Source organism: Arachis hypogaea, chromosome 7 (genome assembly GCF_003086295.3).
Source record: "Arachis hypogaea cultivar Tifrunner chromosome 7, arahy.Tifrunner.gnm2.J5K5, whole genome shotgun sequence".
Lineage (NCBI taxonomy): Eukaryota > Viridiplantae > Streptophyta > Magnoliopsida > Fabales > Fabaceae > Arachis > Arachis hypogaea.
This window is the reverse complement of record NC_092042.1, coordinates 39742594-39814682: the sequence shown is the minus strand read 5'-3', so window position 1 is coordinate 39814682 and position 72089 is coordinate 39742594. Positions and strand designations below refer to the sequence as shown.

Genomic DNA, 72089 nt, shown 5'->3' with positions numbered 1-72089 from the left:
ATAATTTTCGAAAACTTTACTAACAATTAATGTGATTGATTCAAAAATTTGAAGTTTGTTACTTTCTTGTTAAGAAAGGTTCAATCTTTAAATTCTAGAGTCATATCTTTTAGTTTCTTGTTAGTCAAGTAATCAATTTTAATTTTAAAAATCAAATCTTTTTCAAATTATCTTTTCAATTATATCTTTTTAATCATATCTTTTTCAAATCATATCTTTTTCAAAATTGATTTCAAAAATCTTTTCTAACTTCTTATCTTTTCAAAATTGATTTTCAAATCTTTTTCAACTAACTAATTGACTTTTTGTTTGTTTCTCATCTTTTTCAAAACCACCTAACTACTTTCCTCTCTCTAATTTTTGAAAATTACCTCCCTTTTTTTCAAAATTCTTTTAATTAACTAATTATTTCAAATCTTAATTTTAATTATTTTTTGTCTCTTAATTTTCAAAAATCAGTAACCCTTTTTCAAAATTTATTTTCGAATTTCTCCCTCTCTCATCTTCTTCTATTTATTTATTTATTTACTAACACTTCTCTTCATCTCAAGAATTCGAACCTATCTTCCCCCCTTGTGTTTGGATTCTTAACTCTTTTCCTTCTTCTATTCTTTTCTTTTTCTACTAACATAAATGAATCTCTCTACTGTGGTAAAGAGGATCCCTATTATTTTTTTCTGTTCCCTTCTTTTTCATATGAGCAGGACCAAGGACAAGAATATTCTTGTTGAAGCAGATCCTAAACCTGAAAGGACTCTGAAGAGGAAACTAAGAGAAGCTAAATTACAACAATCCAGAGACAACCTTACAGAAATTTTTGAAAAGGAAGAAGAGATGGCAGCCGGAAATAATATTGCAAGAAGGATGCTTGGTGACTATACTACACCCACTTCCAAGTTTGATGGAAAAAGCATCTCAATCTCTGCCATTGAAGCAAACAATTTTGAGCTGAAACCTCAACTAGTTGCTCTAATACAACAGAACTGCAAGTTCCATGGACTTCCATCAGAAGATCCCTATCAGTTTTTAACTGAATTCTTGCAGATCTGTGAGACTGTTAAGACTAATGGAGTAGATCCTGAAGTCTACAGGCTCATACTTTTCCCTTTTGCTGTAAGAGACAGGGCTAGAACATGGTTGGACTTTCAACCTAAATATAGCCTAGACTCTTGGGATAAGCTGGTCACGGCCTTCTTGGCTAAGTTCGTTCCTCTTCAAAAGCTGAGCAAGCTTAGAGTGGATGTTCAAACTTTCAAACAAAAAGATGGTGAATCCCTCTATGAAGCTTGGGAAAGGTACAAGCAGATGACCAAAAGGTGTCCTTCTGATATGCTTTCAGAGTGGAGCATTTTGGATATATTCTATTATCGTCTATCTGAGTTCTCTACGATGTTACTGGACCATTCTGTAGGTGGATCCATTCACCTAAAGAAAATTCTTGCAGAAGCTCAAGAACTCATTGACATGGTTGCAAATAACCAGTTCATGTACACTTCTGAGAGAAATTCTATGAATAATGGGATGCCTCAGAGGAAGGGAGTTCTTCAAATTGATGCTCTGAATGCCATATTAGCTCAGAACTAAATGTTAACTCAACAAGTCAACATGATTTCTCAAAGTCTGAATGGATGGCAAAATGCATCCAACAGTACTAAAGAGGCATCTTTTAAAGAAGAAGCTTATGATCCTGAGAACCCTGCAATAGCAGATGTAAATTACATGGGTGAACCTTATGGAAACACCTATAATTCCTCATGGAAAAATCATCCAAATTTCTCATGGAAGGATCAACAAAAGCCTCAACAAGGCTTTAATAATGGTGGAAGAAACATGCTCAGTAATAGCAAGCCTTTTCCATTATTTTCTCAGCAACAGACATAAAATTCTAAGCAGAGTACCTCTAGCTTAGCAAACATAGTCTTTTATCTATCTAAGGCCACTTTAAGTTTCATGAGTGAAATAAGGTCCTCCATTAGAAATTTGGAGACACAAGTGGGCCAGCTGAGTAAGAAAGTCACTGAAACTCCTCCTAGTACTCTCCCAAGCAATACTGAAGAGAATCCAAAAAGAGAGTGCAAGGCCATTGATATTGTCAATGTGGCCGAATCCAATGAGGAAGGGGAGGACGTGAATCCCAATGAGAAAGACCTCATGGGACATCTCCCAGACAAGAAGGAGTTCCTTATTGAGGACTTAAAGGAATCTGAGGCTCATATGGAGACCTTAGAGATTCCATTAAACCTTATTCTGCCATTCATGAGCTCTGAGAACTATTCTTCCTCTGAAGAAGATGAAGATGTAACTGGAGAGCAAGTTGCTCATTATTTAGGAGCCATCATGAAGCTGAATGCCAAATTGTTTGGTAATGAGACTTGGGAAGATCAATCTCCCTTGCTCATTAGTAAACTAGATACATGGGTTCAGTAATCTTTACCTCAAAAGAAACAAGATCCTCATAAATTCTTAATACCCTGTACCATAGGCACCATGACCTTTGAGAAGGCTCTGTGTGACCTGGGGTCAAGTATAAATCTTATGCCACTCTCTGTAATGGAGAAACTGGAAATCTTTGAGGTACAAGCTGCCACATTCTCATTACAAATGGCAGACAAGTCAGTAAGACAAGCTTATGGATTGGTAGAGGATGTGTTAGTGAAGGTTGAAGGCCTCTACATCCCTGCTGATTTCATAATCTTAGACACTATGAAGGAGGAGGATGAATGCATCATCCTTGGAAGACCCTTCCTAGCCACAGCAAGAGTTGTGATTGATGTTGACGGAGGAGAGCTAGTCCTTCAATTAAATGGGGACTACCTTGGGTTTAGAGCTCAAGGATCTTCTTCAACAACCATGGAGCGGAAGCATGAAAAGCTTCTCTCAATACAGAGTCAAACAAAGTCCCCACAATCAAATTCTAAGTTTGGTGTTGGGAGGCCACAACCAAACTCTAAGTTTGGTGTTGAACCCTTGGTGGACCAAATTGTGATCATCAACAATGGCTCCAAAGACTTGGTGCTCTCAAACATAAATCACACTTTGTCACAACTCCGCTCAACTAACCAGCAAGTGTACTGGGTCGTCCAAGTAATACCTTACGTGAGTAAGGGTCGATCCCACAGAGATTGTTGGTATGAAGCAAGCTATGGTCACCTTGTAAATCTCAGTTAGGCGGATTCAAATTGATAGTGGTTTTCGGAAAATATAAAGATATACTTAATTAAATAATAAAGGATAGAAATACTTATGTAAATTTATTAGTGGGAATTTTAGATAAGTGCGTGGAGGTGCTTGTCCCTGTTGGATCTCTGCTTTCCTACTGTCTCCCTTCAATCCTTCTTATTCCTTTCCATGGCAAGCTGTATGTAGGGCATCACCGTTGTCAATGGCTACATCCCATCCTTTCAGTGAAAATGGTCCAAATGCGCTGTCATAGCACGGCTAATCATCTGTCGGTTCTCGATCATGTTGGAATAGAATCCCTTGATTCTTTTGCATTTGTCATCACGCCCAACAATCACGAGTTTGAAGCTCGTCACAGTCATTCAATCTCGGAATCCTACTCGGAATACCATAGACAAGGTTAGACTTTCCGGATTCCCATGAATGCCACCATCAATTCAAGCTTATACCACGAAGATTCTGATTAAGGAATCTAAGAGATATGTGCCCGGTCTAAAGTAGAACGGAAATGGTTGTTAGTCACGCGTTCATAGGTGAGAATGATGATGAGTGTCATGGATCATCACATTCATCATGTTGAAGTGCAACGAATATCTTAGAATAAGAATAAGTCAAATTGAATAGAAAATAGTAGTAATTGCATTGAAACTTGAGGTACAGCAGAGCTCCACACCCTTAATCTATGGTGTGTAGAAACTCCACCGTTGAAAATACATAAGTGATGAAGGTCCAGGAATGGCTGAGAGGCCAGCCCCCAAAACATGATCAATAGTCTCCTAAGATGAATAATAAAATAATACTGAGACCAAAGATGTCTAATACACTAGTAAAAAGTTCTATTTATACTAAACTAGCTACTAGGGTTTACAGAAGTAAGTAATTGATGCATAAATCCACTTCCGGGGCCCACTTGGTGTGTGCTTGGGCTGAGCTTGATCTTTACACGAGCTGAGGCTTCTCTTGGAGTTGAACGCCAAGTTGTAACGTGTTTTGGGCGTTCAACTCTGGTTCGTGACGTGTTTCTGGCGTTTGAATCCAGAATGCAGCATGGAACTGGCGTTGAGCGCCAGTTTATGTCATCTAATTACGAATAAAATATGGACTATTATATATTGCTGGAAAGCTCTGGATGTCTACTTTCCAACGCCATTAAAAAGGCGCCATTTGGAGTTCTATAGCTCCAGAAAATCCATTTCGAGTGCAGGGAGGTTAGAATCCAACAGCATCAGTAGTCCTTTGTCAGCCTTCTTATCAGAGTTTTGCTCAGGTCCCGCAATTTCAGCCAGAAAATACCTGAAATCACAGAAAAACGCACAAACTCATAGTAAAGTCTAGAAATGTGAATTTAGCATAAAACTAATGAAAACATCCCTAAAAGTAACTAGATCATACTAAAAATTACCTAAAAACAATGTCAAAAAGCGTATAAATTATCCGCTCATCAACCCCCACATTCAAACTCTAAGTTTGGTGTTGGGAGTCCACAACATTGACCTGATCACCTGTGGGCAATGTTCTAAAAATCGGACCGGACTGGCCGGTTTGACCGGTTTAACCGTGAATCGAATGCTTTTACGGTTTGGTTTAACTTATAAAACCGCCAGTTATAAAACCGTTTAGAAACCGCTGAACTGGCGGAGAATCGGTCGGTTGGACCGAACCGGGATCCGGCAGATTTTCCTAAAATGGTGTCGTTTCGCATTTTGGATAAAAGAAATAATGGGAAGCCTTTAGACGTTCAGTGCCTCCTCTCAACTCTCACTTTCTCAAGCAGCTCTCTTCCCCCAAAACAAAAACCCTAGCAGACTAGGAGTAGCCTCCACCGTCGCCACAACGAGGGAGACACTGTCGTCGTCGTTCTTGAGCTCTCCAACTCCTGTTTACTCCAACTCCTCTCAACTTTCACTCAATCAAACGAAGCTCTCTTCTCCCAAAGAGAAACCCTAGTTTGCAGTAGCCTCCACCACCGTGGCAAGGAGGGAGATAGTGTCGCCATCCATCTCACTGTCATCATTCTTGAGCTCTCCAATCCCTATTCACTCCAATCGCAGCTTCTTTGTCGAGCTTAGCATTCGTCGTCTGGTCTACCTCTACTCATCTGCACTTCTGTTGTTGTCCATCGTCGTGCTTGTTGCCTAGTCGCCGTTGTCCATCATGCTTAACCACTTTCTCTCATACTCTACCCAGATTGCTCAAATCGAAGAAGGCATTGGCTTATCTACCCATTGCTAGTGTTTGTTCTTTTTTTTTTGTTTTATTTTTTGTTCAGCAATTATATGGATTATTGAACGATTAATTGATTATTGATTAGCTCTGTTCACTGCTATTGTTCTATTGTGATGTACTGTACTATTTTGTGTCTTCTTTGCTGTTGTGCTCTGTTGACTGTGGTGCTGTGTTTTTGTTTTCAATTAAAATTTTTCTTTGAGAACTTAGTTTTTCCATGCTTGATAAATTGTGCCAATTATGTATTTATTGAAATTGGTATGACTCTGTAGATTCTAAATAGTGTGCTTCATGTTTCTGATTTCGAAAATTGAGTTGTTTATGAAGCATAATTCACTGTTATTGCAAATGATTCAGGACCACTTTTGAGGTGTGTATGAAGCAGATTACTTGTTGTGTTTGGAGTTGTGTATTCATTAAATTGGTTAATTTTTTATTTGGGTCATGTTACAGCTTATAGTTAAAGAGTGTTTAAAGTTTCAACATCCATTAATCAGTTGGCAATGTTAATATTATTAATAATATTATTAGTAATACTAATCAAAAAGTGGAGAGAAATTGTAGAATTTGTCACATGGGTTTGGAGAGTGATAGTTCTGAGTTTGATATTCCAATTGGATTGGGTTGTGCTTGTAAAGATGATCTTGCTGCTGCCCACAAAGTATGTGTTGAGACATGGTTCAAGATTAAGGGGAATTTGTTAGTATAAAATCCTGTCTTTACTTCATTTTTTTCAATTTCAAAATTTAATTTTTGATATTTTTTAATGTTGAATTTGATTGATTATGTGGACATTTTAGACACCCTTTTGTTTATGATTCATGGAATTGAGAATTGGATTGTTTGGTACTGTCCTATATGTATACTTGTTTTATGTCTTGGTGCTAACTCTGACAAATATTCTCAATTACTTACTGCTATAGTTTTCTTCTTGAACGAAATTTTATTTTTCCAAAAGAAACCATAGAGGATTAGGGTTGTGAATTGTTTAACTGAGTGATGAGTGTAAAGCTGAAGATGATGATGACAAAAGTGGTCGGAAACATGTTTTATGAGTGTTTTAAAAAAAATTGAGTTTGTATTTTGATAAGATCATATGGTAGAAGATATTTTAAGATTTATATTAGACTAAAATTATATTTTAGGATGTATATTTATAATTTATTTATTATTTTATTCTAAAACGATTTTTCTGGTTGAACCACGGTTGAACCGGTTAGACCAATGAACCAGTGAACCAGTGACTAGAGCGGTTCGATGACCGGTCCAATTTTCTGAACCTTGCCTGTGAGGCTCCATCAGAGCCCACTGTCAAGATAGTGACATTAAAGAAGCGCTTATTGGGAGGCAACCCAATTTTTATTGTTCTTTTATGTTTTATTAGGTTCATGATCATGTGGAGTCACAAAACAAATACTAAAATTAAAAATAGAATAAAAAACAGCAAAAGAAACAGCACACCCTGGAGGAAGGGCTTACTGGCGTTTAAACGCCAGTAAGGAGCATCTGGCTGGCGTTCAACGCCAGAACAGAGCATGGATCTGGCATTGAACGCCAGAAACATGCAACAATCTGGCATTTAAACGCCAGGATTGCACCCTGAGGAAAGTTGGTGTTCAACGCCATAAACATGCTGCAGACTGGCGTTGAATGCCCAAAACAAGCATAGAACTGGCGTTTAATGCCAAAAACAAGCATCAATCTGGCGTTAAATGCCAGGATTGCAAGCAGAGGGCATTTTACACGCCTCATTGGTGCAGGGATGTAATTCCTTGACACCTCAGGATCTTTGGACCCCACAGGATCCCTACCTACCTCAACTCACCTTCTCTCTTCTTCACACAATCCAATAACACTATACCCCTTCACCAATCACATCTATCCACTCTTTCCCACCCAAACCCATCTTATATGACCGAACCATACAACCCTCTCTTCTCCCCCTTGGCCGAATACACATCTCTCTCCCTCTCCTCCATAATCTTCTTCTTCTTCTTCTTCTATTCTTTCTTTTGCTCGGGGGCGAGTAACATTCTAAGTTTGGTGTGGTAAAAGCATAGCTTTTTTGTTTTTCCATAACCATTGATGGCACCTAAAGGCCAGAGAAACCTCTAGAAAGAAGAAAGGGAAGACAAAAGCTTCCACCTCCAAGTTATGGGAGATGGAGAGATTCATCTCAAGGGTCTATAGCTCAGTAGTAGAATATTTGACTACACATCAAGAGAGCTCACTCATGGACCTCAGCAGGAGCATGAGGAATTCCCTCATCAAGAAATCCCTGAGATACCTCAGGGGATACATTTTCCTCCACACAATTATTGGGAGCAACTAAGGATAGGAGCACCAAAATCACTAGGGATCAAGCAACAGAGGCAAGGAAGAGACATAGAGGAGCTCAAGAGCACCTTTGGTTCTTTAAGAGGAAGACATCACCCACAGTAAGGTGGACTCATTCCTTAATCTCCTTGTCTATTTATTTGCTATTTTCGGTTTTATGCTTCATGTTTGTCTATGTTTGTATCTTTATTACATGATCATTAGTATTTAGTAATTATGTCTTAAGGCTATGAATAATTCCATGAATCCTTCACCTTTCTTAAATGAAAAATGTTTTTAATACAAAAGAATAAGAAGTACATGAGTTTCGAATTTATCCTTGAAATTAGTTTAATTATATTGATGTGGTGACAATACTTTTTGTTTTCTGAAAGAATGCTTGAACAGTGCATATTTTTGATCTTGTTGTTTATGAATGTTAAAATTATTGGCTCTTGAAAGAATGATGAACAAGAGAAATGTTATTGATAATCTAAAAAATCATAAAATTAATTCTTGAAGCAAGAAAAAGCAGTGAAGTACAAAGCTTGCGAAAAAAAAGTGGCAAAAAATAATAATAAAAGAAAAAAAGAAAAAGCAAGCAGAAAAAGCCAATAGCCCTTAAAACCAAAAGGCAAGGGTAAAAAGGATCCAAGGCTTTGAGTATCAATGGATAGGAGGAACCAAGGAAATAAAATCCAGGCCTAAGCGGCTAAATCAAGCTGTCCCTAACCATGTGCTTGTGGCATGCAGGTCTAAGTGAAAAGCTTGAGACTGAGTGGTTAAAGTCGTGATCCAAAGAAAAAAGAGTGTGCTTAAGAGCTCTGGACACCTCTAACTGGGGACTTTAGCAAAGCTAAGTCACAATCTGAAAAGGTTCACCCAGTCATGTGTCTGTGGCATTTATGTATCTGGTGGCAATACTGGAAAACAAAGTGCTTAAGGCCACGGCCAAGACTCATAAAAGTAGCTGTGTTCAAAAATCAACATACTTAACTAGGAGAATCAATAACACTATCTGAAATTCTAAGTTCCTATAGATGCCAATCATTCTAAACTTCAAAGGAAAAAGTGAGATGCCAAAACTGTTCAGAAGCAAAAAGCTACATGTCCTGCTCATCTAATTAGAACTAATATTCATTGATATCTTGGATTTATAGTATTTTCTCTTCTTTTTATCCTATTTGATTTTCAATTGCTTGGGGACAAGCAACAATTTAAGTTTGGTGTTGTGATGAGCGGATAATTTATACACTTTTTGGCATTATTTTTAGGTAGTTTTTAGTAAGATCTAGCTACTTTTAGGGATATTTTCATTAGTTTTAATGCAAAATTCACATTTCTAGACTTTACTATGAGTTTGTGTGTTTTTCTATGATTTCATGTATTTTATGGCTGAAATTGAGAGACCTGAGCAAAAGTCTGATAGTAGGCTGACAAAGGACTGCTGATGTTGTTGGATTCTGACCTCCCTGCACTTGAAATGAATACTTTGGAGCTATAGAACTCCAACTGGTGCGCTCTGAACAACTTTGTAAAGTAGACATCCAGAGCTTTCCAGCAATATATAATAGTCCATACTTTATTCGAGATTAGACGACGCAAACTGGCACTCAACGCCAGTTCCATGCTGCATTCTTAAGTCAAACGCCAGAAATACGTCACAAACTAGAGTTGAACGCCAAAAACACGTTACAACTTGGTGTTTAACTCCAAAAGAAGCCTCAGCTCGTGTAAAGCTCAATCTCAGCCCAAGCACACACCAAGTGGGCCCCGGAAGTGGATTTCTGCATCAATTACTTATCTTTGTAAACCCTAGTAGCTAGTTTAGTATAAATAGAACTTTTTACTATTGTACTAGGAGTCTTTTGGATAGACTCTTTGATTATCTGGATTTTACATCCTTGATCACATTTGGGGGCTGGCCATTCAGCCATGCCTGGACCACTATCACTTATGTATTTTCAATGGTGGAGTTTCTATACACCATAGATTAAGGATGTGGAGCTCTGCTGTACCTCGAGTTTTAATGCAATTACTACTATTTTCTAGTCATATCGACTTATTCTTATTCTAAGATATTCGTTGCACTTCACCATGACGAATGTGATGACCCGTGACACTCATCATCATTCTCACCTATGAACGCGTGACTGACAACCACGTCCGTTTTACCTTAGACCGAACGCATATCTCTTGGATTCTTTGATCAGAATCTTCTTGATATAAGCTAGAATTGTTGGCGGCATTCATGAGAATCTAGAAAGTCTAAACCTTTTCTGCGGTATTTCGAGTAGGATTCAGGGATTGAATGGCTGTGACGAGCTTCAAACTCGCGATTGTTGGGCGTGATGACAAACGCAAAAGAATCAATGGATTCTATTCCGACATGATCGAGAACTGACAGATGATTAGCCGTGCTGTGACAAGAGTATTTGGACCTTTTTCACTGACAGGATGGGAAGTAGCCATTGACAACGGTGATGCCCTATGGTGCACGAATTTGTGATCCGTACAACTAACCAGCAAGTGCACTGGGTCGTCCAAGTAATACCTTACGTGAGTAAGGGTCGATCCCACGGAGATTATTGGTTCGAAGTAGACTATGTTTATTTTATTAATCTTAGTCAGGATGCCAATAAGATTAATTGGAATTAATTGTAAGAAGTCAAAATATTTGGAATAAGAATTGTTACTTTATTAATGAAGGATCTGTTGGAGTTTTGGAGATGCTTTGTCCTCTAAATTCCTGCAATGTAATATTCAACTCAATTGTTTGTAAAGTTCCATCCATGGCAAGCTGTATGTAGGGTGTCACCATTGTCAGTGGCTACTTCCCATCCTCTCAGTGAAAACGGTCCAGATGCTCTGTCACAGCACGGCTAATCAGCTGTTGGTTCTCGATCATGTTGGAATAGGATCCATTGATCCTTTTGCGTTTGTCATCACGCCCAGCAATCGCGAGTTTGAAGTTCGTCACAGCCATTCAATCCTTGAATCCTACTCGGAATACCACAGACAAGGTTTAGACTTTCCGGATCCTCAAGAATGGCCGCCATCAGTTCTAGCTTATACCACGAAGATTCTGATTAAGGAAGCTAAGAGATGCTCATTCAATCTGATATAGAACGGAGGTGTTTGTCAGGCACACATTCATGGATTGAGGAAGGTGATGAGTGTCACGGATCATCACCTCCTTCACAATTAAGCGCAAATGAACATCTTAGATAGGAACACACACACGTTTGAGTGAAATAGAAACAATTGCATTAATTCATTGAGACGCTGCAGAGCTCCTCCCCTCCAACAATGGAGTTTAGAGACTCATGCCATCAAAAAGTATGTAATTCAGATCTGAAAATGTCATGAGGTACAAGATAAGTCTCTAAAAGTTGTTTAAATAGTAAACTAGTAACCCAGGTTTACAGAATATGAGTAAACTAAGATAATTGGTGCAGAAATCCACTTTTGGGGCCCACTTGGTGTGTGCTGGGGCTGAGACTAAAGCTATCCACGAGCTGAGGCTTTTTTTGGAGTTGAACTCCAAGTTATAACGTGTTTTGGACGTTTAACTCCGGATCATGACGTGTTTCTGGCGTTTAACTCCAGACAGCAGCATGTACTTGGCGTTCAACGCCAAGTTACGTCATCTATCTTCGCATAAAGTATGAACTATTATATATTGATGGAAAGCCCTGGATGTCTACTTTCCAACGCCGTTGAGAGCGCGCCAATTGGATTTCTATAGCTCCAAAAAATCCATTCTGAGTGCAGGAAGGTCAGGATCCAACAGCATCAGCAGTCCTTTTTCAGCCTAACTCAGATTTTTGCTCAGCTCCCTCAATTTCAGCCAGAAATTACCTGAAATCACAGAAAAACACACAAACTCATAGTAAAGTCCAGAAATATGATTTTTGCTTAAAAACTAATAATATTCTACTAAAAACTAATTAAAACATACTAAAATCTACATGAAATTACCCCCAAAAAGTGTATAAAATATCCGCTCATCACAACACCAAACTTAAACTGTTGCTTGTCCTCAAGCAACTAGATAAATAAAATAGGATGAAAAAAATTTACAAAGTAATAATATCTTAGAGTTTTAAATGGAGCTCAGATTCTTATTAGATGAGCGGGGCTTGTAGCGTTTTGTTTCTGAATAGTTTTGGCATCTCCCTCTATCCTTTGAAATTCAGAATGATTGGCATCCATAGGAACTCAGAATTCATATAGTATTATTGATTCTCCTAGTGTAATATGTTGATTCTTAAACACAGTTACTTTATGAGTCTTGGCCGTGGCTCTAAGCACTTTGTTTTCCAGTATTACCACCAGATACATAAATGCCACAGACACGTGACTAGGTGAACCTTTTCAGATTGTGACTCAGCTTTGCTAAAGTCCCCAGTTAGAGGTGTCCAGAGCTCTTAAGCACACTCTTTTTGCCTTGGATCACGAGTTTAACCACTCAGTCTCAAGTTTTTCACTTGGACCTTCATGACACAAGCACATGGTTAGGGACAGCTTGATTTAGCCGCTTAGGCCTGGATTTAATTCCTTGGGCCCTCCTATCCATTGATGCTCAAAGCCTTGGATCCTTTTCACCCTTGCCTTTTGGTTTTAAGGGCTGTTGGCTTTTATTCCCTTTTCTTGATCCAATGATTTCTTGTAAAATATTTTTTTTTTCACTGCTTTTTCTTGCTTCAAGAATCAAATTCATGATTTTTCAGATCATCAATAATATTTTTCTTGTTCCTCATTATTTCAGGAGCCAATTTCATAAAATTCAAGATAAAAATTATGCACTGTTCAAGCATTCATTCAGAGAACAAAAAGTGTTGCCACCACATATAGTTAATTATAATTTTTATTATTAAGAACTCGAAAAAAATAAATTACTTCTTTATTCTAATTATCTACTATTTTATTCATGCCTGATGATGATGAGAAGAATAAATTATAACTTAATTGGAAATAAAACCAGAATAGATATACTAATTACTACTACTACTACTATATATCTCCTAAGGTAAATTTCTATAATAACACTATCACAGAGTTAAAGCTAAAATTAGAACTCAACAACCTGTGTTTTGAGAAGTAGATGTTCCTCTGATCTGTGGGGTGCTTGGTTCTTCAAGGATTAATTTCTGGCGCTTCAGCTCCCTTAAATCACGCCCTTGCTCTTCCTGTTCCTTAAGCAGTTTGCAAAGCATGCTACTTTGATTGTTCTGTTCTTCCTTTATTTGGTTCATAGCTTCTTGCAATTTGGAAATAGATGCTTCAATATGTTCCCAATATTCGAATTGAGGAAGTTCTGGGAGGACTTCCTGTGCTCTCCTCTTGATTGGATCATCCTGCAACTGTTGTCTATCCATTGATATTCTAGTGATTGGCCTTTCAACTGAGATATACTCTGTTATTTCCATCTTTACTCCGGCATCTCTGCAGAGCATAAAAATTAAGCTTGGATAGGCTAATCTGGCATCCTTGGAATTCCTGTTTGCTATTTTGTATAGTTCACACGAGATCAGTTGATGGACTTCTACTTCTTTTCCCAACATGATGCAGTGAATCATCACTACTCTTTTAATGGTAACTTCAGAACGGTTGCTGGTGGGCAATATGGAAAGCCCAATGAAATCCAGCCAGCCTCTGGCTACTGGTTTGAGATCTTCTCTTTTGAGTTGATTTGGGATGCCAGTTGTGCTGGTGGTCCACCTGGCTTCGGGGATGCATATATCCTCTAGAATCTTGTCCAGACCTTTATTTACCCTCATCATTCTCCTATTAAAGGAGTCTGGGTCATCTTTCAGTTGAGGAAGCTTAAAGATCTCCCTGATTTTGTCAGGATGGGTATGAACAATCTTTCCTCTGACTAAGGTTCAATGGTCATAGAGGGCAGCTCCAATTATTCTTTGCCTGTCTGTCTGCCATAAATTAGCATAGAACTCCTGAACCATGTTCCTTCCCACTTTCGTTTCAGGATTAGCTAGGATTTCCCAGTTCCTGTTTCGAATTTGTTCTTGGATCTCCGGATATTCATCTTCCTTCAGATCAAATTTGACTTTCGGGATCACTGATCTGTGACTCATTATTTTGTAGTAGTGGTCTGAATGTTCTTTAGTTAAGAACTTCCCTTGATTCCAAAGTGGCTTTGGAATATTCTCTTTCTTGCCTCTTGGGTTGGGTTGTTTTCCTTTAGGGGCCATGATCAAAGTGAGAATATTTTTGTGATCACAGATAAGCACACCAAACTTAGAGGTTTGCTTGTCCTCAAGCAAAAGAAAAAAGAGAAGAGGAATAGAAGGAGAGCAAGTGTGGAATAGTGGATGATGAGAGGGGCGCCGAAAGCGGATATAAAGGGAGGGGGTGGGTATTCGAAAATAAGAAAAAGATATAAGATAAAAGATATGATTTATAAAAGATAAACATGATAAGAAAAGGATATAATTTAAAAAGATATGAATGATTTTTAAAAATAAATTTGAAATATATAATTTGAGAAAGATTTTAAAAGATAATGAAGTTTGAAAAGAAATTGGAAAAAGAGTTGGATTGGATTGAAAAAAAGTTTATGTTTATGTATGAAGCCATATTAAAAAAAAGGGTTTTAGAAATTAGGATTTTTAGAAAACTAATTTGATTTGAGGGATGACAATTTGAAACATGTATATGCAAGAAATCATGAATTGAAACATAAAAAATTAGAAAATTTGTAAAGAAAAACGAATTTTACCTCCTCCCCACCATCCTGGCGTTAAACGCCCAAACGCTGCATGTTTTGGGCGTTTAACGCCCAATTGTTGCTTCTCCTGGGCATTCAATGCCCAGCTGTTGCTTCTTTCTGGCGTTGAACGCCAAGAAGTCCTTTGTCACTGGGCGTTTTTCTGAACGCCCAGGATGCTATCAATCTGGCGTTAAACGCCCAGAAGGTGCTTCTTTCTGGCGTTCAACGCCCAGAAGATGCTCCTTTCTGGCATTTAACGCCCAGATGGCTACCCTTACTGGCGTTGAACGCCCAGTGGGTGCTTCTTTTGGGCGTTCAACGCCCAAAACGTTTCTTACTGGCTTTTTGATGCCAGTGAGCTTTCCAAATTTCTCTGTAACTCTGTGAATTCAATTAATTGCTATTTTACCTTTTGAAGATACTCTGACATATACCTGTAAAAATTAATTATTTAGCAAAAACAAATAAAATTAAATTTTGTGAATTGCTGGGTTGCCTCCCAGCAAGCGCTTCTTTAATGTCATTAGCTGGACTATTAATGAGCTTTTAATCAAGTCTCAGTTTTGAGCATTCTTGCTCAAAATTGCTTTCAAGATAATGTTTAACTCTCTGTCCATTAACATGAACTTTTTGTTAGATTCATTATCCTGAAGCTCTACGTATCCATATGGTGATACACTTGTAATTACATATGGACCTCTCCACCAGGATTTTAATTTCCCAGGGAATAATTTGAGCCTAGAATTAAATAGCAGAACTTTCTGCCCCGGCTCAAAGACTCTGGATGACAATTTCTTATCATGCCATCTTTTCGCTTTCTCTTTGCATATTTTTGTGTTCTCGAAAGCATTGAGTCTAAATTCCTCTAGCTCATTTAACTGAAGCAATCATTTTTCTCCAGCTAACTTGGCATCAAGGTTCAGGAATCTGGTTGCCCAGTAGGCTTTGTGTTCCAGTTCCACTGGCAAGTGACATGCCTTTCCATACACAAGCTGGTATGGAGAGGTCCCTATAGGAGTCTTGAATGCTGTTCTATACACCCACAGAGCATCATCCAAGCTTCTTGCCCAATCCCTTCTACGGTTAATTATAGTCCGTTCCAGGATTCATTTGAGTTCTCTATTTGAGACTTCAGCTTGCCTATTAGTCTGTGGGTGATATGGAGTAGCTACCCTGTGTCTAACTCCATAATGAACCAAAGCAGAGTAAAGCTGTTTATTGCAGAAATGAGTGCCCCCATCGCTGATTAATACTCTAGGGGTGCCAAATCTGTTGAAGATGTGTTTCTGGAGGAATTTTAACACTGTTTTAGTGTCATTAGTGGGTGTTGCAATAGCCTCCACCCATTTGGATACATAATCCACTGCCACCAGAATATAAGTGTTTGAGTATGATGGTGGGAAAGGTCCCATGAAGTCAATACCCCACACATCAAACAACTCAATCTCCAAGATCCCTTGTTGAGGCATGGCATAACTGTGAGGTAGGTTGCCAGATCTTTGGCAACTGTCACAATTAAGTACAAACGCTCGGGAATCTTTATAGAGAGTAGGCCAGTAGAAACCACATTAGAGGACTCTTGTGGCTGTTCGCCCACTTCCAAAATGTCCTCCATACTGTGATCCATGGCAGTGCCATAGAATCTTCTGCGCTTCTTCCTTAGGCACACATCTACGGATTACTCCGTCTGCACATCTCTTGAAGAGATATGGTTCATCCCAAAGATAGTACTTTGCATCTGTGATCAATTTCTTTGATTGCAGCCTACTGTACTCTTTTGGTATGAATCTCACTGCCTTGTAGTTTGCAATATCTGCAAACCATGGCACTTCCTGAATGGCAAAGAGTTGCTCATCCGGAAAGGTTTCAGAGATCTTAGTAAGAGGGAGGGACGCCCCTTCCACTGGCTCTATTTGGGACAGGTGATCTGCTACTTGATTCTCTGTCCCTTTTCTGTCTCTTATTTCTATATCAAACTCTTGCAGAAGCAACACCCATCTGATGAGTCTGGGTTTTGAATCTTGCTTTGTGAGTAGATATTTAAGAGCAGCATGATCAGTGTACACAATCACTTTTGATCCTACCAAATAGGATTTGAACTTGTCAATGGCGTAAACCACTGCAAGCAGCTCTTTTTTTGTGGTTGCGTAATTCTTCTGTGCTTCATTTAAAACACGACTGGCATAGTAAATAACGTGTAGAAGCTTGTCATGCCTCTGTCCCAATACTGCACCAATGGCATGGTCACTGGCATCACACATCAATTCAAATGGTATTGTCCAGTCTGGTGCAGAGATGATTGGTGCTGTGACCAATTTAGCTTTCAGAGTCTCAAATGCCTGCAGACACTCTTTATCAAAGATAAATGGCATGTCAGCAGCTAGCAGGTTGCTCAGAGGTTTGGCGATTTTTGAAAAATCCTTTATAAACCTCCTATAGAATCCTGCATGCCCCAGAAAGCTTCTGATTGCCTTAACATTGGCAGGTGGTGGTAATTTTTCAATTACCTCTACCTTAGCTTGATCCACTTCTATTCCCTTGTTTGAAATTTTGTGCCCAAGGACAATTCCTTCAGTCACCATAAAGTGACATTTTTCCTAGTTTAAAACCAGGTTGGTCTCTTGGCATCTCTTTAGAACAAGTGCTAAATGGTCAAGACAGGAGCTGAATGAGTCTCCAAATACTGAAAAATCATCCATGAAGACTTCCAGAAATTTTTCCACCATATCAGAGAAAATTGAGAGCATGCACCTCTGAAAGGTTGCAGGTGCATTGCACAGGCCAAATGGCATCCTTCTGTATGCAAATACTCCAGATGGACATGTGAATGCCGTTTTCTCTTGATCTTTTGGATCTACTGTAATTTGATTATAACCTAAATATCCATCCAGGAAGCAGTAGTATTCATGACCTTTCAGTTGTTCTAGCATCTGGTCTATGAATGGTAAAGGAAAATGATCCTTTCTGGTGGCTGTATTGAGCCTTCTATAATCAAAACACATATGCCACCCAGTAACTGTTCTTGTAGGAACCAGTTCATTTTTTTCATTATAAACCACTGTCATGCCACCTTTCTTGGGGACAACTTGGACAGGGCTTACCCAGGGGCTATCAGAAATAGGATAAATAATCTCAGCCTCTAGTAACTTAGTGACCTCTTTCTGCACCACCTCCTTCATGGCTGGATTCAGCCGCCTTTGTGGTTGAACCACTGGCTTGGCGTTACCCTCCAGTAAGATCTTGTGCATGCATCTGGCTGGGCTAATGCCCTTGAGATCACTGATGGACCACCTAAGAGTTGTCTTGTGTGTCCTTAGCACTTGAATTAGTGCTTCCTCTTCCTGTGGCTCTAAGGTAGAGCTTATGATTACAGGAAAGGTATCACCTTCTCCCAGGAATGCATATTTTAGGGATGGTGGTAATGGTTTGAGCTCGGGTTTAGGAGGTTTCTCCTCTTCCTGAGGGATTTTCAGAGGTTCTACTATTCTCTCTGATTCCTCCAGATCAGGCTGAACATCTTTAAAGATGTCCTCTAGCTCTGATTCAAGACTCTCAGCCATATTGACCTCTCTTACCAGAGAGTCAATGATATCAATACTCATGCAGTCATTTGGGGTGTCTGGATGTTGCATAGCTTTGACAACATTCAACTTGAACTCCTCCTCATTGACTCTCAAGGTTACTTCCCATTTTTGAACGTCAATGAGGGTTCGGCCAGTTGCTAGGAAAGGTCTTCCTAGAATAAGAGTTGCACTCTTGTGCTCCTCCATTTCCAGCACCACAAAGTCAGTAGGAAAGGCAAATGGCCCAACCTTGACAATCATGTCTTCAATCACGCCTGATGGGTATTTAATGGAGCCATCAGCAAGTTGAAGACATATCCTGGTTGGTTTGATTTCTTCAGTCAAACCAAGCTTTCTGATAGTAGATGCAGGTATTAGGTTGATACTTACCCCAAGATCACATAAAGCTTGCTTGGTGCAATTACCCTCTAATGTGCATGGTATCATAAAGCTCCCGAGATCTTTAAGCTTCTCAGGTAAGCTTTTCAGAATGACTGCACTGCATTCTTCAGTGAGGTAGACTTTTTCAGTTTCCCTCCAATCCTTCTTATGACTTAAGATCTCTTTCATGAACTTAGCATAAGAGGGTATTCGCTCAAGTGCTTCTGCAAATGGAATCTTTATTTCAAGAGTCCTGAGATAGTCTGCGAAGCGAGCGAATTGCTTATCCTGTTCTGCTTGGCAGAGTTTTTGAGGATAAGGCATTTTGGCTTTATATTCCTCAACCTTAGTTGCTGCAGGTTTATTGCCTACAGAAGTGGGTTGGGAAGCCTTTTTAGAAAGGTTGTTATCAGCACTTGTATGTGTCTGACCCCCCACTGGCGTTTGAATGCCAGGGGTGAAAGCTGGAGTGGCGTTAAACGCCAACTCCTTATTTGTTATTGGCGTCTGAACGCCAGAACTATGCTCCCTTTGGGCGTTCAACGCCGAATTCATGCTTGTTTCTGGCGTTGAACGCCAGGAATGAGCATGGTCTGGGCGTTCAGCGCCAGCCTTATTCCTCTCTGGGCTTTGATTGTCCTCAGAGGGATTTTGAGTAGCCATTTGTTCATTTCTTGGCTTCCTGCTGCTTTGAAGTGAGGTATTTAATGTTTTTCCACTTCTTAATTGAACTGCTTGGCATTCTTCTGCTATTTGTTTTGACAGTTGCTTTTCTGTTTGCTTTAACTGTACTTCCATATTCCTGTTAGCCATTCTTGTTTCTTGTAGTATTTCTTTGAATTCAGCTAGCTGCTGGGTTAGAAAGTCTAATTGCTGATTGAATTCATTAGCCTGATCTACATGACTGAGTTCAGCAGTTACTGTTTTAGCTTCTTCTTTCATGGAAGATTCACTGCTTAGGTACAGATGCTGATTTCTGGCAACTGTATCAATAAGCTCTTGAGCTTCTTCAATTGTTTTTCTCATATGTATAGATCCACCAGCTGAGTGGTCTAGAGAAATCTGAGCTTTTTCTGTAAGCCCATAGTAGAAGATGTCTAATTGCACCCACTCTGAAAACATTTCAGAGGGGCATTTTCTTAGCATCTCTCTGTATCTCTCCCAGGCATCATAAAGGGATTCATAATCTCCTTGTTTGAAGCCTTGGATGCTTAGCCTTAGCTGTGTCATCCGTTTTGGAGGGAAATAGTGATTCAGGAACTTTTCTGACAGCTGTTTCCATGTTTTTATGCTGTTCTTAGGCTGGTTATTTAACCACCTCTTAGCTTGATCTTTTACAGCAAATGGAAACAGTAATAATCTGTAGACATCCTGATCTACTTCCTTATCATGTACTGTGTCAGCAATTTGTAAAAATTGTGCCAGAAACTCTGTAGGTTCTTCTTGTGGAAGACCGGAATACTGGCAGTTTTGCTGCACCATGATAATGAGCTGAGGATTCAACTCAAAGCTACTAACTCCAATGGAGGGTATACAGATACTACTCCCATATGAAGCAGTAGTGGGGTTAGCATATGACCCCAGAGTCCTCCTGGACTGTTCATTTCCACTTAGTTCCATGATGGAATAAAGGAGATGATATGTATGTTAATATTATTTATTTTATAAAAATTTATTTTATAAAATAAAATAAAAAATGAAATAAATAAAAGAAATTGAAAATATTTTGAAATTGAAATCTGAATTTTTAGATCCAATGCTCCTTATTTTCAAAATTTTTGGAGGGAAAACACCAAGGAACACCAAACTTAAAAATTTTAAGATCAAAACACAAGAAAGACTCAAGAACACCTTGAGGATTCACAAGAACACCAAGAACAAAAGAAAGAACACCAAACTTAAAATTTTTAGAAAACCAAGATAAATTTTCGAAAATTAAAGAAAAATTAACAAGAAAACACCAAACTTGGAATTTGGCACAAGATTTAATCAAAGAAAAAATTATTTTTGAAAAAGATTCCAAAGAAGATACCCAATTATCAAGAACAACTACTAATGCTCCAGCCAATTGGGCAATAACTTCAGTGTTGATTTTAAAGATGTATTATATTTATGGATAAAAGTATAATTTTTGAAAGTTAATGATTTGAAAAAGCATAAGAAAAACAAGAAAAGACACAAAACAAGAAAAACTCAAGATCAAACAAGCAAAATAAACAAGAACAACTTGAAGATCAATGAAGAACAAAGAACACAAGTTTGAAAATTTAAAGAAAAATATAAAATATGCAATTAACACCAAACTTAGAACAAGACACTAAACTCACGAAAAAGATTAAAATTGATAAAGAAAAATAATATTTTTGAAAAATTTTTGAAAAGAAACTATCCTATCAAGATTTAATGACTCTATAACAATAGAAATAAATTATTCCTAATCTAAGAAATAAAATAAACCTTTAGTTGTTCAAACTCAAACAATCCCCGGCAACGGTACCAAAAACTTGGTGCACGAATTTGTGATCCGTACAACTAACCAGCAAGTGCACTGGGTCGTCCAAGTAATACCTTACGTGAGTAAGGGTCGATCCTACGGAGATTATTGGTTCGAAGCAGACTATGTTTATTTTATTAATCTTAGTCAGGATGCCAATAAGATTAATTGGAATTAATTGTAAGAAGTCAAAATATTTGGAATAAGAATTGTTACTTTATTAATGAAGGATCTGTTGGAGTTTTGGAGATGCTTTGTCCTCTAAATTTCTGCAATGTAATATTCAACTCAATTGTTTGTAAAGTTCCATCCATGGCAAGCTGTATGTAGGGTGTCACCATTGTCAGTGGCTACTTCCCATCCTCTCAGTGAAAACGGTCCAGATGCTCTGTCACAGCACGGCTAATCAGCTGTTGGTTCTCGATCATGTTGGAATAGGATCCATTGATCCTTTTGCGTTTGTCATCACGCCCAGCAATCGCGAGTTTGAAGTTCGTCACAGCCATTCAATCCTTGAATCCTACTCAGAATACCACAGACAAGGTTTAGACTTTCCGGATCCTCAAGAATGGCCGCCATCAGTTCTAGCTTATACCACGAAGATTCTGATTAAGGAAGCTAAGAGATGCTCATTCAATCTGATATAGAACAGAGGTGTTTGTCAGGCACACGTTCATGGATTGAGGAAGGTGATGAGTGTCACGGATCATCACCTCCTTCACAATTAAGCGCAAATGAACATCTTAGATAGGAACACACACGTTTGAGTGAAATAGAAACAATTGCATTAATTCATTGAGACGCTGCAGAGCTCCTCACACCCAACAATGGAGTTTAGAGACTCATGCCGTCAAAAAGTATGTAATTCAGATCTGAAAATGTCATGAGGTACAAGATAAGTCTCTAAAAGTTGTTTAAATAGTAAACTAGTAACCTAGGTTTATAGAATATGAGTAAACTAAGATAATTGGTGCAGAAATCCACTTATGGGGCCCACTTGGTGTGTGCTGGGGCTGAGACTAAAGCTATCCACGAGCTGAGGCTTTTCTTGGAGTTGAACTCCAAGTTATTGGGCGTTTAACTCCGGATCATGACGTGTTTCTGGCGTTTAACTCCAGACAGCAGCATGTACTAGGCGTTCAACACCAAGTTACGTCGTCTATCTTCGCACAAAGTATGGACTATTATATATTGCTGGAAATCCCTGGATGTCTACTTTCCAACGCCGTTGAGAGCGCGCCAATTGAACTCTTGTAGCTCCAAAAAATCCATTCCGAGTGTAGAGAGGTCAGGATCCAGCAGCATCAGCAGTCCTTTTTCAGCCTAACTCAGATTTTTGTTCAGCTCCCTCAATTTCTGCCAGAAATTACCTGAAATCACAGAAAAACACACAAACTCATAGTAAAGTCCAGAAATATGATTTTTGCTTAAAAACTAATAATATTCTACTAAAAACTAATTAAAACATACTAAAATCTACATGAAATTACCCCCAAAAAGTGTATAAAATATCCGCTCATCACCCTACATACAGCTTGCCATGGAAATGAGTAAGAAGGATTGAAGGAAGGCAGTAGGAAAGTAGAGATCCAACAAGGACAAAGCATCTCCATACACTTATCTAAAATTCTCACCAATGATTTACAAAAGTATTTCTATCTTTATTTTCTGTTTATTTATTATTACTATTCGAAAATTCCATAACCATTTATTATCCGCCTAGCTGAGATTTACAAGATGATCATAGCTTGCTTCATACCAACAATCTTCGTGGGATCAACCCTTACTCACGTAAGGTTTATTACTTGGACGACCCAGTACACTTGCTGGTTAGTTGTGCGAAGTTGTGAAGAAAGTGCTGAGTTATAAACGTGCATACCAAGTTGAGCGCCATTGTTAGAGATCACAATTTCGTGCACCAGGTTTTTGGCGCCGTTGCCGGGGATTGTTCTAGTTTGGACAACTGACGGTTCATCTTGTTGCTCAGATTAGGTAATTTTCTTTTCAAAAAGTTTTGAAAAATCTTTCAAAATTTTTTTATTTTATTTTCGTTTTTCCAAAAATATAATTTTCAAAAAATACAAAAAATTAATAAAATCATAAAATTAAAAAAAATTGTGTTTCTTGTTTGAGTCTTGAGTCAAATTTTAAGTTTGGTGTCAATTGCATGTTTTAAAAATTTTTGCATTTTTCGAAAATTCATACATGTGTTCTTCATGATCTTCAAGTTGTTCTTGGTAAGTCTTCTTGTTTGATCTTCATATTTTCTTGTTTTGTGTTTTTTTGTTGTTTTTCATATGCATTTTTGCATTCATAGTGTCTAAGCATTGAAATTTTCTATGTTTGGTGTCTTGCATGTTTTTCTTTTCTTGAAAATTTTTCAAAAATAAGTCTTGATGTTCATCTTGACATTCAAAGTGTTCTTGGAGTTCATCTTGACATTCATAGTGTTCTTGCATGCATCATGTGTTTTGATCCATAATTTTCATATTGCGAGTCACTTTTATGTTTTTCTCTCTCATCATTAAAAATTCAAAGAAATAAAAAATATCTTTTCCTTATTTTTCTCAAAATTTCAAAAATTTGAGTTGACTTAGTCAAAATTTTTTAAAACTTAGCTATTTCTTATAAGTCACGTCAAATTTTCAATTTTAAAAATCTTATTTTTTCAAAATCTTTTTTCAAAAATCAAATCTTTTTCATTTTTTCTATTATTTTTGAAAATTTTTAAAATTTATTTTCAAAATTTTTTTCTTATCTTTATTTCAAAATTTCGAAAAACTTTACTAACAATTAATGTGATTGATTCAAAAATTTGAAGTTTGTTACTTTCTTGCTAAGAAAGGTTCAATCTTTAAATTCTAGAATCATATCTTTTAGTTTCTTGTTAGTCAAGTAATCAATTTTAATTTTAAAAGTTAAATCTTTTTCAAAATATCTTTTTCAATCATATCTTTTTAAAATATCTTTTTCAAATCATATCTTTTTCAAAAATTTGATTTCAAAATATCTTTTCTAACTTCTTATCTTTTCAAAATTGATTTTCAAATCTTTTTCAACTAACAAATTGAATTTTTGTTTGTTTCTTATCATTTTCAAAACCACCTAACTACTTTCCTCTCTCTAATTTTCGAAAATTACCTCCCTCCTTTTCAAAATTCTCTTTAATTAAATAATTGTTTCAAATTTTAATTCTTTTCTTAATTTTTGAAAATCACTAACCTTTTTCAAAATTTATTTTCGAATTTCTCCCTCTCTCACCTTCTTCTATTTATTTATTTACTAACACTTCTCTTCATCTCAAGAATTTGAACCTATCTTCACCCTTGTGTTTGGATTCTTACCTTTTCCTTCTTATATTCCTTTTTTCTTCTACTAACATAAAGGAATCTCTCTACTGTGGTAAAGAGGATCTCTATTATTATTTTTTGTTCCCTTCTTTTTCATATGAGTAGGAGCAAGGACAAGAATATTCTTGTTGAGGCAAATCCTGAACCTGAAAGGACTCTGAAGAGGAAACTAAGAGAAGCTAAATTACAACAATCCAGAGACAACCTTACAGAAATTCTCGAAAAGGAAGAGGAGATGGCAGCCGAAAATTATAATGCAAGGAGGATGCTTGGTGATTATACTACACCTACTTCCAAGTTTGATGGAAGAAGCATCTCAATCCCTGTCATTGGAGCAAACAATTTTGAGCTGAAACCTCAACTAGTTGCTCTAATGCAACAGAACTGCAAGTTCTATGGACTTCCATCAGAAGATCCCTACCAGTTTTTAACTGAGTTTTTGCAAATCTGTGAGACTATTAAGACTAATGGAGTAGATCCTGAAGTCTACAGGCTCATGCTTTTCCCTTTTGCTGTAAGAGACAAAGCTAGAACATGGTTGGATTCACAACCTAAAGATAGCTTGGACTCCTAGGATAAGCTGGTCATGGCCTTCTTGGCTAAATTCTTTCCTCCTCAAAAGCTGAGCAAGCTTAGAGTGGATGTTCAGACCTTCAAACAAAAAGATGGTGAATCCCTCTATGAAGCTTGGGAAAGATACAAGCAGATGACAAAAGGTGTCCTTCTGACATGCTTTCAGAATGGACCATTTTGGATATATTCTATTATGGTCTATCTGAGTTCTCTAAGATATCACTGGACCATTCTGTGGGTGGATCCATTCACCTAAAGAAAACGCCTGCCGAAGCTCAAGAACTTATTGACATGGCTGCTAATAACTAATTTATGTATACTTCTGAGAGAAATTCCGTGAATAATAGGACGCATTAGAGGAAGGGAGTTCTTGAAATTGATGCTCTGAATGCCATATTGGCTCAGAACAAAATGTTGACTCAACAAGTCAATATGATTTCTCAAATTCTAAATGGATGGCAAAATGCATCCAACAGTACTAAAGAGGCATCTTATGAAGAAGAAGCTTATGATCCTGAGAACCCTGCAATGGCAGAGGTAAATTACATGGGTGAACCTTATGAAAACACCTATAATTCATCATGGAGAAATCATCCAAATTTCTCATGGAAGGATCAATAAAAGCCTCAACAAGGCTTTAATAATGGTGGAAGAAACAGGCTCAGCAATAGCAAGCCTTTTCCATCATCTTCTCAGCAACAGATAGAGAATTCTGAGCAGAGCTCCTTTAGCTTAGCAAACATAGTCTCTGATCTGTCTAAGGCCACTTTAAGTTTCATGAGTGAAACAAGGTCCTCCATTAGAAATTGGGAGGCACAAATGCGCCAGTTGAGTAAAAAAAAATCACTAAAACTCCTCCTAGTACTCTCCCAAGCAATACTGAAGAGAATCCAAAAAGAGAGTGCAAGGCCATTGACATAATCAACATGGTCAAACCTAGAGAGGAAGGAGAGGATGTGAATCCCGATGAGGAAGACCTCATGGGACGTCTCTCAAGCAAGAAGGAGTTCCCTATTGAGGACCTAAAGGAATCTGAGGCTCATATAAAGACCATAGATATCCCATTAAACCTCCTTCTGCCATTCATGAGCTCAGAAGACTATTCTTCCTCAGAAGTGGATGAAGACTGATGAGCGGATAATTTATACGGTTTTTGGCATTGTTTTTAGGTAATTTTTAGTATGATCTAGTTACTTTTAGGGATGTTTTCATTAGTTTTTATAATAAATTCACATTTCTGGACTTTACTATGAGTTTGTGTGTTTTTCTATGATTTCAGGTATTTTCTGGCTGAAATTGAGGGACCTGAGCAAAACTCTAATAGAAGGCTGACAAAGGACTGCTGATGCTATTGGATTCTGACCTCCTTGCATTCGAAATGGATTTTTTGAAGCTACAAAACTCCAAATGGCGCGCTCTCAACGGCATTAGAAAGTAGACATCCAGAGCTTTCCAGTTAATAGTCTATACTTTATTCGAGATTAGACGATGCAAACTGGCACTCAACGCCAGTTCCATGCTGCATTCTGGAGTCAAACGCCAGAAACACGTCACGAACCAGAGTTGAACGCCAAAAACACGTTACAACTTGGCATTCAGCTCCGAAAGAAGCCTTAGCTCGTGGAAAGATCAAGCTCAGCCCAAACATACACCAAGTGGGCCCCAGAAGTGGATTTATGCATCAATTATTTACTTCTGTAAACCCTAGTAGGTAGTCTAGTATAAATAGAACTTTTTTACTATTGTATTGGAGATCTCTTGGACTATCTAGTTCTTTTGACCATTCGGTCTTTCATGGAGGCTGGCCATTCGGCCTTGCCTGGACCTTCATCACTTATGTATTTTCAACGGTGGAGTTTCTACACACCATAGATTAAGGGTGTGGAGCTCTGCTGTACCTCAAGTTTCAATGCAATTACTACTATTTTCGATTCAATTCCGCTTGTTCTTATTCTAAGATATTCGTTGCACTTCAACATGATGAATGTGATGATCCGTGACACTCATAATCATTCTCACCTATGAACGCGTGACTGATGGTGCGCGAAATTGTGAACAATACTTTTTCACAACTCTCATAATCCCCGGTCATGAGCTCCAAAAACTTGGTGGCTCAATACCATGGCATTACACAACTTCGCACAACTAACCAGCAAGTGCACTGGGTCGTCCAAGTAATAAACCTTACGCGAGTAAGGGTCGATCCCACGGAGATTGTTAGTATTGAAGCAAGCTATGGTCATCTTGTAAATCTTAGTCAGGCAAACTCAAATAGGTATGGGTGATGAACGAAAATAACACAAAGATAAAGATAGAGATACTTATGTAATTCATTGGTAGGAACTTCAGATAAGCGCATGAAGATGCCTTCCCTTCCGTCTCTCTGCTTTCCCACTGTCTTCATCCAATCCTTCTTATTCCTTTCCATGGCAAGCTCGTGTAGGGTTTCATCGTTGTCAATGGCTACCTCCCATCCTCTCAGTGAAAGCGATTGCATATGCTCTGTCACAGCATAGCGGAATTCATCTGTCGGTTCTCAATCAGGCTGGAATAGAATCCATTGATTCTTTTGCGTCTGTCACTAACGCCCCGCCCTCAGGAGTTTGAAGCACGTCACAGTCATTCAGTCATTGAATCCTACTCAGAATACCACAGACAAGGTTAGACCTTCCGGATTCTCTTGAATGCTGCCATCAGTTCTTGCCTATACCACGAAGACTCTGATCTCACGGAATGGTTGGCTCGTTTGTCAGGCGAGCACTCGGTTGTCAGGCGATCAACCATGCATCGTGCAATCAGGAATCCAAGAGATATTCACTATAGCCTTAGTTGCTTGTAGAACAGAAGTGGTTGTCAGTCACCTTGTTCATAAGTGAGAATGATGATGAGTGTCACATAATCATCACATTCATCATGTTCTTGGGTGCAAATGAATATCTTAGAACAAGAACAAGCGGAATTGAATAGAAGAACAATAGTAATTGCATTAATACTCGAGGTACAGCAGAGCTCCACACCTTAATCTATGGTGTGTAGAAGCTCCACCATTGAAAATACATAAGAACAAAAGTGATCATTGGTTTCGGCCCCAGAGAGGGAACCAGAAGAACCAAGATGAAAATACAATAGTAAAAGGTCCTACTTATAGAGAACTAGTAGCCTAGGGTTTACAGAGATGAGTAAATGACATAAAAATCCACTTCCGGGCCCACTTGGTGTGTGCTTGGGCTGAACATTGATGCATTTTCGTGTAGAGACTTTTCTTGGAGTTAAACGCCAGCTTTTGTGCCAATTTGGGCGTTTAACTCCCATTTTGGTGCCAGTTCCGGCGTTTAACGCTGGAAATTCTGTAGGTGACTTTGAACGCCGGTTTGGGCCATCAAATCTTGGGCAAAGTATGGACTATGATATATTGCTGGAAAGCCCAGGATGTCTACTTTCCAACGCCGTTGAGAGCGCGCCAATTGGGCTTCTGTAGCTCCAGAAAATCCACTTCGGGTGCAGGGAGGTCAGAATCCAACAGCATCTGCAGTCCTTTTCAATCTCTGAATCAGATTTTTGCTCAGGTCCCTCAATTTCAGCCAGAAAATACCTGAAATCACAGAAAAACACACAAACTCATAGTAAAGTCCAGAAAAGTGAATTTTAACTAAAAACTAATAAAAATATACTAAAAACTAACTAGATCATACCAAAAACATACTAAAAACAATGCCAAAAAGTATACAAATTATCCGCTCATCACAACACCAAACTTAAATTGTTGCTTGTCCCCAAGCAACTAAAAATCAAATAAGATAAAAAGAAGAGAATATACTATAGACTCCAAATTATCAATGAAACTTAGCTCCAAATTAGATGAGCGGGACTAATAGCTTTTTGCCTCCGAACAGTTTTGGCATCTCACTTTATCCTTTGAAATTCAGAATGATTGGCTTCTTTAGGAACTCAGAATCCAGATAGTGTCATTGATTCTCCTAGTTAAGTATGATGATTCTTGAACATAGCTACTTATTGAGTCTTGGCTGTGGCCCAAAGCACTCTGTCTTCCAGTATTACCACCGGATACATACATGCCACAGACACATAATTGGGTGAACCTTTTCAGATTGTGACTCAGCTTTGCTAAAGTCCCCAATTAGAGGTGTCCAGGGTTCTTAAGCACACTCCTATTGCCTTGGATCACAACTTTATTTCCTTCTCTCTTTTTTTTTCGTTTTTCTCTTTTTTTTTTGAATAGAAATGCTTTTTCTTGCTTCAAGAATCATTTTGATGATTTTTCAGATCCTCAGTAACATGTCTCCTTTTTCATCATTCTTTCAAGAGCCAACAATTTTAACATTCATGAACAACAAATTCAAAAGACATATGCACTGTTCAAGCATACATTCAGAAAACAAAAAGTATTGTCACCACATCAAACTAATTAAGCTAGTTTTAAAGATGAATTTGAAATCCTGTACTTCTTGTTCTTTTGTAATAAAAACAGTTTTCTTTTAAGAAAGGTGATGGATTCATAGGACATTCATAACTTTAAGGCATAGACACTAAGACACTAATGATCATAAGACACAAACATGGATAAACATAAGCATGAAAATTTCGAAAAACAAGAAAATAAAGAACAAGGAGATTAAAGAACGGTTCCACCTCAGTGATGGCGGCTCTTTCTTCCTCTTGAAGATCCTATGGAGTGTTTGAGCTCCTCAATGTCTCTTCCTTGTCTTTGTTGCTCCTCTCTCATGATTCTTTGATCTTCTCTAATTTCATGATGAGTGGGATCTCTTGTTGCTCCATCCTTTTCTTAGTGATGGGCTTGAGGTCATGCCTTCTCAGTTGAACCGGCTTCCCTCTTGAATCTCTCTTTTATTGAACGCCCTCTTCACAAATGTCTATGAGGACTTGGTCCAACCTTTGATTAAATTTGACCCTTCTTCATGGCCACAACTTCATAGAAGTGGTCTTGATGCATCCTTGAGATGAATCTCTCCATCTCCCCTGACTCGGAGGTGAAAGCCTTTGCCTTCCCTTTCCTCTTTCTAGAGGTTTCTCCGGCCTTGGATGCCATAAATGGTTATGGAAAAACGAAAAGCAACGCTTTTACCACACCAAACTTAAAAGGTTTGCTCGTCCTCGACCAAAAGAAGAAAGAAGAGAGTAGAAGAAGAAGAAATGGAGGAGAGGGAGATGGCTTTGTGGTTCGGTCAAAAGGGGAAAAAGTAGTGTTTAGGGTGTGTGAAAATGAAGGAGTGAAGATGATAGTGGGATTTGATAGGTGGGGGGGTTTTTGGTTGAGAGGTGTTGAGGTGATTGGTGAATGGGTGAAGAAGAGAGAGGGTGGTGGGGTTGGTGGGGATCCTGTGGGGTCCACAGATCCTTAGGTGTCAAGGAAAAGTCATCCCTGCACCAAATGGCATTCAAAAACACGTTTTGAGCCAATTCTGGCGTTAAACGCCGGGCTGGTGCCCCTTTCTGGCGTTTAACGCCAGGTTCTTGCCCATTTCTGGCGTTTAACGCCAGTCTGGTGCCCCTTTCTGGCGTTAAACGCCCAGAATGGTGCCAGACTGGGCGTTAAACGCCCAACAGCTAACCTCACTGGCGTTTAAACGCCAGTGGGTGCGTCCTCTAGGGTGTGCTGTTTTTCTTCCTGTTTTTCATTCTGTTTTTCCTTTTTTCATTGATTTTGTGACTTCTCATGATCATCAACCTACAAAAAAATAAAATGACAAAGGAAAATAATTAATTATAAAACATTGGGTTGCCTCCCAACAAGCGCTTCTTTAATGTCATTAGCTTGACAGAGGACTCTCATGGAGCCTCAGAAATGCTCAGAGCTATGTTGGAACCTCCCAACACCAAACTTAGAGTTTGAATGTGGGGGTTCAACACCAAACTTAGAGTTTGGTTGTGGCCTCCCAACACCAAACTTAGAGTTTGACTGTGGGGGCTCTGTTTGGCTCTGTTTTGAGAGAAGCTCTTCATGCTTCCTCTCCATGATGACAGAGGGATATCCTTGAGCCTTAAACACCAAGGATTCTTCATTCACTTGAATGATCAACTCTCCTCTATCAACATCAATCACAGCCCTTGCTGTGGCTAGGAAGGGTCTGCCAAGGATGATGGATTCATCCATGCACTTCCCAGTCTTTAGGACTATGAAATCAGTAGGGATGTAATGGTCTTCCACTTTGACCAGAACATCCTCTACAAGTCCATAGGCTTGTTTTCTTGAGTTGTCTGCCATCTCTAGTGAGATTTTGGCAGCTTGCACCTCAAAGATCCCTAGCTTCTCCATTACAGAGAGGGACATGAGGTTTACACTTGACCCTAAGTCACACAAGGCCTTCTTGAAGGTCATGATGCCTATGGTACAAGGTATTGAAAACTTCCCAGGATCCTACCTCTTTTGAGGCAGTTTCTGCCTAGACAAGTCATCCAGTTCTTTGATGAGCAAAGGGGGTTCATCCTCCCAAGTCTCATTTCCAAATAACTTGTCATTTAGCTTCATGATTGCTCCAAGGTATTTAGCAACTTGCTCTTCAGTGACATACTCATCCTCTTCAGAGGAAGAATACTCATCAGAGCTCATGAATGGCAGAAGTAAGTCCAATGGAATCTCTATGGTCTCATTTGGAGCTTCAGATTCCCATGGTTCCTCATTGGGGAACTCATAGGAGGCCAGTGGACGTCCATTGAGGTCTTCCTTAGTGGCGTTCACTGCCTCTTCTTCCTCCCAGAATTCGGCCATGTTGATGGCTTTGCACTCTCCTTTTGGATTTTCTTCTGTATTGCTTGGGAGAGTACTAGGTGGGAGTTCAGTAATTTTCTTGCTCAGCTGACCCACTTGTCCTTCTAGGTTTCTGATGGAGGACCTTGTTTCAGTCATGAAACTTTTAGTGGTTTTAATTAGATCAGAGACCATGGTTGCTAAGTCAGAGGTATTCTGCTTAGAACTCTCTGTCTGTTGCTGAGAAGATGATGGAAAAGGCTTGCTATTGCTAAACCTGTTTCTTCCACCATTATTGTTATTGAAACCTTGTTGAGGTCTCTGTTGATCCTTCCATGAAAGATTTGGATGATTCCTCCATGAAGGATTATAGGTGTTTCCATAGGGTTCTCCCATGTAATTCACCTCTTCTATAGAAGGGTTCTCAGGATCATAAGCTTCTTCCTCAGATGAAGCTTCCTTAGTACTGCTTGGTGCATTTTGCATTCCAGACAGACTTTGAGAAATCATATTGACTTGTTGAGTCAATATTTTGTTCTGAGCCAATATGGCATTCAGAGTGTCAATCTCAAGAACTCCTTTCTTCTGACTAGTCCCATTGTTCACAGGATTTCTTTCAGAAGTGTACATGAATTGGTTATTTGCAACCATTTCAATCAGTTCTTGAGCCTCAGTAGGCGTCTTCTTCAGATGAAGAGATCCTCCAGCAGAGCTATCCAAAGACATCTTGGACAGTTCAGATAGACCATCATAGAAAATACCTATGATGCTCCATTCAGAAAGCATGTCAGAGGGACACTTTCTGATTAATTGTTTGTATCTTTCCCAAGCTTCATAGAGGGATTCTCCTTCCTTCTGTCTGAAGGTTTGGACTTCCACTCTAAGCTTACTCAATTTTTGAGGTGGAAAGAACTTTGCCAAGAAGGCATTGACTAGCTTTTCCCAAGAGTCCAGGCTTTCTTTAGGTTGAGAGTCCAACCATGTTCTAGCTCTGTCTCTTACAGCAAAAGGGAATAGCATAAGTCTGTGGACCTCAGGGTCAACCCCATTAGTCTTAACAGTGTCACAGATTTGCAAGAACTCAGCTAAAAACTGATGAGGATCTTCCAATGGAAGTCCATGGAACTTGCAATTCTGTTGCATTAGAGAAACTAATTGAGGCTTAAGCTCAAAGTTGTTTGCTCCAATGGCAGGGATAGAGATGCTTCTCCCATAGAAGTCGGGAGTAGGTGCAGTAAAGTCACCAAGCACCTTCCTTGCATTGTTGGCATTATTGTTTTCGGCTGCCATGTGTTTTTCTTCCTTGAAGAATTCGGTCAGGTCCTCTAAAGAGAGTTGTGCTTTGGCTTCTCTTAGCTTTCTCTTCAAGGTCCTTTCAGGTTCAGGATCAGCCTCAACAAGAATGCTTTTGTCTCTGCTCCTGCTCATAAGAAAGAGAAGGGAACAAGAAAATGTGGAATCCTCTATGTCACAGTATAGAGATTCCTTGAAGTGTCAGAGGAAAAGAAGAGTAGAAGACAGAAGTAGAAAATTCGAACTTATCAGAGAAAATGGAGTTCGAATTTTGCATTAAGGGATAGTGTTAGTCCATAAATAGAAGGATATGAGAAGGAGGGAAGTGATTTTCGAAAATTAAGTGAAAAATTTTGAAAACATTTTTGAAAAACATTACTTAATTTTCGAAAATGAAAATGGAAAAGAAATCAAGTGATTTTGAAAAAGATTTTGAAATTAGAAATCAAAAAGATTTGATTGAAAACTATTTTGAAAAAGATGTGGTTAAGAAGATATGATTGGTTTTAAAAAGATGTGATTGAGAAGATATGATTTGAAAAACATTTTAAAAAGATTTGATTTTGAAAATTAAAAACTTGACTAACAAGAAAAGATATGATTCAAACATTAAACCTTTCTCAACAGAAAAGGCAACATACTTGAAATGTTGAATCAAATCATTAATTGATAGTAAGTATCTTTAAAAATGGAAAGAAATTAATTTTTAAAAAAGATTTGATTGAAAAATTGATTTGAAAAAGATTTGGTTTTGAAAAGATTTTGAAAACTAAAAAAAATTTGATTTGAAAACAAAATCTTCCCTTCTAGCCATCCTGGCGTTAAACGCCCAGAATGGTGCACATTCTGGCGTTTAACACCCAAAGCTATACCCTTTTGGGCGTTAAACGCCCAACCAGGTACCCTGGCTGGCGTTTAAACGCCAGTCTGTCCTTCTTCACTGGGCGTTTTGAACGCCCAGCTTTTTCTGTGCAATTCCTCTGCTGAATGTTCTGAATCTTCAATTCTCTGTATTATTGACTTGAAAAGACACAAATTTAAAATATTTTTGGATTTTTAATAATAAGGACAAATCAAAATGCAACTAAAATCAAATAACAATGCATGCAAGACACCAAACTTAGCAGTTTGTATACTACTGACACTAACAAAATGAGAATGCATATGAGACACACAAGACACTCAAGTCAATAGAATTCAAAGATTAGAGCACGAAAATCATCAAGAATTACTTGAAGATCCTTAAGACACATGAATGCAATAAGAACATAAACATGCAATTGACACTAAACTTAACATGAGACACAAACTAGAAATATTTTTGGATTTTATGACTTTGTAATTTTTTTGTGTTTTTCGAAAATTAAGAGGAAAAAGAAAATAAAGGTATCAAAATTCTTAATGAGAATTCCAGGAATCATGCAATGTTAGTCTAAAGCTTCTGTCTAAAGGAATTAGACATGGCTAGCCAAGCTTCAGCAGGACATTGCATTCAAAAGCTAAATTGATGAAAATCAATCATCTTTGGTGATGATAAGAACATCACCTTGAAACACTAGAATTCATTCTTAAGAACTCTGAAGAAAAATACCTAATCTAAGCAACAAGATGAACCGTCAGTTGTCCAAACTGAACAATCCCCGGCAATAACGCCAAAAACTTGGTGTTGTTGCCGGATCTTGGCACTGATGTTACCAAAAGCTTGCTCAAAACTAGAACAATCCCCGGCAACGGCGCCAAAAACTTGGTGCGCGAAATTGTGAACAATACTTTTTCATAACTCTCATAATCCCCGGTCATGAGCTCCAAAAACTTGGTGGCTCAATACCATGGCATTACACAACTTCGCACAACTAACCAGCAAGTGCACTGGGTCGTCCAAGTAATAAACCTTACGCGAGTAAGGGTCGATCCCACGGAGATTGTTAGTATTGAAGCAAGCTATGGTCATCTTGTAAATCTTAGTCAGGCAAACTCAAATAGGTATGGGTGATGAACGAAAATAACACAAAGATAAAGATAGAGATACTTATGTAATTCATTGGTAGGAACTTCAGATAAGCGCATGAAGATGCCTTCCCTTCCGTCTCTCTGCTTTCCCACTGTCTTCATCCAATCCTTCTTATTCCTTTCCATGGCAAGCTCGTGTAGGGTTTCATCGTTGTCAATGGCTACCTCCCATCCTCTCAGTGAAAGCGATTGCATATGCTCTGTCACAGCATAGCGGAATTCATCTGTCGGTTCTCAATCAGGCCGGAATAGAATCCATTGATTCTTTTGCGTCTGTCACTAACGCCCCGCCCTCAGGAGTTTGAAGCACGTCACAGTCATTCAGTCATTGAATCCTACTCAGAATACCACAGACAAGGTTAGACCTTCCGGATTCTCTTGAATGCTGCCATCAGTTCTTGCCTATACCACGAAGACTCTGATCTCACGGAATGGTTGGCTCGTTTGTCAGGCGAGCACTCGGTTGTCAGGCGATCAACCATGCATCGTGCAATCAGGAATCCAAGAGATATTCACTATAGCCTTAGTTGCTTGTAGAACAGAAGTGGTTGTCAGTCACCTTGTTCATAAGTGAGAATGATGATGAGTGTCACATAATCATCACATTCATCATGTTCTTGGGTGCAAATGAATATCTTAGAACAAGAACAAGCGGAATTGAATAGAAGAACAATAGTAATTGCATTAATACTCGAGGTACAGCAGAGCTCCACACCTTAATCTATGGTGTGTAGAAGCTCCACCATTGAAAATACATAAGAACAAAAGTGATCATTGGTTTCGGCCCCAGAGAGGGAACCAGAAGAACCAAGATGAAAATACAATAGTAAAAGGTCCTACTTATAGAGAACTAGTAGCCTAGGGTTTACAGAGATGAGTAAATGACATAAAAATCCACTTCCGGGCCCACTTGGTGTGTGCTTGGGCTGAACATTGATGCATTTTCGTGTAGAGACTTTTCTTGGAGTTAAACGCCAGCTTTTGTGCCAATTTGGGCGTTTAACTCCCATTTTGGTGCCAGTTCCGGCGTTTAACGCTGGAAATTCTGTAGGTGACTTTGAACGCCGGTTTGGGCCATCAAATCTTGGGCAAAGTATGGACTATGATATATTGCTGGAAAGCCCAGGATGTCTACTTTCCAACGCCGTTGAGAGCGCGCCAATTGGGCTTCTGTAGCTCCAGAAAATCCACTTCGGGTGCAGGGAGGTCAGAATCCAACAGCATCTGCAGTCCTTTTCAATCTCTGAATCAGATTTTTGCTCAGGTCCCTCAATTTCAGCCAGAAAATACCTGAAATCACAGAAAAACACACAAACTCATAGTAAAGTCCAGAAAAGTGAATTTTAACTAAAAACTAATAAAAATATACTAAAAACTAACTAGATCATACCAAAAACATACTAAAAACAATGCCAAAAAGTATACAAATTATCCGCTCATCAACTGACAACCACTTTCGTTCTACCTTAGACCGGGCTCATATCTCTTGGATTCCTTAATCAGAATCTTTGTGGTATAAGCTAGATTGATGGCGGTATTCATGAGAATCCAGAAAGTCTAAACCTTGTCTGTGGTATTCCGAGTAGGATTCCAGGATTGAATGACTGTGACGAGCTTCAAACTCACGATTGTTGGGCGTGATGAAAAATGCAAAAGAATCAAGGGATTCTATTCCAACATGATTGAGAACCGACAGATGATTAGCCGTGCCGTGACAGAGCATTTGGACCTTTTTCACTGAGAGGATGGGATGTAGCCATTGACAACAGTGATGCCCTACATACAGCTTGCCATGGAAAGGAATAAGAAGGATTGAAGGAAGACAGTAGGAAAGCAGAGATCCAACAGGGACAAGCATCTCCATACACTTATCTGAAATTCCCACAATTGAATTACATGAGTAACTCTATCTTTATTTTCTGTTTTATTTATTATTCAAAAACTCCATAACATTTATTATCCGCCTAACTGAGATTTACAAGATGACCATAGCTTGCTTCATACCAACAATCTTCGTGGGATTGACCCTTACTCACGTAAGGTATTACTTGGACGATCCAGTGCACTTGCTAGTTAGTTGGGCGGTGTTGTGACTAAGTGTGATTCACGTTTGAGAGCGCTACCAAGTTTTTTGGCGCCATTATTGATGATCACAATTTCGTGCACCAAAGACTTAACTGGAGAGCAAGTTGCTCAATATCTAGGAGCTATCATGAAGTTGAATGCCAAGTTGTTTGGTAATGTGACTTGGGAAGGTGAACCTCCCTTGCTCATTAGTGAACAAGATACATGGGTTAGCAAACTTTACCTCAAAAGAGACAAGATCCTGGCAAATTCTTAATACCCTGTACCATAGGCACCATGACCTTTGAGAAGGCTCTATGTGACCTAGGATCAGGCATAAATCTTATGCCACTCTCTGTAATGGAGAAGTTGGGGATCATAGAGGTACAACCTGCCATATTCTCATTACAAATAGCAGACAAGTCAGAAAGACAAGCTTATGGACTGGTAGAGGACGTGTTAGTGAAGGTTGAAGGCCTTTAGATCCCTGCTGATTTCATAATCTTAGACACTAGGACGGACGAGGATGAATGCATCATCCTTGGAAGACCTTTCCTAGCCACAGCAGGAGCTGTGATAGATGTTAACAGAGGAGAATTAGTCCTTCAATTGAATGGGGACTACCTTGTGTTTAAGACCCAAGGGTGTTCTTCTGTATACATGGAGAGGAAGCATGAAAAGCTTCTCTCAGTACAGAGTCAAACAAAGCCCCCACAATCAAACTCTAAGTTTGGTGTTGGGAGGCCACAGCCAAACTCTAAGTTTGGTGTTGAATCCCCACATCCAAACTCCCAGATTGGTGTTGGGAGTCTACAACATTGACCTGATCACCTGTGAGGCTCCATAAGAGCCCACTATCAAGCTAATGACATTAAAGAAACGCTCATTGGGAGGCAACCCAATTTTTATTTATCTAATTTTATTTTTATTTTATTATTCCTTTATATTTTATTAGATTCAAGATCATGTGTAGTCACAAAATAAATACTAAAATTAAAAACAGAATTAAAAACAGCAGAAGAAACAGCACACCCTGGAGGAAGGGCTTCCTGGCGTTTAAACGCCAGTAAGGAGCATCTGGCTGGCGTTCAACGCCAGAACAGAGCATGGATCTGGCGTTGAATGCCAGAAACATGCAGCAGCCTGGCGTTTAAATGCCAAGATTGCACACTGAGAAAAACTAGCGTTCAACGCCAGAAACATGCTGTAGATGGGCGTTGAACGCCCAGAACAAGCTTAGAGCTGGCGTTTAACGCCAGAAACAAGCATCAATCTGGCGTTAAACGCCAGGATTGCATGCAGAGGGTGTTTTACATGCCTCATTGGTGCAGGGATGTAAATCCATGACACCTCAGGATCTGTGGACCCCACAGGATCATCTCAGGATTTGTGGACCCCACAGGATCCCTACCTACCTCAACTCACCATCTCTCTCTTTTTCGCACAATCCAATAAACACTCTTTCCCAAAATCCTTCACCAATCACCTCAATCTCTCTTCCCCATCACCTCTTCACCACTCACATCCATCCACTCTTCCCCATAAACCCTACCTACCTTCAAATTCAAAATCCCTTTCCCACCGAAACCAACCCAATATGGCCGAACTTAACCCCTCTCCCTCCACTATATAAACCCCTCCATTCTTCTTCATTTTCACACAACACAACCTTCTCTTCTTCTCCTTGGCCAACACACAACCCTCTCTCCCTCTCCTCCATATCTTCTTCTTCCTCTTCTATTCTTTCTTTCGTTGCTCGAGGGTGAGCAACATTCTAAGTTTGGTGTGGTAAAAGCATAGCTTTTTGTTTTTCCATAACCATTGATGGCACCTAAGGCTGGAGAAACCTCTAGAAAGAGGAAAGGAAAGACAAAAGCTTCCACCTCTGAGTCATGGAAGATGGAGAGATTCATCTCAAGGGTCCATAGCTCAGTAGAAGAGCATTTGACTGCACATCAAGAGAGCCTGAAGATTTCCCTCATCAAGAAATCCCTGAGATACCTCAAGGGATACATTTTCCTGCACACAATTATTGGGAGCAACTAAGGATATGAGCACCAAAATCCCGATGGATCAAGCAACAAAGGCAAGGAAGAGATATTGAGGAGCTCAAAAAGCACCATTGGTCCTTCAAAAAGGCGCCACCCTCACTAAGGTGGACTCATTCCTTGTTCTTATTTCTCTGTCTTTCGGTTTTTCATGCCATATGTTTATCTATGTTTGTGTCTTCACTAGATGATCATTAGTATTTAGTAACTGTGTCTTAAGGCTATGAATAATTCCATAAATCCTTCACCTCTCCTAAATGAAAAATGTTTTAATACAAAAGAACAAGAAGTACATGAGTTTCGAATTTATCCTTTAATTTGGTTTAATTATATTGATGTGGTGACAATACTTTTTGTTTTCTGAATGAATGCTTGAACAATGCATATTTTTGATCTTGTTGTTTATGAATGTTAAAATTGTTGGCTCTTGAAATAATGATGAACAAAGAGAAATGTTATTGATAATCTGAAAAATCATGAAATTGATTCTTGAAGCAAGAAAAAGTAGTGAAGAACAAAGCTTACGAAAAAAAATTTTAGAAAGAAAAAGAAAAAGCAAGAAGAAAAAGCCAATAGCCCTTAAAACCAAAAGGCAAGGGTAAAAAGGATCCAAGGCTTTGAGCATCAATGGATAGAAGGGCCCAAGGAAATAAAATCCAGGCCTAAGCGGCTAAATCAAGCTGTCCCTAACCATGTGCTTGTGGCATGCAAGTCCAAGTGAAAAGCATAAGACTGAGTGGTTAAAGTCGTGATCCAAAGCAAAAAGAGTGTGCTTAAGAGCTCTGGACACCTCTAACTGGGGACTTTAGCAAAGCTAAGTCACAATCTGAAAAGGTTCACCCAGTCATGTGTCTGTGGCATTTATGTATCTGGTGATAATACTGGAAAACAAAGTGCTTAGGGCCATGGCCAAGACTCATAAAAGTAGCTATGTTCAAGAATCAACATACTTAACTTGGAGAATCAATAACACTATCTGAAATTCTAAGTTCCTATAGATGCCAATCATTCTAAACTTCAAAGGAAAAAGTGAGATGCCAAAACTGTTCAGAAGCAAAAAGCTACAAGTCTCACTCATCTAATTAGAACTAATATTAGTTGATATTTTGGATTTATAGTATATTCTCTTCTTTTTATCCTACTTGATTTTTAGTTGCTTGGGGACAAGCAACAATTTAAGTTTGGTGTTGTGATGAGCGGATAATTTATACGCTTTTTCGCATTATTTTTAGGTAGTTTTTAGAAAGATCTAGCTACTTTTAGGGATGTTTTCATTAGATTTTTTGCAAAATTCACATTTCTAGACTTTACTATGAGTTTGTGTGTTTTTCTATGATTTCAGGTATTTTCTGGCTGAAATTGAGGGACCTGAGCAAAAGTCTGATAGTAGGCTGACAAAGGACTACTGATGCTGTTGGATTCTAACCTCCCTGTCCTCGAAATAGATTTTCTGGAGCTACAAAACTTTAAATGGCACGTTCTCAACGGTGTTAGAAAGTAGACATCCAGAGCTTTCCAGAAATATATAATAGTTCGTACTCTATTTGAGATTAGATGATGCAAACTGGCGCTCAACGCCAGTTCCATGCTGCATTCTGGAGTCAAACGTCAGAAACACGTCAAAAACCAGAGTTAAACGCCAAAAACATGTTACAACTTGGCGTTTAACTCCAAAAGAAGCCTCTGCATGTATAAAGCTCAAGCTCAGCCCAAGCACACACCAAGTGGGCCCCGGAAGTGGATTTCTGCATCAATTACTTATCTCTGTAAACCTTAGTAGCTAGTTTAGTATAAATAGAACTTTTTACTATTGTACTAAGAGTCTTTTGGATAGACTCTTTGATTATCTGGATTTTACATCCTTGATCACATTTGGGGGGGCTGGCCATTCGGCCATGCCTGGACCACCATCACTTATGTATTTTCAACGGTGGAGTTTCTACACACCATAGATTAAGGGTGTGGAGCTCTGCTGTACCTCGAGTTTTAATGCAATTACTACTATTTTCTATTCAATTTGGCTTATTCTTATTCTAAGATATTCGTTTCACTTCACCATGACGAATGTGATGACCCGTGACACTCATCATCATTCTCACATATGAACGCGTGACTGACAACCACTTCCGTTCTACCTTAGACCGAACACGTAGCTCTTGGATTCCTTGATCAGAATCTTCGTGGTATAAGCTAGAATTTTTGGCGGTATTCATGAGAATCCGGAAATTCTAAACCTTGTCTGTGGTATTCTGAGTAGGATTCAGGGATTGAATGACTGTGATGAGCTTCAAACTCGCGATTGTTGGGCGTGATGACAAACGCAAAAGAATCAGTGGATTCTATTCCGACATAATCGAGAACCGACAGATGATTAGATGTGCTGTGACAAGAGCATTTGGACCTTTTTTACTGAGAGGATGGGATGTAGCCATTGACAACGGTGATGTCCTACATACAGCTTGCCATGAAAAGGAGTAAGAAGGATTGAAAGTAGGAAAGCAGTATGTTGCAGAGATTCAACATGGACAAAGCATCTCCATACACTTGTCTGAAATTCTCACCAATGATTTACATAAGTATTTCTATCTTTATTTTATTTTTATTTATTATTATTATTCGAAAACTCCATAACCATTTATTATCCGCCTAACTGAGATTTACAAGATGACTATATCTTGCTTCATACCAACAATCTCCGTGGGATCGACCCTTACTCACGAAAGGTTTACTACTTGGACGACCCAGTGCACTTGCTGGTTAGTTGTGTGAAGTTGTGAAGAAAGTGCAGAGTTAGTAGATGCGCATACCAAGTTGAATGCCATTATTAGAGATCACAATTTCGTGCACCAAGTTTTTGGCGCCGTTGCCAAGGATTGTTCGAGTTTGGACAACTGACGGTTCATCTTGTTGCTCAGATTAGGTAATTTTATTTTCAAAAAGTTTTCAAAAATCTTTCAAAAAATTTTTTTCTTTTTCATTTTTCCAAAAATTAATTTTCGAAAAAAAATTTAATAAAATCATAAAAATAAAAAATATTTTGTGTTTCTTGTTTGAGTCTAGCCTTAATTTTTAAGTTTGGTGTCAATTGCATGTTTTTAAAACTTTTGCATTTTTTCGAAAATTCATGCATGTGTTCTTCATGATCTTCAAGTTGTTCTTGACAAGTCTTCTTGTTTGATCTTGATGTTTTCTTGTTTTGTGTCTTTTGTTGTTTTTCATATGCATTTTTGCATTCATAGTGTCTAGGCATTAAAAATTTCTAAGTTTGGTGTCTTGCATGTTTTCTTTTCTTGAAAATTTTTCAAAAATAAAACTTGATGTTCATCTTGATCTTCAAAGTGTTCTTGGTGTTCATCTTGACATTCATAGTGTTCTTGCATGCGTCATTGGTTTTGATCCAAAATTTTCATTTTTTGGGTCATAATTGTGTTTTTCTCTCACATCATTAAAAATTCAAAAAATATATCTTTTCCTTATTTTTCTCAAAATTTCGAAAATTTGAGTTGACTTACTCAAAAAATTTTTAAAACTTAGCTATTTCTTATAAGTCAAGTCAAATTTTCAATTTTAAAAATCTTATATTTTCAAAACTTTTTCAAAAATAAAATCTTTTTCATTTTTTATGATTTTCGAAAATTTAAAAATATTTTTCAAAATCTTTTTCTTAATTTTATCTCAAATTCTTGAAAACTTGCTAATAATTAATGTGATTGATTCAAAAATTTGAAGTTTGTTACTTTCTTGTTAAGAAAGGTTCAATCTTTAAATTTTAAAATCATATCTTTTAGTTTCTTGTTAGTCAAGTAATCGATTTTAATTTTAAAAATTAAATCCTTTTTTTGAAAATATCTTTTCAATCATATCTTTTTCAAACATATCTTTTCAAATTATATTTTTTTCAAAAATTTAATTTCAAAATATCTTTTCTAACTTCTTATTTTTTTAAAATTGATTTTTAAATCTTTTTTAACTAACTAATTAACTTTTTATTTGTTTTAAAATTCTTATCTTTTTCAAAACCAATTAACTACTTCCTCCTCTCTAATTTTTGAAAATTCCTTTCCCCTTTTTCAAAATTCTTTTTAATTAACTAATTGTTTTTAATTTTAATTTTAATTTTATTTCTTCTCTTAATTTTTGAAAATCACTAACCCTTTTTCAAAATTAATTTTTGAAAATCTATCTCTCTCTTCTTCTTCTATTTATTTATTTATTTACTAATACTTCTCTTCTACTCAAGAATTCGCACCTATCTTCCCCCTTGTGTTTAGATTCTTGACTCTTTTCCTTCTTCTATTCCTTCCTTCTTCTACTAACATAAAGGAATCTCTATACTGTGACATAGATGATTCCTCTTCCTTTTATGTTCTCTTCTCTTCATATGAGCAGGAACAAGGAAAAAGGCATTCTTGTTGAAGCTGACCCTGAACCTGAAAGGACTCTGAAGAGGAAACTAGGAGAAGCTAAAATACAACAATCCAGAGACAACCTTACTGAAATTTTTGAACAAGAAAAGGATATGGCAGCCGAACCCAACAACAACAATGCAAGGAGGATGCTTGGTGACTATACTACACTTACTTCCAAGTTTGATGGAAGAAGCATCTCAATCCCTGCCATTGGAGCAAACAATTTTGAGCTGAAACCTCAACTAGTCGCTCTAATACAGCAAAACTGCAAGTTTTATGGACTTTCATCAAAAGATGCCTATCAGTTTTTAACTGAATTCTTATAGATCTGTGAGACTGTTAAGACCAATGGAGTAGATCCTGAAGTCTACAAGCTCATGCTTTTCCCTTTTGCTGTAAGAGACAGAGCTAGAACATGGTTGGACTCACAACTTAAAGATAGCCTGGACTCTTGGGATAAGCTGGTCACGGCCTTCTTGGCTAAGTTCTTTCCTCCTCAAAAGCTGAGCAAGCTTAGAGTGGATGTTTAGACCTTTAAACAAAAAGATGGTGAATCCCTCTATGAAGCTTGGGAAAGATACAAGCAGATGACCAAAAGGTGTCCTTTTGACATGCTTTCAGAATGGACCATTTTGGATATATTCTATTATGGTCTATTTGAGTTCTCTAAGATGTCACTGGACCATTCTGCAGGTGGATTCATTCACCTAAAGAAAACGCCTGCAGAAGCTCAAGAACTTATTGACATGGTTGCTAATAACCAATTTATGTACACTTCTGAGAGGAATTCCGTGAATAATGGGACGCCACAAAGGAAGAGAGTTCTTGAAATTGATGCTCTGAATGCCATATTGGCTCAGAACAAAATGTTGACTCAGCAAGTCAACATGATTTCTCAAAGTCTGAATGGATGGCAAAATGCATCCAACAGTACTAAAGAGGCATCTTCTGAAGAAGAAGCTTATGATCCTGAGAACCCTGCAATGGCAGAGGTAAATTACATGGGTGAACCTTATGGAAACATTTATAATTCATCTTGGAGAAATCATCCAAATTTCTCATAGAAGGATCAACAAAAGCCTCAACAAGGCTTTAATAATGGTGGAAGAAACAGGCTCAGTAATAGCAAGCCTTTTCCATCATCTTCTCAGCAACAAACAGAGAATTCTGAGCAGAGCACCTCTAACTTAGCAAACATAGTCTCTGATCTGTCTAAGACCACTTTAAGTTTCATTAGTGAAACAAGGTCCTCCATCAGAAATTTGGAGGCACAAGTGGGCCAGCTGAGTAAGAAAGTCCTTGAAACTCCTCCTAGTACTCTCCCGAGCAATACTGAAGAGAATCCAAAAAGAGAGTGCAAGGTCATTGACATAATGAACAAGGCCAAACCTAGAGAGGAAGAAGAGGACGTGAAACCCAATGAGGAAGACCTCATGGGACGTCTCTCAAGCAAGAAGGAGTTCCCTATTGAGGACCTAAAGGAATCTGAGGCTCATATAGAGATGATAGAGATCCCATTAAACCTCATTCTGCCATTCATGAGCTTTGAAAACTATTCTTCCTCTGAAGAGGATGAAGACGTAATTGGAGAGCAAGTTGCTCAATATCTAGGAGCCACCATGAAGCTGAATGCCAAGTTGTTTGGTAATCAGACTTGGGAAGGTGAACCTCCCTTGCTCATTAGTGAACTAGATACATGGGTTCAGCATGCTTTAACTCAAAAGAGACAAGATCCTGGTAAATTCTTAATACCCTGTACCATAGGCACCATGACGTTTAAGAAGGCTCTGTGTGACCTAGGATCAGGCATAAATCTTATGCCACTCTCTGTAATAGAAAAGCTGGGGATCATTGAGGTACAGCTTGCCATATTCTCATTACAAATGGTAGACAAGTCAGTAAGACAAGCTTATGGATTGGTTGAGGACGTGTTACTAAAGGTTGAAGGCCTTTACATCCCTGCTGATTTAATCTTAGACACTAGGAAGGAGCAGGATGAATGCATCATCCTTGGAAGACCTTTCCTAGCCACAGCAGGAGCTGTGATAGATGTTAACAGAGGAGAATTAGTCCTTCAATTGAATGGGAACTACCTTGTGTTTAAGACCCAAGGGTGTTCTTCTGTATACATAGAGAGGAAGCATGAAAAGTTTCTCTCAGTACAGAGTCAAACAAAGCCCCCACAATCAAACTCTAAGTTTGGTGTTGGGAGGCCACAGCCAAACTCCAATTTTGGTGTTGAATCCCCACATCCAAACTCTAAGTTTGGTATTGGGAGTCTACAACATTAACCTGATCACCTGTGAGGCTCCATGAGAGCCCACTGTCAAGCTATTGACATTAAAATAGCGCTTATTGGGAGGCAACCCAATTTTTATTTATCTAATTTTATTTTTATTTTATTATTCCTTTATGTTTTATTAGGGTCATGATCATGTTGAGTCACAAAATAAATACTAAAATTAAAAATAGAATCAAAAACAGCAGAAGAAACAGCACACCCTAGAGGAAGGGCTTACTGGCGTTTAAACGCCAGTAAGGAGCATCTGGCTGGCGTTCAATGCCAGAACAGAGCATAGATCTGGCATTGAACGCCAGAAACAAGTAGCATCCTGGCATTTAAACACCAGGATTGCACCCTGAGGAAAGCTGGCATTCAATGCCAGAAACATGTTGTAGACTGACGTTGAACGGCCAAAACAAGCATAGAGCTGGCGTTTAACGCCAGAAACAAGCATCAATCTGGCTTTAAACGCAAGGATTGCATGCAGAGGGTGTTTTACACGCCTAATTGGTGTAGGGATGATAAATCCTTGACACCTCAGGATCTGTGAATCCCACAGGATCACCTCAGGATCTGTGGACCCCACAACATCCCTACCTACCTCAACTCACCCTCTCTCTCTTTTTCACACAATCCAATAAACACTCTTCCCCAAAACCCTTCACCAATCACCTCAATCTCTCTTCCCCATCACCTCTTCACCACTCACATCCATCCACTCTTCCCCCTAAAACCCACCTACCTTCATAATTTAAAATCTCTTTCCCACCCAACCCCACCCTAAATGGCCGAACCAACTCCCTCTCCCTTCACTATATGAACCCCTGCATCCTTCTTCATTTTCACACAACACAACCCTCTCTTCTCTCCCTTGGCCGAATACATATCTCTCTCGCTCTCCTCTATATTTTCTTCTTCTTCTTCTCTTCTTTCTTCTCTTGCTCGAGGGTGAGCAATATTCTAAGTTTGGTGTGGTAAAAGCATAGATTTTTTGTTTTTCCATAACCACTTATGGCACCTAAGGCTGGAGAAACCTCTAGAAATGGGAAAGGGAAGACAAAAGCTTCCACCTCCGAGTCATGGGAGATGGAGAGATTCATCTCAAGGGTCCATAGCTCAGTAGTAGAGCATTTGACTGCACATCAAGAGAGCCCACTCATGGACCTCAACAAAGAGCATGAGGAATTCCCTCATCAAGAAATCCCTGAGATACCTCAGGGGATACATTTTCCTCCACAAAATTATTGGGAGCAACTAAGGATAGGAGCACCAAAATCACTAGGGATCAAGCAACAAAGGCAAGGAAGAGACACAGATGAGCTCAAGGACACCATTGGTCCTTCAAGGAGAAGGCGCCACCATCACTAAGGTGGACTTATTCCTTAACTTCCTTGTTCTTATCTCTCTATTTTTCGATTTTTGAGGTTCATGTTTTGTCTATGTTTATGTCTTTATTACATGATCATTAGTCTAGTAACTATGTCTTAAGGCTATAAATAATACCATGAATCCTTCACCTTTCTTAAATGAAAAATATTTTTTAATTCAAAAGAACAAGAAGTGCATGAGTTTCGAGTTTATCCTTGAAATTAGTTTAATTATATTGATGTGGTGACAATACTTTTTGCTTTCTGAATGAATGCTTGAACAGTGCATATTTTTTATCTTGTTGTTTATGAATGTTAAAATTATTGGCTCTTGAAAGAATGATGAACAAGAGAAATGTTATTGATAATCTGAAAAATTATAAAATTGATTCTTGAAGCAAGAAAAAGCAGTGAAGTACAAAGCTTGCAAAAAAAAGTGGCAAAAAAAATAATAATAAAAGAAAAAAAAGAAAAAGCAAGCAGAAAAAGCCAATAGCCCTTAAAACCAAAAGGCAAGGGTAAAAAGGATCCAAGGCATTGAGCATCAATGGATAGGAGGAACCAAGGAAATAAAATCCAGGCCTAAGCGGCTAAATCAAGCTGTCCCTAACCATGTGCTTGTGGCATGCAGGTCTAAGTGAAAAGCTTGAGACTGAGTGGTTAAAGTCGTGATCCAAAGAAAAAAGAGTGTGCTTAAGAGCTCTGGACACCTCTAACTGGGGACTTTAGCAAATCTGAGTCACAATCTGAAAAGGTTCACCCAATCATGTGTTTGTGGCATTTATGTATCCGGTGGTAATACTGGAAAACAAAGTGCTTAGGGCCACGGCCAAGACTCATAAAAGTAGCTGTGTTCAAGAATCAACATACTTAACTAGGAGAAATAATAACACTATCTCAATTATGAGTTCCTATAGATGCCAATCATTCTAAACTCCAAAGGATAAAGTGAGATGCCAAAACTGTTCAGAAGCAAAAAGCTACAAGTCCCGCTCATCTAATTAAAACTAATATTCATTGATATTTTTGGATTTATAGTATATTCTCTTCTTTTATCCTATTTGATTTTCAGTTGCTTGGGGACAAGCAACAATTTAAGTTTAGTGTTGTGATGAGCGGATAATTTATACGCTTTTTGGCATTGTTTTTAGGTAGTTTTTAGTAGGATCTAGCTACTTTTAGGGATGTTTTTGTTAGTTTTTATGTAAAATTCACATTTCTGGACTTTACTATGGGTTTGTGTGGTTTTCTGTAATTTCAGGTATTTTCTGGCTAAAATTGAGGGACCTGAGTAAAACTCTGATAGAAGGCTGACAAAGGACTGCTGATGTTGTTGGATTCTGACCTCCCTGCACTCAAAATGGATTTTCTGGAGTTACAGAACTCCAAATGGCGCGCTCTCAACGGGTTTGGAAAGTAGACATCCAGAGCTTTCCAGAAATATATAATAGTCCATACTTTATTCGAGATTAGACGACGCAAACTGGCGTTCAACGCCAGTTCCAGGTTGTATTCTGGAGTCAAACGCCAGAAATACGTCACAAACCAGAGTTAAATGCCAAAAACATGTTACAACTTGGCGTTTAACTCCAAGAGAAGGATCTGCATGTGTAAAGCTCAAGCACAGCCCAAGCACACACCAAAGTGGGCCCCGGAAGTAGATTTTTGCATTAATTACTTATTTCTGTAAACCCTAGTAGCTAGTCTAGTATAAATAGGGCTTTTTACTATTGTATTAAGGGTCCTTCTCCCTAATTTCAAATTTCATATCATATTTTGAGGGCTTGCCATTCGACCATGCCCGAACCACTATCACTTATGTATTTTCAACTGTAGAGTTTCTAGACACCATAGATTAAGGGTGTGGAGCTCTGATGTACCTCGAGTTTTAATGTAATTACTACTATTTTCTATTCAATTCAGCTTATTCTTGTTCTAAGATATTCATTGCACTTCAACCTAATGGATGTGATGATCCGTGACACTCATCATCAGTCATCCTTATGAATGCGTGATTGACAACCACTTCCGTTCTACTTTAGAACGAGCGCATATCTCTTGGATTCCTTGATCAGAATCTTCGTGGTATAAGCTTGAATTATTGGCAGCCATTCCTGAGAGTCCGGAAAGTCTAAACCTTGTCTGTGGTATTCCGAGTAGGATTCAGGGATTGAATGACTGTGACGAGCTTCAAACTCGTGATTTTTGGGTGTGATGACAAACAAAAGAATCAATGGATTCTATTCTGACATGATCGAGAACCGACAGATGATTAGTCGTGCTGTGACAAGAGCATTTGGACCTTTTTCACTGAGAGGATGGGAAGTAGCCATTGACAATGGTGATGCCCTACATACAGCTTGCCGTGGAAAGGAGTATGAAGGATTGAAAGTAAGAAAGCAGTATGTTGCAGAGATTCAACAGGGACAAAGCATCTCCATACACTTATCTGAAATTTCCGCCAATGATTTACATAAGTATTTCTATCTTTATTTTATATTTTATTTATTATTAATTTCAAAAACTCCATAACCATTTATTATCCGCCTAACTAAGATTTACAAGATGACCATAGCTTGCTTCATACCAACAATCTCCGTGGGATCGACCCTTACTCACGTAAGGTATTACTTGGACGACCCAGTGCACTTGCTGGTTAGTTGCGTGAGTTATGAAGTTATGTTTGGACCATGTTATCATGCACCAAGTTTTTTTGGCGCCATTACCAGGGAGAGAACGAACAACGAATTCACATCTAAATCACAATTTTGGCTATCACAGGTCCAAGTGAAAAACTTGAGACTGAGTGGTTAAAGTCGTAATCCAAAGCAAAAAGAGTGTGCTTAAGAACTCTGGACACCTCTAACTGGGGACTTTAGCAAAGCTGAGTCACAATCTGAAAAGGTTCACACAGTTATGTGTCTGTGGCATTTATGTATCCGGTGGTAATATTGGAAAACAAGTGCTTAGGGCCACATCCAAGACTCCTAAAAGTAGTTGTGTTCAAGAATCAACATACTTAACTAGGAGAATTAATAACACTATCTGAACTCTGAGTTCCTATAGATGCCAATCATTCTAAACTTCAAAGGATAAAGTGAGATGCCAAAACTGTTCAGAAGCAAAAAGCTGCAAGTTCCGCTCATCTAATTAGAACTAATCTTCATTGATATTTTGAGATTTATAGTATATTCTCTTCTTTTTATCCTATTGATTTTCAGTTGCTTGGGGACAAGAAACAATTTAAGTTTGGTGTTGTGATGAGCAGATAATTTATACGCTTTTTGGCATTGTTAGGTAGTTTTTAGTAGGATCTAGCTACTTTTAGGGATGTCTTCATTAGTTTTTATGCAAAATTCACATTTCTAAACTTTACTATGAGTTTGTGTGTTTTTCTGTGATTTTAGGTATTTTTTGGCTGAAATTGAGGGACCTGAGCAAAAAATCTGATTTAGGCTGAAAAAGGACTGCTAATGCTGTTGGATTCTGACCTCCCTGCACTCAAAATAGATTTTCTGGAGCTACATAATTTCAAATGGTGCGCTCTCAATGGCGTTGTAAAGTAGACATCCATATCTTTCCAGAAATATATAATATTCAATACTTTATTTGAGTTTAGAGGACGCAAACTAGCGTTCAACACCAGTTCCATGCTGCATTCTGGAGTCAAATGCTAGAAACACGTCACGAACCAGAGTTAAACGCCAAAAACACGTTACAACTTGGTGTTTAACTCCACGAGAAGCCTCTGCACGTGTAAAGCTCAAGCTCAGCCCAAGCACACACCAAGTGGGACCCGAAAGTGGATTTCTGCACTTAGACTTATTTCTGTAAACCCTAGTAGCTAGTCTAGTATAAATAGAACTTTTTACTATTGTATTAGACATCTTTGGTCTCATTTTTAATCTATTGTTCATCTTAGGAGACTATTGATCACGTTCGTGGGGGCTGGCCATTCGGCCATGCCTGGACCATCACTTATGTATTTTCAACGGTGGAGTTTCTACACACCATAGATTAAGGGTGTGGAGCTCTGCTGTACCTCAAGTTTCAATGCAATTACTACTATTTTCTATTCAATTCAGCTTATTCCTGTTTTAAGATATTCGTTGCACTTTAACATGATAAATGTGATGATTCGTGACACTCATCATCATTCTCACCTATGAACGCGTGACTGACAACCACTTCCGTTCTACCTTAGCACGAGCGAGTATCTCTTGGATTCCTTAACCAGAATCTTTGTGGTATAAGCTAGAACCCTTTGGCGGCCACTCTTGAGGATCCAAAAAGTCTAAACCTTGTCGGTGGTATTCCGAGTAGGATTCAGGGATTGAATAGCTGTGACGAGCTTCAAACTCGCAATTGTTGGGCGTGATGACAAATGCAAAAGCATCAATCGATTCTATTCCGACATGATCGAGAACCGACAGATGATTAGCCGTGCTGTGACAATAGCATTTGGACCATTTTCACTGAGAGGATGGGATGTAGCCATTGACAACAGTGATGCCCTACATACAGCTTGCCATGGAAAGTAGTATAAAGGATTGAAAGTAAGAAAGCAGTACGTTGCAGAGATTCAACAGGGACAAAGCATCTCCATGCACTTATCTGAAATTCTCGTCAATGATTTACATAAGTGTCTCTATTTTATTTTATGCTTTATTTATTATGAATTTTCGAAAACTCCATAACCATTTATAATACGCCTAACTGAGATTTACAAGATGAACATACCTTGCTTCATACTAACAATCTCCGTGGGATCGACCCTTACTCATGTAAGGTTTATTACTTGGACGACCCAGTGCACTTGCTGGTTAGTTGTGCGGAGTTGTGACAAAGTGTGATTCACGTTTGAGAGCACCAAGTCATTGGGGCCATTGTTGATGATCACAATTTCGCCTACCAACAGCTCTATGTGATCTTGGGGCAAGTATCAACCTAATATCTGCATCCACTATCAGAAAGCTTGGCTTGACTAAAGAAGTTAAACCAACCCGAATATGCCTCCAATTTGCTGATGGCTCCATTAAATATCCATCAGGCGTAATTGAGGACATGATTGTCAAGGTTGGGCCATTTGCCTTTCCCAATGACTTTATAGTGCTGGAAATAGAGGAGCACAAGAGTGTAACTCTCATTCTAGGAAGACCTTTCCTAGCAACTGGACGAACCCTCATTAATGTCCAAAAAGGGGAGGTGAACCTGAGAGTCAATGAGGATGAGTTTAAGTTGAATGCTGTCAAAGCTATGCAGCATCCAGACACATCAAAAGACTGCATGAGAGTTGATATTATTGACTCCCTAGTGGAAGAAGTCAATATGACTGAAAGTTTCGAATCAGAGCTAGAGGACATCTTTAAAGATGTTCAGCCTGATTTGGAGGGACCAGAGAAAACAGAAGAACCCCTGAAAACTCCTCAGAAAGAGGATAAGCCTCCTAAACCCGACCTCAAACCACTACCACCATCCCTGAAAAATACGTTTCTAGGAGAGGATGCAACTTTTTCTGTGATCATAAGCTCTGCCTTAGAGCCACAGGAAGAGAAAGCACTACTTCAGGTGCTAAAGACACAAAAGACAACTCTTGGGTGGTCCATAAGTGATCTTAAGGGCATTAGCCCAGCTAGATGCATGCACAAGATCCTATTGGAGGATGATGCTAAGCCAGTGGTTCAACGACAGAGGCGACTAAATCTGGCCATGAAGGAAGTGGTGCAGAAAGAGGTCACTAAATTACTAGATGCTGTGATTATTTATCCTATTTCTGATAGCCCCTGGGTGAGCCATGTCCAAGTCATCCCAAAGAAAGGAGGTATGACAGTGATTCATAATGAAAAAAATGAACTGGTTCCTACAAGAATAGTTACAGGGTGGCGTATGTGTATTGACTACAGAAGGCTCAATACAGCCACCAGAAAGGATCATTTTCCTTTACCATTCATAGACCAGATGCTAGAAAGACTAGTAGGTCATGACTATTACTGCTTTTTGGATGGCTACTTAGGCTATAACCAAATTGCAGTTGATCCTCAGGATCAAGAGAAAACAGCATTCACATGTCCATCTGGAGTATTTGCCTACAGAAGGATGCCATTTGGTCTGTACAATGCACCTACAATCTTTTAGAGATGCATGCTCTCTATTTTCTCTGATATGGTAGAAAAATTTCTGGAAGTCTTCATGGATGACTTCTCTGTATTTGGAGACTCATTCAGCTCCTGTCTTGATCATCTAGCACTTGTTCTGAAAAGGTGCCAAGAGACTAACCTGGTTTTAAACTGGAAAAAATGTCACTTTATGGTGACTGAAAGAATTGTCCTTGGGCATAAAATTTCGAACAAAGGAATAGAGGTGGAACAAGCTAAGGTAGAGGTAATTGAAAAATTACCACCACCCACCAACGTTAAGGCAATCAGAAGCTTTCTGGGACATGCAGGATTCTACAGGAGGTTTATAAAGGATTTTTCAAAAATCGCAAAACCTCTGAGTAATCTACTAGCTGCTGATACACCATTTGTCTTTAACATAGAGTGTTTGCAGGCCTTTGAGACTCTCAAGGCTAAGTTGGTCACAGTACTTGTCATTTCTGCACCAGACTGGACATTACCATTCAAATTAATGTGTGATGCCAGTGACCATGCTATTGGTGCAGTACTAGGACAAAGCATAACAAGCTTCTGCACATCATTTACTATACCAGCCGTGTTCTAAATGACGCACAAAAGAATTACACAACCACAGAAAAAGAGCTGCTTGCATTGGTTTATGCCATTGACAAGTTTAGATCTTATTTAGTAGGATCAAAAGTGATTGTGTACACTGACCATGCTGCTCTCAAATATCTACTCACAAAGCAGGATTCAAAACCCAGGCTCATAAGATGGGTATTGCTTCTGCAAGAGTTTGATATAGAAATAAGAGACAGAAAAGAAACAGAGAACCAAGTAGCTGATCACCTGTCCCGGATAGAACCAGTAGCAGGGGCGTCTCTTCCCCTGACTGAGATCTCTGAAACCTTTCTGGATGAGCAACTCTTTGCCATTCAGAAAATACCATGGATTGCAGACATTGCAAACTATAAGGCTGTAAGATTCATACCCAAAGAGTACAGTAGACAGCAAACAAAAAAATTAATTTCTGATGCAAAGTACTACTTGTGGGATGAACCATATCTCTTTAAGAGATGTGCAGATGGAATGATCCGTAGATGTGTGCCTAGAGAAGAAGCACAGAAGATCCTATGGCATTTCCATGGATCACAATATGGAGGATATTTCGGAGGTGAGCGAACAGCCACAAAAGTCCTCCAATGTGGCTTCTACTGTCCTACCCTCTATAGAGTCTCTCGAGAGTTTGTACGTAACTGTGACAGTTGCCAGAGAGATGGTAATTTGCCTCACGGTTATGCCATGCCTCTTCATGGGGCCTTTCCCACCATCATACTCAAACACTTACATTCTGGTGGCATTAGATTACATATTTAAATAGGTAGAGGCAATTGCCACACCCACTAATGATACTAAGACAGTGCTGAAGTTCCTCCAAAAGCATATCTTCAATAGATTTAGTGTCCCCAGAATACTAATCAGTGATGGAAGAACTCATTTCTGCAATAAACAGCTTGACTCTGCTCTGATCCGATATGGAATTAACCACAAAGTGGCAACTCCATATCATCCACAGACAAATGGGCAGGCTGAAGTCTCAAATAGAGAACTAAAACGAGTCCTGGAACAGACTATAAGTACCCATAGAAAGGATTGGCCAAGGAGTCTAGATGATGCTCTATGGGCAAACAGAAGTGCATTCAAAACTCTTATAGGGACCTCTCCATACCAACTTGTGTATGGAAAAGCCTATCACCTGCCAGTGGAACTGGAACACAAGGCCTACTGGGCAACCAGATTCCTAAACCTTGATGCCAAGTTAGCTGGAGAGAAAAGATTGCTCAAGTTGAATGAGCTAGAGAAATTCAGACTCAATGCTTTCGAAAATGTAAAAATTTACAAAGAGAAAGCAAAAAGATGGCATGACAAGAAACTGTCATCCAGAGTCTTTGAGCCAGGACAGAAGGTTCTGCTGTTTAACTCTAAGCTCAGATTGTTCCCTGGGAAATTAAAATTCCGGTGGAGGGGACCATATGTGATCACAAGTGTGTCACCATATGGATATGTAAAGCTTCAGGATATTGAATCTGACAAAAAGTTCATTGTTAATGGATAGAGAGTCAAACATTATCTTGAAAGCAATGTTGAGCAAGAATGCTCAAAACTAAGACTAGACTAAAGCTCAGTAAAACTCCAGCTAAAGACAATAAAGAAGCGCTTGCTAGGAGGCAACCCAGTCATTAGCAATGGTTCTTGTTATTTAAATAATAATTATAGGAGTTTGATATAAATTATCTTTAAGGTTAATTGTCAAATGCAGAAGTTTACAGAGTTACAGAAGGATTCATAACACAAAGCAGAGAAAAGGAGCTCACTAGCTCGAAAATGCTAGTAAGAGGCATTTTGGGCGTTAAACGCCAGAATGGGTACCATCCTGGGCGTTTAACGACAGTAAAGATACCATTTTGGGCGTTAAACGCTAGAATGGGTATCATTTTGCACGTTTAACACCAGAGTTGCAGCATCCTGGGCGTTCAGAAAAACGCCCAGTAACAAAAGATTCCTGGCGTTTAACGCCAGCCAGGGTACCTAGCTGGGCGTTAAATGCCCAAATTGGCCAACAAATGGGCGTTAAATGCCAGAATGGATACCATTCTGGGCGTTTAATGCCAGAACTAATAAGGGGAGGTGATTCTGTTTTCACTTCAATTTTTTTCAAATTTTCATGTTTTAATTCATAATTTTTTGCATAAACCTGTTACAAATTTTCATCTCTCAAATTCAATTTTCAAAAATTTAATAATCTTCTAAATTCTTTTTAATTTTCTTTCCAAATCCCTTTCAAATCTTTTTCAAAAACTCATTTATCTTTTAAATTTTTTTCCAAATCTTTTCCAACTCATCATATCATCTTTTAATTCTTAGATGCATCAACAAAAATTCAGATTTAACTTCTTTATATCTTGTCCATATCTTTTGAGTTTTAAAATCTCATCTTTTTCATATCATGATTCATCTTTTACAAATCATATCTTTCTATCATGTCTTTTTCAAAATTTTCGAAACCCACCCCCTCCCTTTTAAATACACGTTCGGTCATCCCCATACCTCCACCATTCGAATTTGTCTCCCCTCTATTCCTCTCCTTTCCTTTCTTTTGCTTGAGCATAAGCAAACCTCTAAGTTTGATGTGTTTTTCCGTGATCACTGAGCAAAACCTCACCAAGATCATGGCTCCTAAAGGAAAACAAACCACTTTAAGAGGCAAGAAAGAGAATAATCCAAAACCACTTTGGAATCATGAGAGGTTCTTAACCAAAGAACATGCAGACCATTACCTCAAAATAATGGATTTGAGGTCAGTGATCCCGGAAGTTAAGTTTGATCTGAAAGAAGACGAATATCCAGAGATCCAAGAACAGATTCGAAACAGAGGTTGGGAAATCCTACCTAATCCTGAGACAAAGGTGGGAAGAAACATGGTCTAGGAATTCTACTCAAATCTATGGCTAACGGATAAACAAAGAATGACGGGAACTGCCTTCCATATCTTTCGAACTATGGTCAGAGGGAAGACTATTTACTTCCACCTTGACAAAATAAGAGAGGTCCTCAAGTTGTCTCAACTACAAGATGATACAGAATCCTTTAATAGGAGAATGGTGAGAGAAGATAAGCATTTGGACCAAGTTCTAGAGGACATATGCCTCCCTGGAACTAAGTGGATAACCAACTCAAAATGTGTCCCAAACTAACTCAAGAGAGGAGATCTCAAACCAGTCGCTAGGGGCTGGTTGGACTTCATTGGGCATTCTATACTACCCACTAGCAATCACTCTGAGGTCACTGTCAAAAGAGCAGTGATGATTCATTGTATTATGCTAGGAAACGAAGTGGAGATTCATCATCTAATTTCTTGTGAGATTTACACAATTGCAAATAAGAACTCCACTGAAGCCAAATTGGCTTACCCAAGCTTAATCTCTCTGCTATGTAAAGATGCTGGGGTAAAGATGTAAGTGGATGAGTTCATCTCAGTCGAGCATCCAATCACTAAAAAGTCAATGGAGGGACAAGTACACGACAACTCCACTAAGTGGAGGGCGCAGTAGTTCCTCCCAGAAATCCCTCAAATTGACTATTGGGCCCTTCTAAAAGCATCTGTCACCAAGCTGCAAGAAGCTATGGATCAACTTAAGGAAGAACAGCAAAATCAAAATTGCATGCTCTGCAAACTGCTTAAGGAACAAGAAAAGCAAGGGCATGAGCTACAGAAGCTGAAGCACCAGAAGCTCTCCCTTGAGGGACCAGACACCCCACAGATCGAAGGAGCATCCATCTCCTAAAATAAAGGTTGTTGAGCCCTAATCTTAAATCTGTGATAACTTTTATTATTAGAAACCTATCTTAAGAATTACATGAGTATTAGTAATTAGGGTCTATATTTTTATTTTTATTATCTCTAGGTAAGCTATAATTTATTCTTCTTATCATCACTAAACATGAATAAAATAGTATATTTTCTTTAGAGTAAGGAGGCAATTATTTCAAGTTTTCAATAAGAAAAATTCTAATTATTTTTATGTGGTGGCAACACTTTTTGTCTTCTGAATGAATGCTTAAACAGTGCATATTTTGTATAGTGAAGTTTACGAATGTTAAAATTGTTGGCTCTTGAAAGAATGATGAAAAGAAAGAGAAATGTTATTGATAATCCAAAAAATCACAAAATTGATTCTTGAAGCAAGAAAAAGCAGTGAAAAATAAAAGCTTGCAAAAAAAAGCAAGCAGAAAAAGCCAATAGCCCTTTAAACCAAAAGGCAAGGTTAAAAAAGATCCAAGGCTTTGAGCATTAATGGATAGGAGGGCCCAAGGGAATAAAATCCTGGCCTAAGTGGATAAATCAAGCTGTCCCTAACCATATGCTTGTTTCATGAAGGTCCAAGTGAAACGCTTGAGACTGAGTGGTTAAAGTCGTGATCCAAAGCAAAAGAGTGTGCCTAAGAACTCTGGGCACCTCTAACTGCGGACTCTAGCAAAGCTGAGTCACAATCTGAAAGGTTCACCCAGTTATGTGTCTATGGCATTTATGTATCCTGTAGTACTACTGGAAAACAATATGCTTAGGGTCACAGCCAAGACTCATAAAGTAGTTGTGTTCAAGAATCAACATATTAAACTAGGAGAATCAATAACAATATCCGAATTCTGAGTTCCTATGGATGCCAATCATTCTGAACTTCAAAGGATAAATTGAGATGCCAAAACTGTTCAGGAGCAAAAAGCTACTAGTCCCGCTCATCTAATTAGAATCTGAGCTTCACTTAAAACTCTGAGATGTATTGCCTTTTGATTTTCTTTCTAACCTATTTTATTTATCTAGTTTCTTGGGGACAAGCAACAGTTTAAGTTTGGTGTTATGATGAGCGGATATTTTATATGCTTTTTGGTGGTATTTTTCATGTAGTTTTTAGTATACTTTAGTCATTTTTAGTATATTTTTATTAGTTTTTATGCAAAAATCACATTTCTGGACTTTACTATGAGTTTGTGTGTTTTTCTGTGATTTCAGGTATTTTCTAGCTGATATTGAGGGACCTGAGCAAAAATCTGATTCAGAGGCTAAGAAAGGACTGCAGATGTTGTTGGATTCTGACCTCCCTGCACTCGGAATAGATTTTCTGCAGCTATAGAAGTCTAATTGACACGCTCCCAATTGCGTTGGAAAGTACACATCTAGGACTTTTCAGCAATATATAATAGTCCATACTTTGCCTGAGATTTGATAGTGCTAAATGGCGTTTACACGCCAGCTTTTTACCCTTTTCTGGCGTTAAATGCCAGAACTGGCATAAAAGTTGGAGTTAAATGCCCAAACTGGCACCAAAGCTGACGCTTAATGCCAGGAATAGGCTATGCACGTGAAAGCTTCAATGCTCAGCCCAAACACACACCACGTGGGCCCCAGAAGTGGATTTCTGCACTATCTATCTCAGTTTACTCATCTTGGGCTGAGCATTGAGCTTCACATGTGTGGAGGCTTCTCTTGGAGTTAAACACCAGCTTTGGTGCTAGATTGGGCGTTTAACTCCAACTTTTATGCCAGTTATGGTGTTTTAACGCCAAAAAAGGGTAGAGAGCTGGCGTTTTGACGCCATTTTATGTCATCAAAACTCACGCAAAGTATGGACTATTATATATTGTTGGAAAGCCCTGAATGTCTACTTTCCAACGTAGTTACGAACACGCCTTTTAGAGTTCTGTAGCTCCAGAAAATCTACTTTGAGTGCAGAGAGGTCAGAATCCAACAGCATCTGCAGTTCTTTGTAAGCTTCTGAATCAGATTTTTGCTCAGGTCCCTCAATTTCAGCCAGAAAATACCTGAAATCATAGAAAAACACACAAACTCATAGTAAAGTCCAGAAATGTGAATTTTGCTTAAAAACTAATAAAAATATACCAAAAACTAACTAAATCATACTAAAAACTATATAAAAATAATGTCGAAAAGCGTATAAATTATCCGCTCATCACAAAATAGGATAAAAAGAAGAGAATATACAATGAATCCCACAGTATCAATGAAACTTAGTCCTAATTAGATGAGCGGGGCTTGTAGCTTTTTGCTTCTGAACAGTTTTGGCATCTCACTTTTTCCTTTGAAATTCAGAATGATTGGCATCTCTAGGAACTCAGAATTTAAGATAGTGTTATTGATTCTCCTAGTTAAGTATGTTGATTATTGAACACAGCTACTTTTTGAGTCTTGGCCGTAGCCCTAAGCACTTTGTTTTCCAGTATTACCACCGGATACATAAATGCCACAGACGCATAACTGGTGAACCTTTTAAGATTGTGACTCAGCTTTGCTAAAGTCCCCATTTAGAGGTGTCCAGAGTTCTTAAGCACACTCTTTTACTTTGGATCACGATTTAACCACTCAGTCTCAAGCTTTTCACTTGGACCTTCATGACACAAGCACATGGTTTGGGACAGCTTGATTTAGCCGCTTAGGCCTGGATTTTATTTCCTTGGGCCCTCCTATCCATTAATACTCAAAGCATTGGATCCTTTTTACCCTTGCCTTTTGGTTTAAAGGGCTATTGGCTTTTTCTACTTGCTTTTTCTTTTTCTTTTTTTTCTCTCTTTTTTTTCACCATTTTTTTTATTTTCTCTTTTTTTCTCAAACTTTCTCATTCACTGCTTTTTCTTACTTCAAGAATCAATTTTATGATTTTTCAGATTATCAATAATATTCCTCTTTGTTCATCATTCTTTCAAGAGCCAACAACTTTAACATTCATAAACAACAAGATAAAAAATATGCACTATTCAAGCATTCATTTAGAGAACAAAAGTATTGCCACCACATCAAAATAATTAAACTAGTTTCAAGATAAAATTTAAAATCCAAGAACTTCTTGTTCTTTTGTAATTAAGCACATTTTTCATGTAAGAGAGGTGAAGGATTCATGGACTCATTCATAGCTTTAAGACATAGACACTAGATACTAATGATCATGTAGTGAAGACACAAACATAGATAGAACATACAACATAAAGCCGAAAACAGAAAAATAAATAGACAAGGAGATTAAAGAATGAGTCCACCATAGTGAGGGTGGCATCTTCCTCCTCTTGAAGAACCTATGGAGTGTTTGAGCTCCTCAATGTCTCTTCCTTGCCTTTGTTGCTCCATCCCTAGTGATTTTGGTGCTCCTATCCTTAGTTACTCGCAATAGTTGTGTGGAGGAAAATGTATCTCTTGAGGCATCTCAGGGATTTCTTGATGAGGGAATTTCTCATGCTCTTGTTGAGGTCCATGAGTGGGCTCTCTTGTTGTGCAGTCAAATGCTCTACTACTGAGCTATAGACCCTTGAGATGAATCTCTCCATCTCCCGTGACTCAAAGGTGGAAGCTTTTGTCTTCTCTTTTCTCTTTCTAGAGGTTTCTCCAGCCTTAGGTGCCATAAATGGTTATGGAAAAACAAAAAGCACTGCTTTTACCACACCAAACTTAAAATGTTTGCTCATTCCCGAGCAAAAGAAGAAGGAAAGATGTAGAAGACAAAGAAAATAGAGGAGATGGAGGGTGTATAGGGTTCTTGGGGAAGAGTGTTATAGAAAGGTGTAAAGAGGATAGAGAGTGAGTTAAGATTGGTGGGGATCCTGTAGGGTCCACAGATCCTGAGCGGTCAAGGAATTCTTCATTCCTGCTCCAATTGGGCATTCACAACGCCTTAGAGTGCAATTCTGGTGTTTAAACGCCACTCTGCTGTCCTGTTCTGGCGTTTAAATGCCAGCTTTCCTTCTTGTTCCAGCGTCTAAAAGCCAGTTTGTTGCCCTGTTTTGGCGTTTAAATGCCAGTCTGGTGCCCTATTCTGGCATTTAAATTCCCAGAAAGGTGTCAGACTGGGCGTTTAAATGCCCATTTTGCTTAAACGCTAGTAAGTCCTTCCTCCAGGGTGTGCTGTTTTCAATGCTATTTTTGAACTTTTTTTTCTTTATTTTTGTCTTTGTGACTTCACATGATCATCAACCTAAAAGAAAACAAAATAATATAGATAAAATTAAACTAAAATTGGGTTGCCTCCCAATAAGCGCTTCTTTAATGTCAATAGCTTGACAGTGATCTCTCATGGAGTCTCACAGATGATCAGAGTATGGTTGAGATCTTTCAACACCAAACTTAGAGTTTGGCTGTAGCCTTCCAACACCAAACTTAGAGTTTGAATATGGGGGCTCTGTTTGACTCTGTATTGGGAGAAGCTCTTCATGCTTACTCTCTATGGTTACAGATGGAGAACCTTGAGTCTTTACTACAAGGCATTCTTTATTCACATGAAGGATCAATTCTCCTCTGTCAACATCAATCACAGCTCTTGCTGTGGCTAGGAAGGGTCTTCCAAGGATGATGGATTCATCCTCATCCCTCCTAGTGTCTAGGATTATGAAATCAGCAGGGAAGTAAAGGCCTTCAACCTTCACTAGCACGTCCTCTACTAGTCCATAAGCCTTTTTCATAGATTTATCTGCCATCTCCAATGAGAATTTGGCAGCATGTACCTCATAGATTCCCAGTCTCTCCATTACAAAGAGGGGCATCATGTTTATCCCTGACCCCAGGTCACACAGAGCTTTTTTCAAAGGTCATGGTGCCTATGGTACAGTGTATTAAGAATTTACCAGGATCATATTTCTTTTGAGGTAAAGATTGCTGAACCAATGTATTCAGTTCATTGGTGAGCAAGGGAGGCTCTTCCTCCCAAGTCTCATTACCAAACAGCTTGGCATTCAGCTTCGTGATTGCTCCTAAATATTGGGCAACTTGCCCTTCAACAATGTCTTCATCCTCTTTAGAAGATGAAAAGTTATCAGAGCTCATGAATGATAAGAGGAAGTCCAAGGGAATCTCTATGGTCTCTATATGAGCCTCAGATTCCTTTGGTTCCTCATTAGGGTATTCCTTGCTGACCATTCGACGTCCCCTGAGGTCTTCCTCATTTGGATTCACGTCCTCCTCCTCCTCTAAGGTTTCAACCATGTTGACTATATCAATGGCCTTGCACTCTCCTTTGGGATTCTCTTCTGTATTGCTTTGGAGAGTGCTAGGAGGAGTTTCAGTAACCCTTTTACTCAGCTGGCTCACTTGTGCCTCCAAATTTCTAATGGAGTATCTTGTTTTAGTCATGAAACTAAGAGTTAGATAGATCAGAGACTATGTTTACTATGCTAGAAGGATTCTGCTCAGAATGCTCTGTCTGTTGCTGAGATGATGATGGGAAAGGTTTGCTATTGCTAAACCTGTTTCTTCCACCATTGTTATTATTGAAGCCTTGTTTCTGTTGATCCTTCCATGAAAAATTTGGATGATTTTTCCATGAAGGATTATAGGTGTTGCCAAAGGCTTCACCCATGTAGTTCACCTCTGCCATTGCAGGGTTCTCATGATCATAAGCTTCTTCTTCAGAATATGCTTTTTTAGTACTATTGGATGCATTTTGTAATCCATTCAGACTCTGAGATATCATATTGACTTGTTGGGTCAATATTTTGTTCTGAGCCAGTATGGCATTCAGAACATCAATTTCGAGAACTCCTCTCTTTTGAGGCGTCCCATTACTCACAGGATTCCTCTCAGAGGTATACATGAACTGGTTATTTGCAACCATTTCAATAAGTTCCTGAGCTTCTGCAGGAATTTTCTTTAGGTGAATGGATCCACCTGCAGAGTGGTCCAGTGACATCTTGGAAAATTCAGACAGACCATCATAGAATATATCTAATGTGGTCCATTCTGAAAGCATGTCAGAAGGACACTTTTTGGTCAGTTACTTGTATCTTTCCCAAGCTTCATAGAGGGATTCACCATCTTTTTGTCTAAAGGTCTAAACATCCACTCTATGCTTGCTCAGCTTTTGAGGAGGAAAGAACTTGGCTAAGAAAGCCATGACCAGCTTATCCCAAGATTCCAGGCTATCTCTAGCTTGTGAGTCCAACCAAGTTCTAGCTCTGTCTCTTACGGGAAAAGGGAAAAGCATAAGCTTGTAGACTTCAGGATCAACTCCATTGGTCTTAATAGTATCACAGATCTGCAAGAACTCAGTTAAGAACTGATAAGGGTCTTCTGATGAAAGTCCATGAAACTTGCAGTTCTGTTGCAGTAGAGAAACTAATTAAGGCTTTAGCTCAAAATCGTTTGCTCCTATGGCAGGGATTGAGATGCTTCTTCCATAAAAGTTGGAAGTTGGTGTAGTAAAATCACCAAGCACCTTCCTTGCATTATTGTTTGGTTTAGCCATAATTGTTTCTTTTGCTGCTTCCTTTTCGAAAATTTCAGGGAGGTCCTCTTCAGTGTTTTGTGCTTTAGCTGCTCTCAGCTTCCTCTTCAGAGTCCTTTCAGGTTCCGGATCAGCTTCAACAAGTATGCTTTTATCTTTGTTCCTGCTTATATGAAAGAGAAGAAAACAAAGAAAATATGGAATCCTCTATGTCACAGTATAGAGATTCCTTGAGGTGTCAGAGGAAAACAAGAATGGAAGGATGAGGTAGGTAAGAAAGAATGGAGTTCGAATTGACAATGGAGGAGGAATCTTAGTGTTTAAAATAGAAAAAGATAAGAGAGGGGGAAGAATTTTCGAAAATTTTCATTAAAATTCAAAGCAATTAGTTAAAAAAGAATTTTGAAAAAAAATTAATGTTTTTTTGAAAATTAAAAGTGAAAAAGGTAGTTAAGTGGTTTTGAAAAAGATAAGAAATAAATTTGAAAAAGATAAGAATTTAGAAAAAGATTTTTGAAATTGATTTTGAAAAATATATGATTTGAAAAAGATATGTTTGAAAAGATATGATTGAAAAAGATTTGATTTTGAAAAAAATATGAAGATTTGAAAAAGATTTGATTTGAAAACAAAATTCCTCTCCTTGTGTCATCCTGGCGTTAAACGCCCAGGAGCTACATGTTTTGGGCATTTAACACCCAATTGCTACATGGTTTGGGCGTTTAAACGCCCAGCCAAGTACCCTGGCTGGCGTTTAAACGCCAGTTTTCCTTCTTCACTGGGCATTTTAAATGCCCAGCTTTTTCTCTGTAATTTCTCTGCTTTATGTTCTTGGATCTTTATTTTGCGAAATTCTTTATTCAAAGAGATATGTTTTCAATTTTGAAAAATAACAAAATGAGTCAAAACATACAATTCTTGGATTAAAAAACAAGATATATGCAAGAACATTATGAACGTCAAGATGAACACCAAGAACAATCTTGAAGATCAAGATGAACATCAAGAACTCAGTTTTCTTAATGAAAGAAAACATGGAGGACACCAAACTTAGAACTTTCTCATGTTTGGGCCACATGAATGCAGGAATGCATATGTAGAACATCATGCAGTGCAAATCAATAAATCATGAAGATCAAACAAGGCAATTCATTAAGAACGACTTAAAGATCATCAAGAACACAATGTATGTGTTTCAAAAATTGCAAGACAATTAAAATCATGCAATTGACACCAAACTTAAAATTTGGCCCTAGATTCAAACAAGAACCATGAAATATTTTTGAGTTTTTATGATTTTATGAATTTTTTTGTATTTTTCGAAAATTATATTTGAAAAAATGAAAAAGAAGGAAATTTTTTGAAAGATTTTTGAAAACTTTTTGAAAATAAAATAATGGTTAAAACAAAAAGAAAATTACCTAATATGAGCAACAAGATGAACCATCAGTTGTCCAAACTCGAACAATTCCCGGCAACGGCGCCAAAAACTTGGTGCACGAAATTGTGATACACAATGGCGCCAATAACTTGGTACGCACAATTGTAATCTCAACTCTTTTTCACAACTTCGCACAACTAACCAGCAAGTGCACTGGGTCGTCCAAGTAATAAACCTTGCGTGAGTAAGGGTCGATCCCATGGAGATTGTCGGCTTGAAGCAAGCTATGGTCACCTTGTAAATCTCAGTCATGCGGATTCAAATGGGTGATAGAGTTTTCATAATTAAAAGATAAATAAACATAAAGTAAATATAGAGATACTTATGTAATTCATTGGTGGGAATTTCAGATAAGTGTATGGAGATGTTTCATCCCTCTTGAATCTCTGCTTTTCTGCTGCCTTCATCCAATCCTTCATACTCCTTTCCTTGGCAAGCTGTATGTTCGGGTTTCACCGGCGTCAATGGCTACCTCCCGTCCTGTCAGTGAAATGGTTCAAATGCGTTGTCACCGCACGGCTAATCATCTGTCAGTTCTCGATCATGTTGGTATAGATTCCCGTGATCCTTTTGTGTTTGTCACTACGCCCAACACTCGCGAGTTTGAAGCTCATCACATTTATCCCTTCCCAGATCCTACTCGGAATACCACAGACAAGGTTTAAACTTTCTGAATCTTAGGAATGGCCGCCAATAATTCTAGCTTATACCATGAAGACTCTGATCTTTTGGAATGGAGGCTAAGAGATACACGTTCAATCTAAGGTAGAACGGAAGTGGTTGTTGATGAGCAAATAATTTATACGCTTTTTGGCATTGTTTTTAGGTAGTTTTTAATAGGATCTAGCTACTTTTAGGGATGTTTTTATTAGTTTTATGCAAAATTCACATTTCTAGACTTTACTATGAGTTTGTGTGTTTTTCTGTGATTTTAGGTATTTTCTGGCCGAAATTGAGGGACCTGAGCAAAGGACTGCTAATGTTGTTGGATTCTGACCTCTCTGCACTCGAAATGAATTTTCTAGAGCTACAGAACTCCAAATGGCGCGCTCTTAACTGCGTTGGAAAGTAGACATCCAGGGCTTTCCAGAAATATATAATGGTCTATACTTTGTTCGAGCTTAGATGATGAAAACTGGCGTTCAACGCCAGCTCCATGCTGCATTCTGGAGTAAAACGCCAAAAACACATCACAAACAGAGTTAAACGCCAAACAAATGTTATAACTTGGCGTTTAACCCCAAGAGAAGCCTCTGTACGTGTAAAGCTCAAGCTCAGCCCAAGCACACACCAAAATGGGCCCCGAAAGTAGATTTCTGCACTTAGACTTATTTCTGTAAATCTTAGTAGCTAGTTTAGTATAAATAGAACTTTTGACTTTTGTACTAAGGGTCTTTTTCCCTAATTTCGAATTCATATGTCATTTCAGGGGAGGCTGGCTATTCAGCCATGCCTAGACCATAACTTATGTATTTTCAACGGTGGAGTTTCTACACACCATAGATTAAGGTGTGGAGCTCTACTGTACCTCTAGAATTAATGCAATTACTAGTGTTCTTCTTTTCAATTCAAGCTTATTCTTATTCTAAGATATTCGCTGCACTTCAATCTGATGGATGTGATGATCCGTGACACTCATCATCATCTGTCTTTATGAACGCGTTCCTGACAACCACTTCCGTTCTACAAACGAAAGCTAGAGTGAATATCTCTTGGATTCCTTAATCAGGATCTTCGTGGTATAAGCTAGAATTATTGGCAGCCATTCTTGAGAATTCGGAAAGTCTAAACCTTGTCTGTGGTATTCTGAGTAGGATTCAGGGATTGAATGACTGTGACGAGTTTCAAACTCGCGATTGTTGGGCGTAGTGACAGACGCAAAAGAATCATTGGATTCTATTCCGACATGATCGAGAACCGACAGATGATTAGTCGTGCTATGACAGAGCATTTGGACCATTTTCACTGAGAGGATGGGATGTAGCCATTGACAATGGTGATGCCCTACATACAGCTTGCCATAGAAAGGAGTAAGAAGGATTGGATGAAGGCAGTAGGAAAGCAGAGATTCAGAAGGAACAAAGCATCTCCATACACTTATCTGAAATTTCCGCCAATGATTTACATAAGTATCTCTATCTTTATTTTCTATTTATTTATCCTTATTTTTGAAAACTATTATAACCATTTGAATCCGCCTAACTGAGATTTACAAGATGACCATAGCTTGCTTCATACCAACAATCTCCGTGGGATCGACCCTTACTCACGTAAGGTATTACTTGGACGACCCAGTGCACTTGCTGGTTAGTTGTGCAAAGTTGTGACAAAGTGTGATTCACGTTTGAGAGCTCCAAGTCTATTGGCACCATTGTTGATGATCACAATTTCATGCACCAAGTTTTTGGGGCCGTTGCCGGGGATTGTTTGAGTTTGGACAACTAATGGTTCATCTTGTTGCTCAGATTAGGTAATTTTCTTTTCAAAAAGTTTTCAAAAAAAAATTTTCTTTCTTTGTTTTGGTTTTTCCAAAAAGTAATTTTCGAAAAAAACCAAAAAAAATTATAAAATCATAAAAATCAAATATTTTGTGTTTCTTGTTTGAGTCTAGTGTCAATTTTTAAGTTTGGTGTCAATTGCATGTTTTAAAAACTTTTGCATTTTTCGAAAATTCATGCATGTGTTCTTTATGATCTTCAAGTTGTTCTTGGTAATTCTTCTTGTTAGATCTTCATATTTTCTTGTTTTGTGTCTTTTGTTGTTTTTCATATGCATTTTTGTATTCATAGTGTCTAAACATGAAAAATTTCTAAGTTTGGTGTCTTGCATGTTTTCCTTTTCTTGAAAATTTTTCAAAAATAGTTCTTGATGTTCATCTTGATCTTCAAAGTGTTCTTGGTGTTCATCTTAACATTCATCGTGTTCTTGCATGTTTTCTTTGTTTTGATCTTAATTTTTCACGTTGTGAGTCATTTTTGTATTTTTCTCTCTCATCATTAAAAATTCAAAAAATCAAAAAATATCTTTTCCTTGTTTTACTCATAATTTTCGAAATCTTTGGGTTGACTTAGTCAAAATTTTTTAACATAAGTTGTTTCTTGTTAATTAAGTCAAGATTTCAATTTTAAAAATCCTATCTTTCCAAAATCTTTTTCAAAAATCAAATCTTTTTCATTTTTCTTTTATGATTTTCAAAAATTTGAAACTATTTTTCAAAATCTTTTCTTATCTTTATTTCATAATTTTCAAAAACTTTACTAACAATTAATATGATTGATTCAAAAATTTGAAGTTTGTTACTTTCTTGTTAAGAAATGTTCAATCTTTAAATTCTAGAATCATATCTACTTTCTTGTTAGTCCAGTAACTAATTTTAACTTTAAAAATCAATTCTGTTTCAAAATATCTTTTCTAACTTCTTATCTTTTCAAAATTGATTTTCAATTCTTTTTCAACTAGCTAATTGACTTTTTGTTTGTTTCTTATCTTTTTCAAAACTACCTAACTACTTTTCTCTCTCTAATTTTCGAAAATTACCTCCCTCTTTTTTAAAATTCTTTTAATTAACTAATTGTTTCAAATTCTAATTTTAATTTTATTTCTTCTTTTAATTTTCGAAAATCACTAACCATTTTTTCAAAAATAATTTTTTGAAATTCTCTCCCTCTCATCTTCTTCTATTTATTTATTTAATTACTAACACTTCTCTTCATCTTAAAAATTCAAACCCTTCCTTCTTCTCTGTGTTCGAATTTCTCTCTTCTCCTTTTTCTATTCTTCTTCTTCTACTCACATAAAGGAATCTCTATAGTGTAACATAGAGGATTCCTCTTTCTTTTCTGTTCTCTTCTTTTTCATATGAGCAGGAGCAAGGATAAGGACATTCTTGTTGAAGCATATCCTGAACCTGAAAGGACTCTGAAGAAGAAGCTAAGAGAACCTAAAGCACAACAATCCAGAGAAAACCATACAAAGAATCTCGAAAAAGAGAGAGACATGGCCGAACCCAATAACAATGGTGGAGGCGCAAGGAGGATGCTTGGTGACTATACTACACCTACTTCCAAATTTGATGGAAGAAGCATCTCAATCCCTGCCATTGGAGCAAATAGTTTTGAGCTGAAACCTCAACTAGTTGCTCTAATGCAACAGAACTGCAAGTTTCATGGACTTCCATCAGAAGATCCCTATCAGTTTTTAACTGAGTTCTTATAGATCTGTGAGATTGTTAAGACTAATGGAGTAGATCCTGAAGTCTACAGGCTCATGCTTTTCCCTTTTGTTGTAAGAGGCAGAGCTAGAACATGGTTGGACTCACAACCTAAAGATAGCCTGGACTCTTGGGATAAGTTGGTCACGACCTTTTTGGCTAAGTTCTTTCCTCCTCAAAAGCTGAGCAAGCTTAGAGTAGATGTTCAGACCTTCAAACAAAAAGATGGTGAATCCCTCTATGAAGCTTGGGAAAGATACAAGCAGATGACTAAAAGGTGTCCTTCTGACATGCTTTCAGAGTGGACCATTTTGGATATATTCTATTATGGTCTATCTAAGTTTTCTAAGATGTCACCGGACCATTCTACAGGTGGATCCATTCACCTAAAGAAAACGCCTATAGAAGCTCAAGAACTAATTGACATGGTTGCAAATAACCAATTCATGTACACTTCTGAGAAGAATCCTGTGAGTAATGGGACACCTCAAAGGTAGAGAGTTCTTGAAATTGATGCTCTGAATGCCATATTGGCTCAGAACAAAATGTTGACTTAGCAAGTCAACATGATTTCTCAGAGTCTGAATGGATGGCAAAATGCATCCAACAGTACTAAAGAGGCATCTTCTGAAGAAGAAGCTTATGATCCTGAGAACCCTGCAATGGTAGAGGTGAATTACATGGGTGAACCCTATGGGAACACATATAATTTTTCATGGAGAAATCATCCAAATTTCTCATGGAAGGATCAACAAAAGCCTCAACAAGGCTTTAACAATGGTGGAAGAAACAGGCTCAACAATAGCAAGCCTTTTTCCATCATCTTCTCAGCAACAGACAGAGAATTCTGAGCAGAGTTCCTCTAACTTAGCAAATATAGTCTCTGATCTGTCTAAGGCCACTTTAAGTTTCATGACTGAAACAAGGTCCTCCATTAGAAATCTGGAGGCACAAATAGGCCAGCTGAGTAAGAAAATCACTGAAACTCCTCCTAGTACTCTCCCAAGCAATACAGAAGAGAATCCAAAAAGAGAGTGCAAAGCCATTGATATTGTCTACATGGCCGAATCCAAGGAGGAAGGGGAGGATGTGAATCCCAATGAGGAAGACCTTATGGGACGTCCCCCAGACAGAAAGGAGTTCCCTATTGAGGACCTAAAGGAATCTGAGGATCATATAGAAACCATAGAGATTCCATTAAACCTCCTTTTACCATTCATGAGCTCTGAGAACTATTCTTCCTCTGAAGAGGATGAAAATGTAACTGAAGAGCAAGTTGCTCAATATCTAGGAGCCATCATGAAGCTGAATGCCAAGTTGTTTGGTAATAAGACTTGGGAAGGTGAATCTCCCTTGCTCATTAGTGAACTAGATACATGGGTTCAGCAAACTCTACCTCAAAAGAAACAAGATCCTGGTAAATTCTTAATATCCTTTACCATAGGCACCATGACCTTTGAGAAGGCTCTGTGTGACCTGGGGTCAGGTATAAATCTTATGCCACTCTCTGTAATGGAGAAGCTGGGGATCTTTGAGGTAAAGGCCGCCACATTCTCATTAGAGATGGCAGAAAAGTCAATAAGACAAGCTTATGGATTGGTAGAGGACGTGTTAGTGAAGGTTAAAGGCCTTTACATCCCTGCTGATTTCATAATCTTAGACACTGGGAAGGATGAGAATGAATCCATTATTCTTGGAAGACCCTTCTTAGCCACAGCAAAAGTTGTGATTGATGTTGAGAGGTGAACTAATCCTTCAATTGAATGGGGACTACCTTGTGTTTAAAAGCTCAAGGATCTTCCTCTACAACCATGGAGAGGAAGCATGAAAAGCTTCTCTCAATACAGAGTCAAACAAAGCCCCCACAATCAAACTCTAAGTTTGATGTTGGGAGGCCACAACCAAACTCTAAGTTTGGTGTTGAACCCCCACATTCAAACTCTAAGTTTGGTGTTGGGAGGTCCCAACAATGCTCTGATGATCTGTGAAGCTCCATGAGAGCTCACTGTCAACCTATTGACATTAAAGAACTGCTTATTGGGAGGCAACCCAATTTTTAGTTATCTATATTTCTATTTATGTTTTATTAGGTTTATGATCATGTGGAGTCACAAAACAAGTGCAAAAAATTAAAAACAAAATCAAAAATAGTAGAAGAAAAAGCACACCCTGAAGGAAGAGCTTACTGGCATTTAAACGCCAGTAAGGAGCATCTGGCTGGCGTTCAACACCAGAACAGAGCATGAAGCTGATGTTGAACACCAGAAACAAGCAGCAGTCTGGCATTTAAATGCCAGGATTACACCTTGAGGAGAGTTGGCGTTAAATGCCAGAAATAAGCATGGAAGTGGCGTTCAACGCCAGAAACATACTGCAGATTGGCGTTGAACGCCCAAAACAAGCATGGAAGTGGCGTTTAACGCCAGAAACATGCTACAGTCTGGCATTAAACACTAGGATTGTAGGCAGAGGGCATTTTACACGCCTAATTGGTGCAGGGATGATTCATCCTTGACACCTCAG

General features: G+C 38.4%; 4 non-coding genes across 4 annotated transcripts; 1 reads left to right on the top strand and 3 right to left on the bottom strand.

The window, feature by feature from the left end:
* Positions 1-1227: 1227 nt before the first annotated feature.
* LOC112704614 (small nucleolar RNA R71) lies at positions 1228-1335 on the bottom strand. The gene has a single exon (XR_003155231.1). It is a non-coding gene; the product is annotated as a small nucleolar RNA R71 (small nucleolar RNA).
* A 42541-nt stretch (positions 1336-43876) lies between these two features.
* Positions 43877-43984, bottom strand: LOC112704591 (small nucleolar RNA R71). The gene has a single exon (XR_003155208.1). It is a non-coding gene; the product is annotated as a small nucleolar RNA R71 (small nucleolar RNA).
* A 19451-nt stretch (positions 43985-63435) lies between these two features.
* Positions 63436-63543, top strand: LOC112704392 (small nucleolar RNA R71). Its single transcript, XR_003155018.1, has one exon. It is a non-coding gene; the product is annotated as a small nucleolar RNA R71 (small nucleolar RNA).
* A 6211-nt stretch (positions 63544-69754) lies between these two features.
* LOC112704578 (small nucleolar RNA R71) lies at positions 69755-69862 on the bottom strand. The gene has a single exon (XR_003155195.1). It is a non-coding gene; the product is annotated as a small nucleolar RNA R71 (small nucleolar RNA).
* Positions 69863-72089: the final 2227 nt, after the last annotated feature.